The sequence below is a fragment of the Rhea pennata genome, unplaced genomic scaffold, assembly GCF_028389875.1.
Source record: "Rhea pennata isolate bPtePen1 unplaced genomic scaffold, bPtePen1.pri scaffold_47, whole genome shotgun sequence".
NCBI classification, from domain to species: domain Eukaryota; kingdom Metazoa; phylum Chordata; class Aves; order Rheiformes; family Rheidae; genus Rhea; species Rhea pennata.
Window position 1 is genome coordinate 1 of NW_026907686.1, and position 68,028 is coordinate 68,028.

General features: G+C 52.4%; 2 protein-coding genes and 1 pseudogene across 2 annotated transcripts; 2 read left to right on the forward strand and 1 right to left on the reverse strand.

Moving 5' to 3' along the window:
* Window positions 1-6,096: 6,096 nt before the first annotated feature.
* LOC134154873 (DNA polymerase epsilon catalytic subunit A-like) lies at window positions 6,097-7,998 on the forward strand. The gene is made up of 2 exons (XM_062601503.1): window positions 6,097-6,837; window positions 7,597-7,998. Exons 1-2 carry the CDS (start codon window positions 6,648-6,650, stop codon window positions 7,737-7,739), a joined length of 333 nt encoding a protein of 110 aa, XP_062457487.1. The 5' UTR covers window positions 6,097-6,647; the 3' UTR covers window positions 7,740-7,998.
* A 5,143-nt stretch (window positions 7,999-13,141) lies between these two features.
* On the reverse strand, window positions 13,142-17,869 carry LOC134154866 (P2X purinoceptor 2-like). The gene is made up of 5 exons (XM_062601499.1): window positions 17,706-17,869; window positions 15,975-16,113; window positions 14,672-14,962; window positions 14,210-14,275; window positions 13,142-14,138 (listed from the first exon to the last, which is right to left on the reverse strand). The coding sequence occupies exons 1-5, from the start codon at window positions 17,867-17,869 to the stop codon at window positions 14,049-14,051; spliced, it is 750 nt and encodes a 249-aa protein (XP_062457483.1). The 3' UTR covers window positions 13,142-14,048.
* Window positions 17,870-19,667: 1,798 nt separating this feature from the next.
* On the forward strand, window positions 19,668-51,857 carry LOC134154867 (DNA polymerase epsilon catalytic subunit A-like; annotated as a pseudogene).
* The last annotated feature ends 16,171 nt before the right edge of the window (window positions 51,858-68,028 follow it).

A 68,028-nucleotide genomic window follows, 5' to 3' on the forward strand; every position in this document is an offset into this window, starting at 1 on the left:
GTGTGGAGCTGGCTGGCAGGTACCGCTGCCAGCTGAGGAAGAAAAGACTGCCTGGAGGAGGGGTGACAAAGCAATGTACGCTTGAGTCTCACTCTGTTCCACTGAAGCTTCCTGTGATGGTTGTATTGAGCCATACAAATAATTGGCAGGCATGTGAAATCCAAGAAACACGACAGAAGAAAAGAGGGCAGTGTGTTGTCATAGTTGTTTCGATAGCGATGTCCGGTTTCCTCTGAGTCCATTTTGCCAGCGTCCACTCCTGTTTTCCAAACAAAGCTTCATTCTCCTGTATAAGGCTTTTCCTAGTATTTCACTCCACTTCTCTACTCCTCTAACCCTGACTCTCACTTCTTGCCCTTTATTTGTGTGCATTTAAGAACATTTTGCCAGTTAGAATTGGCAAGTTGGGGGCAGAGGCTGATGTGCTTTTGCAGCTGGAGGTGAAGTAGTTCATGATGTTATTGTCTCTAGCTGTGTAAATATGCCTAGATCATGGTAGTCCAGAGCCCCACAGCTTGGATTAATTTACCTGGTGGCTGCCTGGTTTGGCAATACTAGAAGTACTTTGGCAGGAGGGTAGTAAGCAGCATCCTAGGAGATGTGTTCCTTGGCACAGAGCTTGTGCAAAACCTGGTCTATATCCTAGGTATGCAGTCTTCAATGAAGATGGATCCTTGGCTGAACTGAAAGGGTTTGAGGTGAAGCAATGGGGAGAGCTGCAGTTGGTGAAGATATTCCAGTCTTCTGTATTTGAGGCCTTTCTGAAAGGCACCACACTGGAGGAGGTCTCTGCCTCTGTAGCCAAGGTGGCTGATTACTGGTTGGATGTACTGTAGAGCAAGGTGAGTGTAGGGTTTGCAGGATATGCATCCCCTGCATGTTTGTCTTGCCAGGTTGGGGCCAGAGAAGGTCAAAGCTACCCTAACACTGTAGGGAGGATGGACTTTGTGGAGAATGGTTGGTCCGTTGTGCCTCTGATGGCTGTTTGTATGTAATTTCTGCCTCTTTGATTCTCTAGGGCTGCTCTTTAGGGTCTTTTAGCACCAGACCTGTTGTTACAGCACTTTTGTCAGCTGTTACCGCTTCATTGTGGGTAAGCGTTGTCCTCCAGTCACCTCTTTCACAGAGGTAGCGTGGTGGCCCTCTTGCACCAAGGACTTTCTCTAGAGCCACTCACTGAGACAGAGGATGGCCGAACCATTTGCCTGCAGAATCTTTTCTGAGGAGGCCAGAAGAGATTAGCTTTAAAATAACCAGCAAGAGCAGAGACAATGCCAGAAAACAGAGCCTCAAACCGGGGAGCAGGAGAGATGAAAAGCCGGAGCGACTGCTCTGCTTGGGAGTTTATTGGGAGCACTTCCCCTTTGTATTTTGCATCTGGCACTACAGAGCTGGGCCCACTAGGAGTTTGCCGTACAACATCATTTCAAAGTGTTGCATTCACAGCAGGAGTTTTGATGCAGACCTCATGTCCATGATCTCTATGTTCCATAGGTCGTGTTGGCAACTGGAGCAGAGATTGCTCACAAACTCCTCATAAAGACAGCCATATCAATCGGTTTAAATGTTCCATGTATATAATAGCAACGAGGTTTGATCATTAGGTTCCTGATAGTGATTTTTTTCCCCTTGTTCCTTTTTTCAGGCTGCCAACATGCCTGACTGAGAGCTGTTTGAGCTGATCTCAGAGAACTGTTCCATGTCTCGCAAGCTAGAAGACTCCGGGGAGTGCACAGACAAAAGAAAATGAATGAGCTCTTCACTTCTGAAGGCAAGAGACAGGTAATAAGAGTGAGAGAAAGGAACTGGCTGTGCTGGTGGGCCTCTCTTGCTGATACTGTGTCCTCAGCACCCAAAACTTCCTGCTGTCGTTTCTCTCAGGTCCTTGCTAACCAGCACCAGGGGGGAACACCGAGCTCCCAGATTGGAGACGTAGAGGATTTGGGGGCTGCTAAGCCCCTTCAGCCGTTGGTTCCAGTTGCAAATAAACAGAAGCGGGTCTGTACGGCAGAGGAAAGCCAGCAGATGTTCCAGTATCTGGAACTGTCGCAGTCCTGGCGAGAGATCCTGGACCCACCTGCTGCCATGGGACTACTAAGGTAAGTGAAGTAGACTGGGCAGGAGGAATCCAGGAAACATCCTAGGAGTATGATCATCTGCCTAGCTAGCTAGGGAACAGGGCGTAGCAAGCTGCATGTTTATTGAAACCCTCTGTGCTTCTATGACTGAAAACTACAAAGGGAAATGTTACCGGGAGAGTCCCACTAGCAGAGAAAGTCAGGCCAATGGCAACTTCACAGCTATGCCAGTAACATGATCAGGATCTGAAGGTGGAAGGGCTCGGCTTTATGTTGCTTGATCCTTATGTGTAGGAGATGCGTGCTAATTTCTGTGGTTCCTGTTCATGTACTCTCTCTCTGATTAGGAAGAACAACTGGTCTGGCTGTGCTACCACAAGAAGAAATGGGAGCTGCAGGCTTGGCAGCACCAGGAGCATCGGAAGAAGCGGCACCTGGAGGATGGTGGAGTGATGACAGGCGGAGGCATAATCTGTGATACCCTCTCCAAAGGACTGAGCAGCTACGTGTACAGGACGGCACGCGGCATCCTGGACTTGCCCTGGCAGATTGTGCAGGTACCAGGCAGCAAGGCAGGCCCACTCTTAACCCCTCACAGAGGCCTGTTCAGTGCCCTGTGCCTCATGTTTGCAATACCTGTAGTCAAACCTTGAACTTCAGGGACAGCTAACCTCAATCCTACTTTAGTTTTACCTCCTTGAAGGTCATGTGGGACTGCATAGCCTCAGGCTCAGAGAAGCTTTGTAAGGAAGTGAGGTCCTCAAGTGATTGTGCTTGATTGCAAATCTGGGACTTCTATGTAGAGCCTGTGTGGGGCAAGCTCAGCTGAGGAGCTGGGCAAGTGTGCCTTGAATCCTAGATTTAGTCAATGCGAGCATGAAGAAGTTGATGGTACAATCCAAGCATTTTCTTAATTTCTTGTTATGCTTGGTTGCCTCTGCTATCTGAGACCCAGCCTCTTGTTGTGACACTTCTCATCTTCCAGAAAAGTCTTGTTTGGTTTAAGGTCACATGCAGCCTTTGACTCTGTGTGTAACCATGAGCTGGAGATGGGACACCTAATCCAGCATGTCCAAATGCTTTGGCTAAAGTCAGACAATGGCATGAATTTGTTAGCTAATGCTAGCCCAAAGCTAAGAGATGTGTTTGAGCCTTTACCAGGTGTCCTCTTCCCTTCAGAAGCACAATGCAACGTGCTGCCTGCAGATCAGTCAGAGCTGTCTTCATTCATGTTCTGACGTTTCCTCTGGCAAGATGATTTTTTTCACCGTACCTGTAGGACAATAGCAGGATGTGGAGATGCTAGAGCTGAGAGCAATGAATCTTTGGGTCCACTGATGTCTTTGTGGTCACCAGTTGCTCCTTATTTGGAGAACGAAGACATAGGTAGTAGAGCCTTTGAAGATCCCAGAAGTGCTCCATGGCGTGTATGTAAGAGCTAAGAATGGGTTGCATCTCTCCAGCAAAGCTAACTTAAATCACCCTGTCCTGCAGATTGCTGAGAGCAGCCAGGCTGGCTGGTTGAGGCTGTGGGCAGTGATCAAAAGCGACCTGCACTGTATCAGACTGAGCATCCCAAGAGTGTTCTATGTCAATCAGCGCGTTGCAAAACCAGAGGAGGGAGCTGTCTACAGGAAGGTGGGGGTCATGTTTTTGACCCTGCTGCTTCTACAAGGGAAAACAGCTGGTTGAATTCATGTAAGTTGCTCCAGCCACTGCGGGCAGATACTACAGGCAGTTTGCCTCACAAGACCTCCCTGTCCAGCCCTGCTAATGCACCTTAATGCAGTCCCTTTTGCCTGCTGCTAATCTCAGCCTGACCAGAAAGCAGGTTGACAGTTACTGCAATGTGGACAAAGCATAAATCCCGCTAACTGCCTTAGGAATGACCAGCACCAGCAGCTGGATTGCTTCCTGAGTCAGCATGTTTCTGGAAACATAAGGCTGGCTCAAACTACAACTCCTTGCTGCCCTTTAAGATTCCCCTGCTGTTGGGAGGAGCACGGCCTGAAGCAAGTGCCCTGCTGAGTGTGTCTGTTTTCCTGGCAGGTGAACTGGATCTTGCCCCACTCAAACTTGGTTTACAATCTCTACGACTACTCAGTCCCTGAAGACATGTACCAAGAGCACATCAATGAAATCAATGCAGACCTGTCTGCTCCAGACGCTGAGGGAGTGTATGAGACTCAGGTAACCCTTCCAGGTGCTCGTTTTCCTTCCTCATCCTTTAAGGAGTGCTGAGTGGTAGCTGACTGGTCTGTGTACCAATGGCACAGGTAGAGGCATGGGAGCTCAAAATGAAACAAGTTAGTAAGACGCTAAAACGAAAGACCCTCTCGAGTAGCTTTCTCAGAAATGTGCCCAGTTTTATATGAGCAAAGATACTTGTTTGGTTTCCAACCCCTTAGGGGAAAGAGGTTTAGATTTATTTGAAATTAGGAGACTCTGGGAAAAGATGGCACTTGAACGGGAAGAGTGAGTTTCCTCTAAACCAAACCAGAACCGTCTTGTTAGCAGTTGAACTGCAAAGGTATGGGAGTTCTTTCGAGTAAAGATGAGGAAAACCCCAGCATGTGGCATGTACATAGGCCAGGATGCAGTGATAAAACCTCTGTATTCCATAAAGAAGGATAGGATACCACTTTTTAAAGTTCAGAAAGAGCAAAGAAGAACCTAAACTGTATTCAGTAGTAGACATACGAAAGCAGTGAGACCAAGATTAAATGTACTGGTGCTTCTAATGCTGTAAGTCTGAAATGAAGATGGGCAGCTGGGATGCCTGCTTTTAATGAAGATATTGATTCGTTAAGCAGTTCAAAACTTGGTGGCTTGAGAATTATCTCAGTGTCCCTGTCACTACAGGTGCCGTTACTATTCTGAGCCCTGATCCAGCTGGGTTGCGTGTGCATGGTCAGCAGGCAGCTTATCAGACACCTCACAGGGCGAGAGGCTGACACTTTTGACACTGAACACCTGGAAATGCGCTCTCTGGCTCAGTTTACTTAGCTGGAGCCAGGTAAGGCACCCTAGGAGAAGGCTTGTCAGTGTACCCAGGACCAAATAGCTTGAAGATACTATTGATGCTGCATGTTTGCTCTGTGTCTCTAGGAAGTATTCGCCACATCTACCTCTACCAGAGCTCCCAGGGCAACAAAGCTCTCTTTGGCCTTTTCATCCCCTCTCAGCGCAAAGCTGCAGTGTTTGTGCTGGACACGGTAAGAGTAGGGCTTAAAGGCTTGGGAGGGAACGCAAGGGGATCAGGCAGCGGTTTGGAGCTGAGCGGTTTCTTTGCACAGACACAGATGTCTACTGCTGTGCAGCAGGGATTCTCGTATTTTGAAGTGTACCAAGCAGGTCTGTTCCTCAACTGTCACGTGAAGCATTGTGATGTGTAGAGGAAAGAGCTTCCTTGAAATTTGCAGCCTGGAGCCTGTCTCTTTTGAACCCTGTTCCCTCTGATCACGTTTGCATTTGGTACAGGTACGCAGCAACCAGATGCCAAACCTCACCAACATGTACTCATCGGAGCGCAGTGCTGTGCTGGAAAAAGTGGGCGAAGAACTACTGCTTCCAGACAAGCACACCTTTGAAGTGCGTGCTGAGACCAACCTCAAGACAGTCTACAGAGCCATTCAGCGGCTCCTGCAGGGCTGCAAGGTATGAACTGAGGGCATGAGGAAGGTCCCCACTGAGACCTTGTCAGCGCAGGTACCTGGGAGGAGGAAAACATTGCATGGAAGGCATTGGTCCAGCAGTTCAAACAGCCTTTAAGCATAGCTCTCTGCACACAGCTAGTGCTCCAAAGTTGAAGGGTAAAAATGGATGTTGCCTGCGGGCTCTGGCTTGCCTGGGGTGAGCTTACATAGCGCAATGCAAGCAGTGAGGCTAGATCATACCCCCAAACCCCAGCTCTCAATTGTGGAGCTGGTTATTCAGTGGGAGGTGCTTCAAGAGACTCTGAGTACACTGTCTCTACTGTGTGGAGGACCAGGGACCACTACAGGAATGGGGCATGTGAGCACTCATTCACACAGCTGGTTTCCTGCTGAGCAGAGGTGCCGGCTGAAGGGATGTAGCAGGGCATGTCCTCTCCTCCTTTGTGTAGGATGAGCGCCGGGGCCCCACACTTCTTGCTGTGCAGTCTAACTGGGACCTGAAACGACTGGCAAGTGGGATTCCCATCATCGAGGAGTTTCCTTTGGTCCCTGTCCGAGTAACAGATGCCGTCAGCTATTCAGTCCTGGACTGGCAGCGCCGTGCAGCCTGCTGCATGATCCGCCACTGCCTCAACTTGGACACGTGCCTATCCCAGGCTTTTGAGGAGGGCAGGTGCCTGAGGTGGCCACATTCCCCTAGAGAGGTTACTTTGTTTGTGCTTGGGTGGGAAAGGGAGATTGCGGGAGCCTGAGGCCAAGATGAGGCCAGATGCTTTCACCTTCTGTGCTTTTGCCCTTGTTGGGACAAGCAAATATGATGCTGGCACAGTTCTTCTGTTGATGTGTTTACGCCGATGACTGTACCTCTTTCCTTTCCTCAGATATTACCACATCCCCATTGGGAATCTCCCTGATGACATGTCTACCTTTTGGTTCTGACCTGTTTTTCTCCCGCCACGTCCGTCGCCACAACCATTTGCTGTGGCTCTCACCCACGGCCCGCCCAGAGCTGGGGGGTAAAGAGGCTGATGATAACCGTTTAGTTATGGAGTTTGACAAGAGAGCCTCAGTGGAGATAAGCAACCCTGGCTGCTACTCCACAGGTAGGATAGCACTGAGTGGGAGCAGAGCTAAGTGCTCTTCCATGAGCTCAGGAGAAGGATGGCTGCAGTGGCAGAAGAGTATCTGAGCAGTTCTGCAGTTGCTGACAGCTTCAGAAGTTGAGCAATGATGATCTGGACAGGATATATGCAATTGGCATCTCCTGGGGATAGAAGGTCCTGTATGCAATAGAAGAAAATGCATGTAGGCATTTAAATACAGATTATTTCCTAGTTTGTGGCCTCTCATAGCAGCATTCAGAAGATCACTTCTGGTGGTCGCTAGGATGAATCTTTCTGTGATGCAAAACAAGCTGACTGATAGTTCTGAGCACCTCTGCTGCAGTTTCCAGAAAAAGCTGGTGGCCCCTGGAGGGGAAGTAGATCCAAGTTTTGTTGGAAGGTGCTATGCTGTTTAGCTGTGCAGTGAATGGGGCCATCCATACATAGCATCACAGCCAGAGAGGGGAGAGGTCTGGCCATGTGCCAAAAGTGTCCTTTAAAGCCTGTAATACAAGGTGTGTGGCAGTCTGGAGAGCAGCACAGTTTCCCGTGCTGCTGCAGTACCATATAGGCTTTCACCATTTCCTGATATGAATATCTTGATGTTGCACTCGGTAGATGCAGCAAGACCTGTAAAGAGCTCTTACAACTTGTGGAAAGTCCTGGCAAGTGGGTGCATTCATCATACCTGGAGAGGGGATTGTGTCCTTGCTGGTTCTCTGCCCTGCTTGCCCGTTGACAGGTTGTGTTTGTTCACAGTGTGCCTGGAGCCGGATATTCAGAGCTTGGCTGTAAACACAGTGTTACAGTCCCATCACATCAATGACATGGAAGAAGGTTCCAGCGTGAGTATCAGTTTTGATGTGATCCAGCAGGCATCTCTAGAATACTATGATGTGTAGGCTCCTAAGACAGGCATCTTGACACAAGAGGCAGTTGAAGCGTGGGTATGATTCCTCTGCAGCCCTTAGTTCTGCTAATGACTGCTCTGCAGCCTTCTGTACTGAGTCCATTTGCTGAAGCATGGTTGGATGTGAGAAGTGAACTGCTCTCTTGCTAACATCGCCTGCTCCTCATTGCCTCCCATGGAGAAGGTTATTAGCTAGGGAAGATGCCAACATTGTGTGTGACTGCAGTCTCTTGCCTCCAGCATCCACTCAAAGGAGATCTTTCACTCTCTGACTATTTCCTTCTGCCACTGCTGGGGATTCCTGCTCTGGATGGATCCAGCAAATTACGAAGGTATCAAGGGAAGAGTGCGTTCTAGCGTCCACTCTGGGGAGGTAAGAGATGGGAAGTGCTCAGTCCTGCAGAGACAGGGGTGCAGTGGGTTGAGTTGAGCAGGGAGCTATTGGTTTGGATATAGGGAACTGCTACGACATCACCAACCGAAAGCCTGGGCATGGCTTGTGCTCCATTCCAGCAGGACTCTAGCAAGAGTCAAGTATTGGATGAGGACAGTGAGGAAGAGGAGGACAAGGAAGAAGAGGAGGAGGATGGAGAAGCAAATGTGGAGGACTTGCTAGAGAATAGTTGGAACATCGTGCAGTTTCTCCGCCAGGCTGCCTCCTGTCAGAACTGCTTCCTCAGGATTGTGTTGGGTGAGTGCAGTCTGCTGCTCGCCTGGTCCTACTTTGAATGTTACCTCTGGTGATTAGAGCTATCCGCACCCTACTGCTGCCCAAGCCATATCCACAGCATTCCCCACAGCTTCTTGAAGCTCTCTGTGCTACTGAGAAGGTTCTGATGTTGATCCAAAGAACCCCTTACAGTCAAAGATTGCACTGTGCTGGATGTGATACAGAAGGAACCACCTCCATGTCTGTAAATATCATTGTTTGGGTGGTTTCAGCGCCAGTGTGAACTCTCTCAGAGAGGGGAAGAAGGTCACTAGTTCCTGATTAGTCATTGGTGCCCCAGGAGAGTCGACAAGCACAGTCGCGCTTGTGCCACTCTCCCATCGTGGACTGCATCTGGAGCTTTTCTTACGTGTCTCTGCAGCCTACATTGTGGCTGTGTACCACAGCATGAAGGAGGAGCGAGGAGCTGCAGCACAATGCCCCTCGGAGCGCTCCCATCAAGAGGAGGGCCACGAGCCAGGTGTCCCAGGAGGCATTGGGAGAGACGGGAGCCATGCCTGGTGAGTACGGTTAGCCACAGTTAGCCATGGGAGAGCTGTGTGCAGCACTGCTGGGCCAGTCCTGCAGCAGGAAGAGAGCTGCCCACCTTGCTGTCCCCATATGCTTCCATATGGCTCAAGAGCTCTCTCTGCTCCTCCTCTCCAGGCGTGATCACTTTCTCACAGGATTACGTGACCAACGAGCTCACGCAGAGCTTCTTCACCATCACTCAGAAGATCCAGAAGAAGATGGCTGGTTCCCATAATGCCACTGAGCCCTCAGACATGTTCTCAGTGCTACCTGGCTCCTACTTGCCACTCAACAACCCAGCTCTAGAGTTCATCAAATACGTCTACAAGGTTAGTGGGGTGGGCTGTGCTTTCTTCTTTTTTTTTTTCTTCTTCTTTTTTTTTCTTCTTCTTTTTTTTTTAAGAATCTGTTGCAATTCTACAATCAGTTTGTTTTGCCCAGCTAGCACTCGCATCAGAGTGAGTCCCCGTGAGGACCGTCTTCTCTGCTGGTGGCCTTACCTAACACTGTCTCCTGTAGGTGTTGTCCCTGGATGCCAGTATAACTAACCAAGTAAACAAACTGCGCCGGGACCTGCTGCGCCTCATTGAGGTGGGTGAGTTCTCAGAAGAAGCCCAGTTTCGGGACCCTTGCTGCTCCTACATGCTCCCTGAAGTCATCTGCAGGAAGCGCAATTTTTGCAGGGACTTGGACCTGTGCAAGGACCCTGCCCTCTCGCAGGTACAGCCTTCCTTTCCCAGGAAATCCCCTTTGCCCTGGCTGCATGCATTAAGGCCCTCTTGGGGACACCAGAGGCCCTAGCATGGTTGTGCTCTCGGCCTGTCATTCACTCACATGTTGTCCATCTTTCTCTCAGTCCTTTTGCTTTGAAGGTCTGCTTGGTTCCATGACAGCGATAAACCTCCCTTCAAGGTTATTTTCTGCTCATCCCCTTTCCTAGCTGCCTGTGACAGTTTGAGGTGTGCTGGTGCTTTGGCTGATGCTTTATCCCCTCCCGAAATTGGTTATGGCTTCCTGGCACTCGGGGCTCTCTGAATGCTCTTGTTAGGCTGCGAGGGCTGAGGCTGCACTGTGCTTTCTCTTGGGAAGAGTCACACTGGTGTTCATCTCCCTTCTCTCTGCCCCTCGGATGGGTCAGTGCTGCCCAGTTGGGTATGCTCCAACTGCCAGGCCCAGTATGACTCGGATTCCATTGAAATGGCACTGGTGGAAGCGCTGCAGAAGAAGCTAATGGCCTACCTGCTGCAGGACTTGATGAGTGCTGGGCGGCCGTGCTGCGGGAGCCTGCCCTTGATGTGGCAGGCTGCAGCAGGAGGGCTGAAGCTGCTCTCTGCTCCTTGAAACCGAGCAGCCCAACCTTACTTCTCTGACTGATGTGATGCAGTGGAGATATGATGAGGAGAGTTTGGCTCGAGCGCTCTCCACTTCTTCTCAGCACATAGCTGCAGCCTTTTGCTGGCTGGCTGAGGCTTGACCCATTGACCTGATGTCAGTGGTGTGTCCCCAGAGAGCCCTGTCAAAGGACTGAGCTGCTCAGCCTTGTCTGCTATCCCAGCTAAAACTCCTTTGCCTCTAGGTGTGCAAGAAGTGTCATGGTGTGAAGGAGACACCTATGCCTGTGTACTGCGGTTGTGCTGGAGATTTTGCCCTCACCATTTCTTCCCAGGTATGTGTGCATCTTGCCACCAGATCCAGCCTCCTGCCAGCAGCTCCTCTGTAATAGCCAGTGAAAAACCCAGTGATAACTTGTCCCTTTCAGCCCATCTGGCACAAGTTCATCTCTCTGTGCTTTCTGGCTGTTTATTCGTTGCTTTGTGCTCAACCCAGGCAGTCCTGCCTGACCAGCTTGCAGAACTTCTCCTGGCCTGGCCTTCTCCCCCCTGTCCCCTCCAGCTTCCATCTTCCCTGGCTCATGCATGAGGTGTGCTGGGCAGCCCTCCCTCACTGGTATCTTCCCCCTCAGATCTTCATGGAGCACATCAACATCTTCCAGAGCATTGCTTGGCACTAGAGTGTGGCCTATCTGCTGGAAACTATTGAGTGGCTGCTCCGTACAAACCACCAGCTCCAGCAGTGATGTGATGAACTTGTCCTGCTGTCTTTTTTTGTTGCTGTGTCAGCTCTGGGTACTTGCTCTCACCTCTGCTGAAGAGCATTTGTGCTCTGTGATAGATCTCGGAGAAGCCACATATCCATCTTGCACTGTGTGGGGGCGCTAAGCGGTGTTGGGGCAGTCCTGGTCACAGCCTGGTGCTGTGCTGGGGGAATTAAGAAGGTGCCTAGGGCTGGAACTGCTCTCTATGGGGGAGGGGGGACTGCATTTGCCAGAGCCCTGCAGAAGCCCAGTTTGGGATGGGAGTTTGTGCTGTAGGCAGCACCCTGTGTGCATGAATCTCTGTGGTTTTAATGTGGAGTTTTAGACAATTAAATGTGTCACAGACAATGCATCTGGTTCTTTGGGTAGAGGAGCACGTGCTATGGCCCACACACAGCAGGGAGCTGTAGGCACCCTGGAAAGGAGCATTCTCTGAGCCATGGGGCAGGATTCCTAGAGGGAGGAGAAAGCCAGACTCTTCTTGTTGGGCTGGAAGGGGAGCAAGGGAGCTGTCCCCCTTGGGTGCTAAAGCTTCAAGTTGACAGCAGTGAGTCATAGGGTGGGGGGGCTGCTCACTGAAATCCCAGCACAGGTGTGATGAAACCCAGGAGGCCAGTGCTTAGCTGAAGCCTGGCCTCCTGGTCCTTTCCATCTACTCCTGCTTGCAGAAGCCTGAAAAAGCATGAGGGGAGCCAAGATTACTAGATTCCAGTTAATTTTCTGGGCATTTTGAAGCACTGTGTGTTCAGCTACTTCTGACACTTCCTTTTATATATGTGTGTGTGTGTGTGTGTGTATATACATATATATATATATATATATATATATAAATTTTTATTCAATGCCCTCCACACATACCTGTATTGAAAATATTTTTCTGAGCTTTGTTTTTTCACTTCTATAGTATACCTGTTTCTATTAGCATTGGGTTATGGGGCAAGTGGTCCTGTCCTTCGCTATGCCCTCCCTCCATCTAGTACTGCTGAAAGGGGGGTTGAGGGGGCTGTACCTATGTGTTTGTTTTCTTGATATTAGAGTTGGAGGAAATGAGCTGGCCTGGACGGGCAGAGAAACCTGGCCCTAATGCAATCACTGCGTTGTGCAATTGAGTTAAGGTTTGGTCCAGCGGAGCCTCCAGTGGCTTCAACCTGCGCCAGGCAGCTCCTCTCAGCCCTGCATCATTGCTCCTGCTCTCCTCAGGGCAATGAGCTGCTGGAGGTGGGGGCAGGCACTTGCCTTCATCCTGCTGCTCTACAGTGAGAGGCTGGCTCCTTCCCCCAAGCCCTTCCCATAGGTTTGCCTGCTCAGAGTTGCTCTTTGGTCCTAGAGAAGCCAGGTCCTCTTCTTGGAATGAGGACAAGGTAGACTCCTCTTGCAATGGTATTACCTTGTTCCTGTGAGCAATTGCACCCCAAGTCAAAGGGGGAAGATGCTCCCCAGCCCAGCAAGGGGAGCAAGAGGAGGTTTTGGTGCACCAGAAGTCCCCTGCCTGTACCCCTGGCATGTCCTCCATCTGCATCCCCACCCTCCAGTCTGTGGGAGAGCCTTCAAGACATGGCTTGGGGTCTTCCCTTGCCCGGTGTGACAAGACCCCTTTCCCCCAAACTTCTGCCCGGGCTGAGCTATGCTGGGGGAGGATGTGCTGAGCTGAGCTGCTGTAACGTGAGAGCCAGAAAATAATCAGGTTATGCCTGGGTGAGTTACTGCCAGGTACCTGCTGTGAATTGCTTTTGGGCATAGGCTCAGAGAGCTGCAGCCTCAGGGCAGGGTTGGTGTTGGCAGAGGTCCATGCACCAGGCTGGCAGGGGTTGGGGGGGACTTCTCCTCCTCCCCTACTGCTGCAGTGCAGGGCAAGCAGGTGCTTGTACTCATGTTCCCTACCACCCGGGCTCCGGGGCAAGAGCATCCGTGCCCTGGCACTGCAGCAGGGTGCAGCTTTTAGGGTGGAGGGTAGAACGATGCACATGTCCATCTCTCACCCCGCTAGCCATGACGCTGCACTGTCACCCTCCCCCTCCCCCCAGCACATGCTGCAGCAATCAGGCCCCAGGCAGCAAGGCTGGGTGGTTGCAGTTTATTGGGTACTGGCTGCTTGGCTAGTGCAGGACTTGCTCTAGTCCTCAGTACGGCTCCAGGGCCACCACCACTGCTGCAGCTCCATCTGTGGCAGCTTTGCAGGGGCACAGGGGATGAGCAGGGCAGGCCTACTCGAGATGTGCCCACCCCTGCCCCCAGCACCCTGGGTGCCCGCAGCCAGGAGCTGCTCCAGGATGGGGCTGCCAGCGCTCCAAGCCAGCCAGAAAATGGTAATGCCCATTCCCGGTGTGCTGAAGCAGAGCCAGTAGTCAGGCACTGCCTTCTGCTCCAGAGCAAAAGCTCCTGAAAGCCCCCACAGGAGCCAGCCAGGGCACCACGGGTCTGCCCTGCCACTGGGGCTTTTCTTGACCCCCAGCCTCTCACAGCAGCTGGCAGCCATGGGGCAGGACCTGCCTGGAGCTGCTTGAAGCATGGCTGAGGGAAGGGAGGGGGCCGTGGCTCTTGGTGGCCAGCAGCAGCAGCCGGCAAGGTGCCCGGTGCATCCTGGCCAGGCACAGGGATCATCGCGTGGGAAAAGCAGGTAGCTCAGAGTCGAGCAGGGCCCGGACGGAGGAAGTGTTATTGCTGCCTGGCACAGTGGCTCCTTCCAGCTGTGGTTGTACGTGGTGGGGGAGGGACAAGCGGTCGGTCCCTGCGGGACAGACTCTCTGGAGGCTGGAGAGCCCTGAGGTGCTGTATGTCGTGGAGCAGCCTCTGAGGCACCTTCCGCCTGCCGCGGGGGTGAGAGATGGCTGGAGGGGCCAGATGCCCTGGCAGCCCCAGCCACATGCTGCTGCCCAGCCTGCAGCCATGCCCAGGCACCCTGCCCTGCCTTGCTGGCAGCGTGGCCACTGCTCTGTCCCAGAGGACCAAACCTCCAGGGCCAGGATCTAGGGTGGTGCCTGCTCAAATTTCCTGCTGCTGTACACCTGGTCCTTGTTCATGCAGCTCAGCAGGATCCAGTCCCAGAGGAAGGAGCCCTGGAAGGTGAGAGAGGGAGGTCAGTGCTGGGAGTGCGCAGCTGGGCCGAGCCCCCGGCACCAATACTCACCATTCCCAGCGAGGTCAGAGCCACGGCCAGGTTGATGACAGTGGGGATGAGGCTAAACTTCCCTGCCTGGCAGAAAGGATGGGATCAGCAATCGCTGCCCAGCCCAGGTTGCCTCCTGCCTGGGCCTGCATTCACTCTGGGTTGGGCACAAGGAATGAGACTGAGCAGAGACCTCCCTCTGCCCAAGCCACAGTGTGGACAACCTACCCAAGCAGCAGCGCACACTATGAGGTCTTGCATTTCCTTCCAGCACACTTTGCACACTTTGCCAAAGGTTCTAATTTGAGGCACCTGGGATTCCCCCATTCCTCTGCAAGGCTGAGCAGAAGAGGCCTGGCTGTGTTCATCCCAGCTCTGAGGCAGCAGTGGAGAAGAGCTGCTTTTCCAGGATGGTCCTAGCACCACGGCAGCATATTATGCACATATGCACCCCAGTAGCACATGGACCATGCAAAATCCTACCTGGCCCTGCACGATGACATCAATATGGATCCCACAGGCCTTGATCAACACTCGTGTGTGGGTCCTGTTCCATTTATAATACTTCGCAGACCTCCTGGGGAGACAGGTAGAAGGGCCCAGTGATGGGGACCAGCCACAGCAGGACCAGGGAGGGCAGGAGGAGGATGCAGGACTGCAAGTGCCACTGCCTGGGACAGTGGTCTTGGGATCGGGGCGGTGGAAGGAGTAGTGGGAGTTGCAGTCAGTTTCAGGCAGGCCCAGGTTACAGTTCCAGTTGATGACCACCCCACCCTGCAGCAGAAACCAGCAGGCCTAGCACAGCACCAGCACACCATGGACACAGTGAGCCCAGGGCACAGCACTACTGTGCACACAGCTTGGCCATGGGCATGATAAGCCAGCAAGCAAGCAGGGCATTTCCCCCCACTCAGGCGTTAGCACAGCTGTCATCCTCATCACCCGCTGGGAAAGGCCGGGAATGCCACCATACTGGGGCACACGGCCCTGCCAGGGAAGCCAGCAGCACTGCTTGCAAGGCTGCTTACCCAGGGGAGCTCTGCCCCAGCAGTGGGCTTTCCAGCTGAGTTGGGAGCATGGCTAGGCATCAGGGAGCATTCCCAGATGCAGAGTGGGGGGCCTCTAGGGTCTTGAGGGTGCTGGGGCTGAGCAGGGGATGCAGAACCTGGAGGGAGGATGGAACAGTGCTGAGTTCCTTCCCTGGATGGGAATTATCTACTCCCAAAAGGGCAGCAGAGGCAGCAGGGCCGGATGGGGCTGGAGACCAAATGCTGGGTGCACTGCCCTCCCCTGGCAATGTCTCCAGACTCATTCACACACTTTGGGAATGAGTCCCCACCACTGGGCGAGCAAACTTGCCAGTCCTGGCAGTGATACAGGCACACCTGCAGTCTATGCTTTGCTGCCAGCTGGCCTCCTGCTCTCCAGCCTCTGCACAGGGGCCTCGTAAGAGAGACCCTGGGCCTGGGAGCCTTGCAGGGCTCTGCATGCGCAAGGTGGGCAGAAAGGACTGCTCAGGGGCTGCAGTGGATGTGCTGTGCTCCGAGCTGTTGAGGCTGGCTAAGCTGCCACTGCCCTCAGCCCATCCCAGCTAGCCCCTGCAGCATGCTGGCAGGGCAGCAGGGCCAGGGACCTGCCTCCAGCTGCCTCTGAGTCTCAACAGTGCCAGTGTGTGAGTGATGATCCCGTGGAGCCAAGCACTAGAGCAGGTGCTGAAGGAACGCCCTGTGCCCAGCCAGCAAGACCTTGGGCCCTCTGGGAGGACCATCCTCCCAGGACATGACACCTTCTCTGCCAGCTCCCTTAAGTTCTCTCCCGCCTGCTCCACGATGAAGCTCCGCTTGAAGATGGGGCAGCAAAGGACAGAGGTGGTGTTGAAGGTGCAGCTTTTCAAGTAACTGCTCTCAGCAGCTTGAATGTTGCCCCTGGGGAGACAAAGCCAGAGCCATGGCATAGAGCAGCACACCAATACGCCTCAATTTTCTTCCTAATATCGTGAAGCACCCAAACAAAACATTAAACCCCAGCTCTGCTCATTGGTATCCATGCCATCACTGATGGTCCCAGCTGATGAACGGTGAAGGGATTTCCTAGGAGAACTACATACCAGACGTGGATGTATGCAGGCACTCAGAAATGCACATGACTGACTAGGGGATGGCCTGCACAGCAGGAGGGTGGAGAGCAGGCAGAGGAGGAACCCTGGGGTAGTTACCTGGCGAGATGCTGGCATTTTCAAAGGGATTTTTGTTCCCAAAGACTTCAACCGCTCCCTTTGCAAGACCACATGCCCCATATCTACCCACCAGTGTGAGCATTCCTGCTCCTTCTTTCTCAATAATTACCATCCTCATCATCACCACCTTCCTCAGTGGAGGCAGGGGCAAGCAAGAGTGAAGGATAGATGGATGGAGTAAGGGTTGAGAACTCCGTGTCACAGAGACAGCAGCTGAGCACCAAAAAAATGTCCTGTCCCAGCAGGTTGAGGGAGGTGATTACTGCCCTCTCCTCAGCACTGGTGAGGCCACAGCTGGAGTGCTGTGTGTGGGTGTGGTCTCACCAGTACAAGAAAGACATGGACCTACTGGAGCAAGTCCAGCAATAATGATGAAGGGACTAGAAGCATCTCTCATGCAAGGAGAGGCTGAGAGAAATGGGACTGTTAAGTCTGGAGAAGAGAAGGCTCAGGGGCATCTTATCAATGTGTACAAATACCTGATGGGTAAGAGTAAAGAGGATGGAGCCAGGCTCTTCTCAGTGGTGCCCCGTGATCATATGAGAGTGAACTGAAATACAGTAATTGTGTCTGAACTTAAGAGCAAACATTTTTTTTACAGTGAGGGTGATCAAACACTGCACCAGGTTGCCCAGAGAGGTTAGAGAGTCTCTATCCTCGGAGATACCAAAAACCCGAGTTGGCTTGGCCTTGAGCATCCTGTTCTAGGTGACCCCGCTTTAAGCAGCTGTTGAACTAGGCAATCTCCAGAGGTGCTTCCAACCTCCGTCATTCTGGGAGCAACTTAGGAACAGGGATCCCCTGTGAAAAGCCGGCATCTCCTCCAGCTGCCAAATGGCACTGCTCCTGCACAGCTCCACTCCTGCCTCTCCATCCTTCAGGCTTGTCCACGTATTTCAACCACATCTCCCTGCTGTCAGTGAACACTCATTCCTCTGGTACCTAATTGTTACGGGAAATGGCTGTGCTATCCACCATTGCACTTTCAGGAAGGCATCTGGCTGCACTCCACACACACACTCAGACAACACACATGCAAGTGCAGGGCCAGGGTGGCCCCCTTCTCCCCACTATGCCAAAGACCTGACTACAAAGCACTGCTGCTGCAGCAAGGCTGTCCTGGTCCCAGCAGCAGGGCCTGACCTGCACTCAGCTGCTTAGCATCACCTATATTGCTCTCCACTTTGTTCTATACCCTGTACACACATGGCAGCCTGGGTACCCACTGGTCTACTTGCTCCATCCCTAGGCCCCACATTGATCTCTTCCACATGGACATCCTTGGAGAAGCCGAAGCAGGGGAAGTGGGTGTTCCTCTTGATAAGGATGGGGAACTGTGGTGCCATCTTCGCCAGGGACTCACTGTGGAGAGACCTAAGCACTATGGCTTCGGGAGCAAAATGGTCCCTGTTGGCATGGCCTGTGCAAGGCCATCCCTGTGCCATGGCACCGCCTCCCTAGGCCATGGCCTGTTGCTGAAGGGGCCAAACCTCTCAAGAGCACCCTCAGAGGTGTCCCACCCAGAGCATCCCCTGGTGTCCAACGGGACCTCGAAGATTGGCCAGCCTTTTGGTGCCTGTTCCATCCTAGCAGAGGACTCTCCTCCCCAGTGCCACGACCCATCTTTGGGGCCCGTACCCAACACTCGCTTCCTCTGCTGGACACCAAGCCAGCATTTCAGAGCTCTTCTTGGTGCCGCCAGCACTGGGCACGCAGCGCCCTGTCTTCTGCCCTGTGAGGACGAACACACAACGCTGAACTTCCTGGTAAATAGGATCCTGCCCAGTGCGCAGTGCTGCACAGATCACTTGTCCCTGCACATGCCCAGCTCTCTGTGGCCCAACATGTCCATGTCGCCAGGGGTGCAGTCATGGTCGCAGCTGCATACAGCACTGCAAACTGTTAGCCCCTGCAGGGTCATGGGGGACATGGTGAGAACAGGACATGCACCTGGTAGTCCTACGCTGTGGCTGCAGAGGGGACGGGGCACCCCATGTGCTTCCCCATCTCTGCATGGGTGCCAGCCCTTGCAAGCTGCCTGGGGTAAGCAGCCGTTAAGCGTGCCTGCGGTGGCCCTACTCTAGCATGGCTTTCCTTGGTGTGTCCTCCGGAGTAGACAGTCAACCCTCTTCTCCATTTCCTTGCGTGGGAACTGAGCCAGGGGCAGCTGTGCTCACTAGCATTCCCCACGTCTCTGCATCCGCCAGCAAGCTCCGCTCAGTCTCCACACATCTCCCCTCCCGTGATCCCTCACTCAGCAGCCCGCAAACAGTGCCCAGGCCAAGGCAGGCAGGGGGATCCCTGCCACAAACTGGTAGCGGCAGAGGAGAGCTACAGGCACCAACATCACGTGAATGTCAGAGCCTCCCCTGACCTGATCTGAGAGTGCCCTCTCCCGCCCTGACCATCCAAAACCACAGAGGCCTGACGCTGCTTGTCAGGGCAGGCAGAGCATGGCGCACCTGCCTGGCTAAGGCCACAGGGCCCTGCCCGGTGCGACGTGCCAAGCTCCCCAAGCTCTGCTGAGCCTGCCGCACAGCACTGCAAAGGTGACCTAACATGCAGTCCCAATGTGTCTGGGACGCAGCCATGGTTGCCTCATCGGGAGCCAAGGACAGTGCTGGGCCGGGAGGAGGGAACACAGGAGTCCCCATGCAGGCAGCGGGGACCACCACACACAACAGCTTCCTTTGCTGGGTCCATCTGGATGAAGGAGCAGTTGGGAAGCCCTTGCAGAAAGTCTGCTGCTCATCTACTGCTCCAAGAGGCCACCCAAAGCAAGCAAGACAAGAGCAGAAAAGGGAGAAAGGCAGGTCAGAGCCTCACCTTGGCTGTGTGGGTTGGGGGCGAATAACCATAAATACCGGAATTTTTCTAAAGGAGAGGGAAGTTGCTACACAACAGAGGGCCAAGTTGCCCCCTCGGGAACGCCCAAAAGGATTGTACCTGCCAGCTCTCTCTCTCTCATCATGTAGATGATTGGGACAAGCATTGGAGTGGTCCTTCTCGAGATTTCCATTGGGTCGGTCTCTTTGTAAGTATTTATGAATAAACTGCTTGCTGGTGAAGGGTGCTTGTGTGTGTGTGTGTGTGCGTTAGTGCTGCCTTGCCAAAGCGGACACGTGGCCCCCGGGAACCGGAGTGGAACAGGTGCTCCCTAGCACCATCTGTGGGCACCAGCACATGGGGCTAGGAGACACAGGGCTCTGCTGCTGTTTGAGGTATTTGAGGGCAGCAGGCAGGATGGGAAGGGCTCTGCTCGGCTACTTTGTTCACCAGAAACGTGTCATCCATCTCCTGCAGCTCTGGAAGTCCCTGGGATCTGGCACTGCAATGCTCCAGCTGCGCTTTCTCTTTCCTATCCCTCTGCTCCACTTCCAGTCACGCTTCCAGGAGATCATGGTATGGGGCAATATGTGGGCAAGGAGGTAATCTCAGAGCCACCAAAGGCAGGCAGAGTGGACAGACAGCTAAGAGAGAGCTGCCACACTCGCCTTGCCCTGTACAGCAACACATGCCCACGGTCTCTGCGGTATCTCCCGCAGCCTGCGGGCATGGCCCCTCCGTCACCTTGTCCCAAGCAGCTTCTGGAGAGCATAGGCTCCAGCACAGCTGCTTTGTGGCACAGGAGAGGGTGGAGGTGGTGTGTGGAGAGTCGTGCCAGGGCAAGCACCAACACCCTGCTCTCTCTGGCTGCCAGCAGTACCTGCTAATCTGGGCTTTGCACAGCTCAGGAAAGGTGAAAGCATCCCAAAGGCAGGGATGGGATGAGGCCAGCGTCAGGTCCTCAGTGCCACAGAGGAGCCGCGGCAGCCACCTGCAAATAGCCCTTGCCAAGCTGCTCTGCACAGGCAAGCAGAGCGCCCCAGCAGGGCAGTCTCAGGAGAGCCAGCCTCCCTGGCCTGGGATTTGCACCTCACGGCTACCTCGCCTGCGCAGGGCAGGCCTTCGCGGTTGGCAGAAAGCACAGGCAGAGCTCTGCCACCCACTTCCTTCAGCAGCCAAGCATTACCCATCTCCTGCAGACGTAGAAATCCCTGGGATCCAGCATTGCCAAGCTGCAGTCGTGCTATCCACAGGTGTGCAGGCCACGTGGGAAAAATGGGACAAGGCTCAGGGACAGCACCCCTGCAGGGGTCCCAGTCGGGGGCGTACAAGAAAAGTGGCCCTAAGAGCAGGATGTGAAGGGACTGGAGCAATGGGACAGGGCACGGGGAGATCACCATCAGGGTAGGACAGAGACGCTGCGCCCCCCGCCTCTTGCAGCACTATGGCTTTAGCTGAAATCGCCTTCCCCCTCTCCCGGCAGAGGCAAGAGAAGCTGCCCTGGCAACTTGTGGGGCTGCGCAGGGGCTGTGTGCGGAGCAGGGATAAACCGTGCGGCAGCGATGCCCCACCGGGAGGCAGCAGCTCCCAGCCCCGCACTCGCCTGACCAAGTAAAGCAGGACGAGGAGCTGCAGCGCACGGTGCCTGGTGCCGAGGTGCCCGTTCCTCACCACCATCACCTGTGGGGTGGAGTAGCTGCACAGCGCCCACAGGCAATCCCGGGCACCCATTGCTGGCGTGATCAGCATGGCACAGCACGGCATGGCACGGCACGGCATGGCACAGCTCGGGGAACCACTGGAGCGATAAGGACTGACCCCCCACCCCCACCCCACCACCAACGACGCCCCACAGCTGCCACACAGCCCCAGCCCAGCACGGACGCAACCCCTGCTGTGCCATGGGGACCACGGTGAGGGACGGGCATGGTCAGCACGGACGCAAGTGGAGAAGTCTGGAGCTGGCACTCACAGCACAGCACCACGGGTGGGGCAGCAGGCAGAGGAAAGAGGCTGCAGGCGAGGGATGGGGGCTGCAGGCAGGGGACGGGGGCTGCAGATGAGGGACAGGGCTTGGAGGCGAGGGAAGGGACTGGCAGGCAAGGCACAGGGCTGCCAGCAGGGGACAGATAGAGGCTGCAGGAAGGGTTGGGGAGCAGAGGTAGGACATCTGGTTGCCAGGTTCGAGGAGAGGAGAAAGGGGTGATGCAGGCTACAGGACCAAGAAAGTAGTGGGTGAGCTGTGTGTCGAGCTCCTGTTCACCAAATGTTGCAGGGGAACTGGAGGGACGCAGTGAAACTGGTGGCAGAATGGGTTAAAGCAGGGAAAAGGTAGCTCTTCCTTGTCTGGTGGCCCTGAACTGCAGAGAGTTGCTCCACAGGAGGTGGCGGAGGTACCAGCAGGGTTCAGACAGAGTGGAGACATGCATGGCAGAGAGACGCCAGCGGGAACTCGTCAGAGCCATACCCTAGCAGCCCAACTGCAAGATGCGGGGTGCCAGCCTGGGATTGGGTCCAGGTGTGCGGGTTTTGAGGGCTCTCTGCAGAGAGCAGCTTCTCCTCCTACCCTTGCCACTGATGAAGCCTTTGGGCTGGACAGCAGTATGAGCATGCCAAAGTGTGATGCTGCTGGAGCGGGGAGTGTGGGGAAGGTGGTGGTGACAGAGGTGTTCTCCTGCCTGCAGCCTCTGCTTAGCCCACTGTCACCTCACGTGGCAGCCTTGGCTTGGCTTGGCTTCCAAGAGTGGGACAGAGAGCGCTGCTGGAGCCAGAGGGTGTGCGGCAGTATGGCAGGCACTGGGGCTGCAAGGTGGGAAACGCCCTGCGGAGGGTCTGGGCTCTGGGAAGAGCCTCGTGTCGCATGCGTGCCTGTGGGGAAAGAGTCTCGGGAGCACACTCTGCCAGGCAATTTAGGGGATCCTGGCGTTGCCTGCAGGGCTCTGGGTGGAGTGTGTTGCTCACAGTCATTGCAGGCAATTGTGTGCCTGAACGTGCTGTGGGGCCAGCCCTGGCCTTGCTGTGCTGGCGAGGAGAGGCAGGAATGCCGAGACACAGCCCTGGGCCACAGCAAGAGGAACAGATGTGGTCTACTGGAGAGAAACACCTGTGCACCCAAAGGCACCCAAGGGATCCACTTCTCAACTCCAGTGCCTTGACTCAATGCTCAGGAGACATCAACTCAGCATGCTTTGCGGTAGCGCTGCGGTACAGAGCAACCTGGCAAGCCCTGCAAGCCAAATGGATCCACCCAAATGGATCAGGCCTGATGACATTTTGATCAAATTACCCAAAGCCATTTCAATAGCAACACACATTTTTCTTGCTATCAGCAAAACGTACTCTGTGGCATTTTGAAAGGGAGTGGGTTTTCAAAGAGCTAAGATCTTAAGTTTTCTGTGGGTCCAGAAATAAGTTTTTAAAATCTAGAGTTTTACGTGTTGGGAAAAAACTGAGCAATGAGGTTCACAGAGATTGTCACTGTAGAGACAGAAAAAGTCCAACTGTGAAGCCTCAAAAAAAAAAAAAGAAAAAAAGAAAAAAAAGAAAAAAAAAGAAAAAAAAGAAAAAAGATTCCCAGACCACTCTTAGACAAACTTAGAAGCTATCACATCAAGAGTATTACAAAGTTGAAAGAGCTGTTATTTGTAAACCTACAGGTCTTTGAACTAAAGGCATAGCCTATTAGTATGTATTATTAACATAACTGAAAAAAGAAAAACAAAATCTCAACAATGATTTTGGACAGTTTCAGAGGCCATTTTTAAACCAGAGTTAATGATTTCTGCTCTCCTGTTACATAGGGCTCAATAAAACTATAAAGATTTGACAGGTTAAGAGAATAAACATTGCAATGAAGTGAGCTATCCCCAGCTTAGCTATAAACATTCAATATTTCCTCTGAGAAAGGATAATGTAAATTAAAAATAATACAAAACAAACAGGAATGGAGAATTTTTAAGATTTTTGATAATTTTGATCTTTTGACTTATGTTTTCCAGAGATACTATGTAACTCAACGTACTCATTCTCCAAGTCCTCAAGAATTTGAATTTGTCATAATCACTAATGGAAAACTGAGCTGTTTTCACAAACCAAGGTATACACTGACTCTTCCACGCTATTCATCTTTCTACTCCTGTGGTCAAGTACCTTGCAGTGATTATCGCTTATTTGTTCAAGCGGTGAGGAAATATTAACTATCACAAGTTCTCAGCAGAGACTGGACAATAATTATCAACAGATGGCTGGCAGTACAGTTTGGGGAGAGAGAAAGAAAGTGCCCTTCCTTCCAAAACATCCCCCACTGAGAAGTCCTCAGCAACTCAGTGGTCACAGTTTTGGTTAAAATCAGATTTATGTTAACTACCTGTTTTCTCCCCACATTTTTCTTTATTTTAATATTTGCTTATTTAACTATGATGAGGAAGCACAAACCCTGCACATCCCATCTATCTTATAATGATGACATTCATATCTGGAAAAAAAAATCAACTTTGGTAATTTACACTCTTATTAAAATAATACTAGTATTGGGTCATTAGAAAGGATCCAGTTCAAGAAGTTCAACTGAATACAAACAAGGAAATTCAAAAAAACAGTGTGCTCCTCCTAGTTTATTTACAAAAGCCTTAGCAACGGCCAACACAGAAGAGGCTTGCTTTAGTAGCGGGGGCTGTGCCCAAGGGGCCGCTGACAGAGCACAGCCTGGGCAAAAGGCAGCGGTGCTTCCTACGTGCTCCCAACACCGCCCGAGCACCACGGAAGGACAACGCAATCCGGGCTGCTCAAGCTGGCAGTGCCGGCTCGCAGCTGGCTGGGGCCCAGAAAGAAACTTCCCAGGAGCCTCCCGATTTCCACACTGCATATGCTTAAAACCCCAAACACACGGTTCGTACAGCCGTGCAGAAAGCGCTTCCTGTGCACGACCTCCACAGTGCAGTTTTCCGACGTCTGAGAGATTTTTTTTAGGGTCCCTGCAGAGCACCTGCCCCTCTTCTCTTCTCCCAGGCAGTGACTCCACAGACTGACCGCAGTGCTGCTTGCTGTTTCACTGCAAACCAGCCAGCTTCAGCGGCCAGCTCCCTCCCGCGCCCTGAACGGCCGGACGGCACCTCAGCGAGACGGGGCGGGCCAGGCTCGCCGAGCCCATGCCAGGCCTGCTCCGCGCAGCCCGCCAGGGCTTCAGCCCGCCCCGCCAAAGCGCAGCAAGGACGGAGCTCGCACGCTGCGCCTCGGCCCCCGACGGCTCCCCGCAGCCCGTCCGGCCTCCAGGCAGGAAGACTCGCACGGCCCAAGGAGCCCGGCACGCGCCTCAAGGCCGGCCAGGGCTCCTCGGGGGCGCAGCCGGCTCCCAGCTCCCTCGCAGCCGGAGGGCTACCTGGAGAGGCGGCCAAGACGGCGGCGCCGGTCCGCAACTGCCCCCGCGACGGCGCCGCTTCGGGAGCAGCAGCCGCTTCCCGCGCAGCGCCGCCGCCCCACGACAGGCCGCGCCGGGCCGGGCCGGGCCGGGTCGGGCCGCGCCGGGCGCCGCCGCGCAGGCGCGTGCGCGGCAGCGGCAGCCGGGGCGGGGGCGGGGCCTGCCCGGGAAGGTGCCGCGAGGGGCGTGGCCAGCGCAGCCGCCCTGCTGCGGGGCAGAGGTCGAGGAAGAGAGCGACCATTGGCTGCGGTGCCGCTCTCTGATTGGTGCTCTCCCTGGGGAGGCGGGGCTGGCAGGCTTCCCGCTCGCGGGAGGTGGGGGCAGCGCGCGGGGCTGCTCCGGCCGCGGCGGGATGGTGCTGCGGGGCGGCGCGGAGCCGGGCGGCGGCGGCGGCGGCGGCGGCTGGGGGGGGCAGTGAGCACTGGGGCCAGGCGGCAGCGGGAGGTGGGGGGGGGGGGTCGCGGCGGGGACTGGGCGGCGGCTGGCGGCGCGGCGTCCTGCAGGGACGATGGCTCCTCGCTGTCCTCCCTCAAGCGCCCGGAGCGCTCGCAGCGCACGGAGCGGCTGGACACACTGTTCGGCTTCGAGCGGCCCACGGAGCGTGGCGAGCGCACGGGCTGGCTCATCAACATGCACCCGGTAGGACTGGGCCGGGGGGGGGGATGTCACCGGCGGGGGGTGTCACCCACAGGCACCTGGTAGGACTAGGGGGGACAACGATGGGGGGGTCACCGACATGCACCTTGTAGGACGGGGGGCGAATGTCACCGACGGGAGGGGGAGATGTCTCCGACAGGCACCCGGTAGGACCTGGGTGTGAGGGGAGGTGTCACCAATAGACACCCAGTAGGACTGGGGCAGGGGAGGTGTCACCGACAGGCACCCGGTAGGACTGGGGTGGGAGGGGGCGGGGGGGTCGTGTGTCGTAACAGGCCATGTGCATGTGCAGACGGAGGTGCTGGGCGAGGACCGGCGGCTGGTGAGCGCTGTGGACTACTTCATCCCGGAGGATGGGACCTGCTTCAAGGTGCATCCCGTTCCTCCAGCGCAGCGCTGGTGCCCGGGCTGGGCGTCCTGCCTGCCCCCACCGGTTTGGCTGTTCTGGGCCCCAGGCATCACCCACAAGGCAGCAGCGCTGTCTGCCCTACGCTGGGTCCACCTGGGACCCTTGGGGGCCAAGGTGGGTGCTGCAGAGATGCAGGGATGTGTGTGTGGCGCAGAAATGCCAGCAAAGCACAGCAAGGGCAGCGCGGTGCCCGTTGCTTCCGTTGGGAACCGTTGGGTTGGTTTCTCACCTTGGCTGCGGGGTCGCGCAATGTTCACCGGTTTTGATTTCTCCTGGGTGGCCCTGCCCTATAAGCCGTATTTCTACATCGCTACCCAGAAGGCGAGTATGGACTTGGAAGCTGCGCACTGGCAAGCGGGGTCTTGAGTAAACTAGTGGCCGAGGTCCCAGAGACAAGGGCAGGTTTGACTTGAAGGGTCCCCCAGTCAGCTGAGAGGCCTTGTGACCGACCATCTTCTTGGGTTGGTAGGAGAAAAATACAGCTCCAGTGCTTCTGTTGGTGGTTTTGTCAGAGCTGTTAGAGAAGACCTGAGATGGGAAGCAGCTGTATCAGTATGGTGGCTCCACTAAGGTTTCTTAGAGGGAGGTTGGTTTGTTATGTGATGAATTATCCCTTCAAGGAGCTGTCATATTTTTCCTGTTCTTTTTTTGTCCTAAAATTGATCTCTGGAGCCTATTTCACTTCTTCTAAGCCCAAACAGGGGTAAATTTCCCCTCTCATCTCGTCTTGATCCTGCTCATGCTGCAAAACTGGGTTTGTTCTGACGGTGCTGTGAATTGACGATCAAAGAGAGCCCCAGTGTGAAGGAACAGATTTCCAGACGGCCAGGATTTCAGGACAGCCTCGTGTCCTCCCCTCACAATTGAGGACACTAGTGCCAGAACCTCTTGTGAGCTTGTCTTCTCCTCTGGAGAAGTGTCTGGCTTTGTTGCTCATTCTCCAGTTTCTTTGCAGGGCTGTGAACGAGAAGTGTCATCCTTCCTCTCCAAGAAGTTTCAAGGGAACATTTCAAAGCTGGAAACTGTCCCCAAAGAAGATTTGGATCTGGTCAGTATTCCTCTGCCTGCTGTACTATTGAATAACTAATCTTTCTTTCTTTCTTTCTTTCGAGCTCAAGTGGAGTAGAAAGGGGCTAAGCAGTAAAGGGAAGCAGTATGCTTACCTTTAATCTTCAAGCACTGTTTGCATTGCATGTCATGAATAGGCTAATTATTGCTTATTGATAGTAATTACTTCTTATAATAATAGTAAATAAAATATATGTTCTGCTCCAGCACATAGTCTTTTTCACAGGATGCTCAAGAAACTTCCTGAGCTAGAAATGGCTGGAGATTAAGAGTGTTGTGGCAGAGGGGGATACTATACATTTACTCTTTCTTGGGTGTGTACTGGTGATTGCGCTTGGAAACAGACAACAAGACAAGATGGCCCTTGGTGTGAACTGGCATAGCTCACATGTTCTTCGCTGTCTTACGTGCTTGCTAGCATCTCTTCTCACTCCGAGTCTTTCCATCCAATTACTACCTCTTCTTTGGCCAGTTCTTCCACGTGTGCCAGTATAATTTGCATTTCCAACGCTTTCTTACTGTTAGCAGTCTTCCCCTTTCCCTCATTACTGTTTTCCACCCTTAGCTGGCACTGTCTTGTTGCTTTGTAGCCAAATCACTTGGTGGATCTTAAGCAGAACTACATTAAGTTATCCTTCCACGTGGTGGAGGACTTGGTGAAGGTGCGGAAAGAGATCTCTCTTGCTGTGAGGAAAAACAGAGAGCGAGACCAGGCGAGCGATGTCTATACGTCTATGCTGTCAAGGAAAGAGGTCTCCTTAGGATGGTTGGCCCATGGGCTTATTAGGATTCCCTTAGTCACACAGACTAAAAAGTACAAATGAGAATTCCAATCTTCTTTTTGGTTTCCTACACCTGATGTCTGATTTCAGTTGAACCATTTCAAAGGAAGAGGAATCTAGTGAAGTGAGCACTTCCTGCCCAACTGAGAGGTGTACATCATTTGTTCCAGGTGATTCCTGGGGTGCCCAACTATTCTTAAACTCGTTGTTATGCTTTATAAATCCAATGCCATAAGAAACCTTTATTATAAAGGCATAGAGGTAATAAGTGTTTTTTGCCTGCGCAATGTTTCCTCACGTGCTGTCAATCCTGATGACTCTCTTTCTCGAAGGGGGTTGTTGCATTAAAGAGAAGCTTTTGTTATTCCGTTCTCTCCTGTTAATGAATTTTGCTGTTTGGTTATCAGTGGGTACCACTGTTGCTACCTTGTCTCCTACAGTCAAGCCTGCTGGGTCTGAGATGTGCATAAACCTACTTAGGTAAATTAGTTGTTAATCTAATGAGAACTGCTCGTTAAATCATACTCTAAAGCTGATTTGAGTTTAATGTATTTGGTCATATTCAGGATCCGGTTGTTCTCGCCTTTGACATTGAAACTACCAAACTCCCTTTGAAGTTTCCTGATGCAGAGGCAGACCGGATCATGATGATCTCCTATGTGGTTGATGGGCAGGTAATGGAACAACAGTTCTTTTCTTCATGCTTTGGAGCAAAATGCTAGACAGCAAACGAGCATGTCACCTTTGGCGGTCTGGTCCCTGGCTTGCTTTGTTGCTAGTTGCTTGGTCTATATGTAATGGCTGTGGAAATAAAATTGAAGTCTAGTCTGAATGATGCATAAGGATTTCCTCGTTTTGTATGTTGGAGAACTCAGCTAAGGCTACTGGTGCCCCTTTGAGGGGCAGTAGTAATTTGGAGAGTATAGTCCTTAAGTTGTCTCCCTTTTGGCACCCTTAGTTGATTGTAAGCAATTGTTCAGAAGGTGACCTCCAAAGAGCCGTTCCCACTTGACAAAAGCTCTACCTATCAAGCTGTGCAAGGATTATCGCATCGATGGAAGACTATTTCATCCTTTAGGCAGTGTGTTCCGGTTGTTCAGGAACCTGTCCCTGGTGTAGCAGGGATCTGAGTCCTCAGTAACTCTTCCTTTGTCAACTCTCTAGGGCTATCTGATCACAAACAAGGAGATTGTCTGTGAGGATATTGAGGACTTTGAATTTACTCCCAAGCCGGAGTGTGAGGGTCCATCCTGTGTCTAATGAACCAGATGAGGTAAGTAGGTTCTACTTGGGAAATCAGGCTGCTTTTTATCTGCCTTGGTCTCTTGTAGGCCAAAGAGAGCTTATCACCCAATAGAGTGTATCTTTGGGGAGCACAGCAGACAGTCACAGTGCTGGTGGTGCTTTCATTTCATGGTGTGACGATGAGGCAGATCAGGTTCTAGCTAGGTCAAGAGCAGAGGGGAAGGACTGCATCAATTGTATTATATCCAGTGCCTGCCTGCAGGAGGTGAATTTGCTGAGTGTTTGTGTTTGTGGGGGAGATGTTTTTTGTTTTGGGTTTTTTTTAATCCTCTGTTGCATACTAGGCTCATTTAATGCAGAGGCGGTTTGAACATGTCCAGGAGACCAAACCTACTATCATTGTCACATACGATGGAGACTTCTTTGACTGGTAAGATCAGGAATGAAAACTAACCTGGTTTCTAAAAGGAAATGTTGTCTAGGCCATGAGGTGAGATTGGATACCAGCCTGTATGTCCTTTGTCTGGAGGTCACATAGCGGCCACATGCGTTCTTATCTACGCAGACTATCCAGCCAGTTTGGGAACCTGTTTACATCCTGATTATGTGCTCTTTATCTGGAGTGCTGGGCTGAGTCTTGGATTGCCAGCCTGCAGAGGACTGTCGAAGAGGGGGAGGTGGAATTCAGAACTTTTTTTTTTTTTTTTTTTTTTCCCTGAGCAGAGCTATGTTTATTGGCTTTGAAATACGAACTTCTATAGAGTCTCATCAGTTGGTCCTGGGATTGCTGAGCTACTTCTAGATTGTTGTTGATTTGGCAATGTTTGTACACTGATGACCTCAGTAACTGGAGAACAGGCAAAGTGTCAAAAGAGAACTGCAGAACAATAGGGAGACAGAGCAGCCAAGCCTTTGGGGAGCGAGGGAAACTCGATCATAATGTTCTGCCTCCTGGTATAGGATGTAAGCAAGCAGCTTCCTTCTTGCAGTAGCTCTGCCCTACAGGGAGTTTTCCCTGTGGCCAGCTCTCACGGGTAAGGTCTGGAGCAAAGGAGAATTCACAAGAAAAATTCCTCATTAAGTAGCTTACAAGAAAGCAGTTCTGAAACCCTTGGGGTGGGGATGGGGTGGAGGAAAGGGACTGCTTTGTTTCTTCTCTTCTGCATTGTCTCTCTCCTCAGGCCTTTTGTGGAAGCAAGAGCAGCAGCTCATGGAATTAATATGTATCAGGAGATTGGATTTCAGAAGGGCAGCCAGGGAGAGTACAAAGCCCCGCAGTGCATCCACATGGATTGTCTGAGGTACCGAATGCTGCGTCTGTACCGTATAACTGCATCTTTATCTGTTAAATTTGTATAAAATGCCTACAGTTGATGTATTTGAATACTGTCCCTTTTCCATCTCTGTGCACTGCTATCATGAGTTACATCTTACTAGGAAAGGACTAGCACCCCCATCTTTGGTTGTGCTGCTTCTACTCGGTACTCCGTTGTGTGCCATTATGTACAGAAGTTACGTCTTGCCCACACTAGCCTGAACGACTAACTGTGTTTATACAGTCTGCTGGTGGCTGTCATTGGGAGTTTGAGAACTGTCCTGGATAGCAGGTAAAAGGACAGGATAAGACCAAACCGTTGTAGTGGGCACAGGGCCATATTCTAACCCAACAGCCTGCCTAGCACAGAGAGGAAAAGAAAGGGTGCGTGCATGTGTGTGTGTACAGGAGAGGGCTGTCTGTCTTGGCAGTTGTGACTTGAATGTTTTTTCACATTGGACCAGTGTCCAGACTCTGGAAAACAACTGCCTCTCTTTGCAGTCCTGCTGATACCTCCTCCTGTGTTAAAACGTTTATCTTTGAAGTCTCTGAAGTATGAGGGTTGAGAAAAATCTGAGCAATAGAAATGATTTGAATAGCAGAATTTGTACGAGTCAGGATTTAAGAGCATGGGTAGATATGCAGACTGTCTAAAGCTGTGCAGCTTCTTATTCCACTGCACTTGGATATTCTGCTCTCACCTTTCCCTGTTAGAGTAATCCAGATCTTTTTGTACGTAGCAGCCCTTTCTGAAGTGCAGGGCTGTCTCTTCGTAGACTGGCATTTTCATTATTCTGTCTAGGTGGGTGAAGAGAGAGAGTTACCTGCCAGTGGGAAGTCACAACCTGAAAGCAGCAGCGAAAGCAAAACTGGGTTATGATGCAGTGGAGCCGGACCCTGAAGAGATGTGCCGGACGGCTACAGAGGAGCCTCAGGTATTCCCACCTGGTGCTGTATCTCTGGGCATCTGCAGTATTAGTGAACCTTTGAGTTTTGAAATCCTTTAAGTTTATGCAGTGTCTTTGAGAAGTTGTCAGTGTATCTTGCTGAATTTCAGACACCTGAAAGAACTTAAGCTTAGGGAAGAATAGAATTTCCTTGATGTGTTTCTGGCATTGGCGTTGCACTGTATATTTGTGTTATTTACACTTCTGCAAAACGGTAGTACTCGGGGCATTGCAACGGAGCAGTACTTTGCTAGTGTCCAGGAGACACCTTAATGAGGTTTCTGCCGAAGCCCTGGAGATCTCTGTAGGCCAAGAGTGGCCTCCTGACCGCTCCGGAGTGGCATCTGTGCGGATATGTGGCAGTGAGCTCATCTTCCCCATTTCTGCTAATTCGGAGCTGGCTTATGTAATTCAGGTTAAAGCAGAATGTCGTCTTAAGCCAACTGATAACTCTTTACATGCTGGGATGTTTGTATGCAGAAATATACCTTTTGCATCTTCCTGCTGATTTCAACCTTTCATTGTTTCCCGTTGTACGTGTTAACTGCTGTATTAAATGTGACTGGGATTGATTTGTCTTTCTCCTCAACAGACTCTGGCTACCTGTTCGGTGTCTGATGCAGTTGCTACCTATTACATGTATATGAAGTATGTGCACCCTTTCATTTTCGCGTTGTGCACCATCCTTCCCATGGAGCCTGATGAGGTGAGTGCATGCCTGAAACAATTTATTTTCTGGGCAGAGAGCTGCATGCTTCACGCAACAGTGACACATTGGCAATAGAACTAATTTCTACAGTTTGGATAGTTTTTCCCAAGGAAAGGAGGGAAAGTAGTCTCCAAATGCGCTTCCTTTCTGCAGTACAGCAGTCATAGCTGTTTTTCCATAGACCAGTTATGGGTAGCCTAAGTGAAGGAGTTGGTTTTGTTTCCTTACTGTGCTCCTTCTTGCCTTGGGCTTCAATACTGCCTGAATAAACACATCATGTTGGGCACCAAATCAGACATTTAAGTTCAATGATGTGGTGATAAGGCCAGCCTAATTCCAGCAGCACCCTTTACAGCGCTTCTTTCTAAGTCCAGCTTTTGATGTCTGTCTTTTACAGGTGTTAAGAAAAGGTTCTGGGACACTGTGTGAAGCATTGCTGATGGTTCAGGCCTATCACGCCAACATCATCTTCCGCAACAAGCAGGAGCAGGAGTTCAACAAACTTACAGATGATGGCCACGTGCTGGACTCGGAGACGTATGTAGGAGGCCAGGTGGAAGCTCTGGAACCTGGGGTTTTTCGCAGTGACATCCCTTGCTGCTTTAAAAAGGTAAGGACACAATCAAGGTGTTGTGACAGAGGCTTTAAAATGGTAATGCAATGATGCTCTTTCTCTTCTTTCTGGAGAGCATGGCAGTAGGGAATAACCCTCCAACTGGAATTACCATCCTCTGTTCTTTTGGCGGATACCCAATAGCAATACCTGTTATAAAACTGATACCTAATTTATGGCTTGAGTGTATGAACCTGCTTAGAGTTTAGGTGGGAAGGGTTGGAGAAGTTGCTCTTCATGACCTCAGACTGGCTATTGGGTAAAGACAGTGTTACAGCAAGGAGAGTGGTTCATTGCTTTTGTGTGGGTTTGTTTACTTTGTTTATTGGTTGGTTGAGGGTTTTTTTTTGGTTTTTGGTTTTCTTTGAGCGAGTGGTTGTTGGCAGAGATGACTCTGTTTTTGTCTCATCAGGATTATATCTTTGTCCTTCTCCCACTCAAGCCAAGCTTCTTTTGGCCTCTTTTACCTGTTTCTGGTTGGTGCTACTGTCTAGATTGTAAGTTTTAGAGGCAGCTTCTCTCTTTGCTGTGTGATACACCACACCTCAGTGCTGCTTATTTTAGTGGCCTTAATCTCGTGAATGATCTTAAGGGAACGTGCACTGTGAATTTAGAAGGACCTTAAATCTAAATCCTTGGCCCCTTAGAGCCTTAGATGTGTGAGCAGCTGACTGCTAGGTCAGCCCCGTAAGTGTTGCACTCTGGAACATGCATGCAATCTTCTCTTCTTGTTAGCTGCCCTATATAGCCTCCTTTGCAGGAGAACTCCAAGGGCCGGGGAGCAGCCACCATCTCTTCTCTGCTTTGTGTTTTGCCTTAGTGCCAGTGGTGTAGACTTTTGTGAGTTGTAGGGTTCTTAGCAGAAAGCCACCGTCCTTCAGTTCTAGAGAGCTCTCAAGTTGGCTGTGGAGGTCAGGCCAGCTAATTGGCCAACATTATCTGCCTGCTCACATTGGAGCTGATCAGTGAACGAAGGGGCATTTCAAGATGCCATTCAGCTGACCTGTTTCAGCCATCTGCCCTTCAGATGAGATGAATTGCTCTCTACCCATACTGAGACATGCTCTGCTAAGTAGTGAGCCTGTTTTCAAAGATCGCCGAAGCTACGCTGGAGCATGGATAATCTTGCAGAAGCTGTCACCCCCTGCCCCCCTTCCCTGGGGAGTGTGTGAGGATGGGTGTCAGGGCTAGAAGAGGTCTCGGTATCATTCCTGTATCCTTGCAGAATCCTGCTGCCTTTAACTTCCTGATGCAGCATGTGGAGAAGACGCTCCGGCATGCTGTCGAAGAGGAAGAAGGTTTGCCGTTGGATCAAGTCACCAACTTCCAGGAGGTCTGTTGTCCTGCCTCAGCCTGCAGGGCCAGAGGCATGACTGGGCTTTCCAAGGAGAGCAGAACTGTGAGGGTGGAGTTGCAGCACATTTCTTTAGGCAAGCCTGGGTCCTGTGCACACATATTGGTGTTGTATAACAACTTTCTTCAGCTTTGAGTTCTGCCCCATGTCCATCTGTGCCTTATTTCCCATATTAATAAAGAACTGGCATAGGCTGGAGGCAAGGCTGATTTTTCTCATCCTGAATATGTCTGGTGAGACACCACATGTTAAAGATGCCTGTTTAGACTCATTTTATACTCCATGGAGAGAGACAGGAGAAACTTATCTGTAGACATTTGCAGTGTAGATGAAACCTACCTTGGAGGTCCAAAAGAAAACCTTAAAGATTGGTGGCTAAAGAAGGCTCGCCGCTGCCACTCTTCTTAATCCTATTCCTTTAGTTTTTCATACTCTTCCTCTGTTCCCCAGAATCAGTGGCAGGTGTCTCTGTGCATGTCGGAAGTAAAGGACCAAATATAGTGCGTATGTGACTGCATCATTAATTCCTTCTTGTTTGAATTTTACTTTTTTACATCTCCCCGCAGGCTTGTGATGAAATCAAAGTCAAGCTGAATTCCTTGAAGGATGTTCCTAACGGAATTGAATGCCCCCTTATCTACCATTTAGATGTAGGGGCCATGTACCCCAACATCATTCTGACCAACAGGTTGCAGGTGGGTAACCTCAGTCCAGTCAGGAAGGTGTTTTCTGTTTTGTCTTGCAGATGGTCTAGGAGGTCCCTCCGATTTGATCCCCTTAGCGGCAAACAATAAACTTCCTGCCCTGGACAGGGGGATAAAATAAGGCTCGGTTTGAAATCCAGTCAGGCTGTTACAGTTGCCAGGTGTACAGAGCCAAAAGGTCTGTCCAAGGTAGAGCAATAGCTTTAGCTGGCTTCTTCCAAAGAATAGTCATTGTTTTTGCTGTAACTTGTGTTCTGAAAAGCTTCTAGAAAGGAGAACTTACTGAACATCACCTCTGTGATGTTCACATTTGTGTTCTTCTAGTACCCAACATCGATTCCTTCTGGCATATGTCACTGGAGACAGTTCTGTTTTCTCTAACATGGGTGTGTCTGACCTGTGTCCAGCCCTCAGCAATGGTGGATGAGGCCACATGTGCTGCCTGTGACTTGAACAAGCCAGGTGCTAATCGTCAGCGCCGGATGACTTGGCAGTGGAGAGGAGAATTCAGTAAGAGTAATTCTGCTGTCTGCTTTGTCAAGTTCCCTGTTGCATTGCAGCATGGATAGAGCTTGCAGTGTGAGCTGAAGACACAGAGACTGCTTCCTGTTCCTCCCCTGGAAAGCTCCTAGTTGCTGTTCCTTTGCAGTGCCTGCAAGCCGCAGCGAGTATCACTGCATCCAGCAACGACTGGAGCCTAAGAAGTTTCCTCCTCTGTATCCAGATGGAGCACCCCGGGCGTTCCACGAGCTTTGCCGTGAAGAGCAGGCCAAGTATGAGAAGAAGCAACTGGCAGGTGAAAATAAATGGCATTATCTGGAGCAGGTTTTTGCTGCCTAGACTACAAACACATCATTAATTACTTGTCTCTCAGGTCTGGGGCTACTTAGTTCTTGCTGGCTCAGACTGAATTTGATCTCGGTTTCATGCTGCAACAGTTTTCCCCTAGGATCCCAACCAATTCCTGTACGTTTTTTGAGGAGGAGGCAAGTGCTGTTTTTTGTCTCAGTGTTTCTCTTTTCTCACTGAGAGTCATGTATTTGAGCTGAGACACATGGAAGGTGATATTTTGTTTGGGGTTTTTTGTTGTTGTTCTTTAATGAGCACTCATTAAGCATGTCAGTGAAACACATATGTCGATATCCTTTCACTTTTTGCTCCTAAAGTGGTACTGCTCAGCAGAAGCATCTAGCTAGTGGGGGCTCTGAGCAGAGCCTGAATTTGTGGATGAGCCCTCATGGGCAATTTATTTCCCACACACACCTCTGCATCTCTATAGAGAGGTGCTGTTTCTCCCCATATTAGTATCTTCCTCCCCTTGCCTTTGTAGCAGGTCTGCTTCCTTGCTTTCCTAGGTATGATGTTTATTTGCATTGATGGAATTTTTCTCAGACTGGTGCCTTGAAAGCTTCAGATCTGTGGATCTGTGTGGTTTGCCCGATGCCGTTGTGTTCATCCTTCCCATCCATAGTGGGGCACTGATCTCTGAGAAAGCTTTCTCTGTTTATTCCCTTTACTAGATTATTGCCGCAAGGCTTATGAGAAGATCCACGTCACCAAGGTGGAGGAGCGTGTCACCACCATCTGCCAGCGAGAGAACTCTTTCTATGTAGACACTGTACGAGCTTTCAGAGACCGTCGCTGTGAGTTCAAGGGGCTGCATGAGGTGCTGGGCTTGAATTTCTGTTTTATTTGTGCTGCCAAAGCTAGAAGGTCCTCACCTCTCACTGAAAACTTGAACCCTAAAGGATCATTTTGCTCAATCTGTATGGTCAGTAAGAAATATTAGCTTTCCTGACAGCTCTGGTGCAAGTGCAGGTTTTTCCCCTGCTGAATCCTAAACAGCTGCTGCCACAGTGGTTCCTAGCTCTCTGATGCAATCACTTTCAGTGCTAGGAAAGAAAACAGCTGGGTTTTTTTTGGCTTTTACTGGATCTAGAAAATCCTCAGCTCAACTATTTTGTGATCTGGTTTGTGTTCAGTGTAGGGTACTTTTCAAAGAGAAAGATGAGACAAGCAGAGAAACAGTTGATCTTAGGCTAAGAAGTGATTGATTCTAGGAGAAAGAAGCAGCATGTTCTAGTTCTCAAATGTTTGGAGTCTTGTGGCAGAGGGAGGAGCCTGAAATGTAGTTGCTAATATGTTGAAAGAAATGACAAGACGCTGGGACTCTGTCTCTGGAAGAGTTTAATAAAGAGCCATTTGCTTTGCAGTTCTTGCTAGTTCTGTCATGAATCACGGAGGTGGCTGGGAGGCCTTTTCTGCTGAAATGGTTCTGCTGTTAGTCTCGATCTAATCTCTTGCTGCAAGCATTTAGTTCTTGCCAGCACAATACGTGGTGTGACAGAATTGATGTAGGATGGCAGTTCTGCTGGGATTAGGTAATTCTAACTATGGGTGTGAGTTACAGTTGATGCTGCAAGACTCTGCCATAATATAGCATAATGCCTGTGCCCAACGCTCCCCCCTCAAATGCAAAAGAAAGAGCAGAAAGAAAGAGGAATTATCTTAATAACTGATACTGTTCTAGGATCACAGTGTCATATTAGGATTGAGGTGGGGGGAATATCTGGCTGTTGGTACTGCCTGTAGTGGAATGTAGGGTTGTCCTGACTCTGCCTCTTGCCATCAGGTGTGGAAGAAAAAGCTGTCTGCGGCTGTGGAGACAGGCGATGCCTCTGAAGTGAAGCGCTGCAAGAATATGGAAATCCTCTATGACTCCCTGCAGCTGGCACACAAGTGTGTCCTCAATTCTTTCTATGGCTATGTCATGCGTAAAGGGTGAGTCTCACCTGTGGTCATTGCTGGAGTCCTCCAGCAAGGAGCGTTGTAAACCAGAGCTGTTCTAGTGAGGCTCTCACCTTCTTAACGTGCTTCCGAAGCATAAGGGGGATGATAGGTGATCCCTGTAACACTTTTTTTTTTGTTCCTACTAATGACTTCTTATTTATTAGTCCCCTTAGCAGGGACTTTTGCTAAACAAGGCCCTGTAGCATTGACGATGAATGGCAGGGTTTGTCTATAGGTGATTCTTCAGGGTGTGTGAAGTATCACAGGGAAGGAAAAGGAAAATGATCTCCTGAGGGCTGCTGTGATTGTCTTTTTTGCCCTGAGACTTTATTTTCTGTACGACCTGATGCGCTTCCCCGCAGCTGTGCTTAAGAGGTAGCACTGCAGCCTTTTGACTGTCCCTCCTCCATTCACAGAGCTTGCTGGTACTCCGTGGAAATGGCTGGGATTGTGTGCTTCACTGGAGCAAATATGATCACACAGGCTAGGGAGCTGATTGAGCAGATTGGGTGAGTATGTGCTGAGCTGAGGAAGAAAGGTTCTCCTGTATGTAGTGTGAGCAGATGGGTAAGGGCAGAATTTGACTGGCAGAGAAGAGGAGCAGTGGGATAGATGTGGGATTAATCAGTGGAAGCTCTGGTGTTCTGGAGATTCAGGTTTCTGACATTGCCATGGCTTATTAATGCAACTGGTGTTGTATGACTAGGACTTCCTTTGCAGAAAGGACACTGCCTCTGCCTGACTTGTGGACAGAGAACAGTTCTTTGGCATATTTTCCAATCTCTTCCTGATGGTGATTTTTTTTTCTTCCGTTCTTAGGAGACCTCTAGAACTGGATAGAGATGGGATTTGGTGTGTGCTTCCCAACAGCTTCCCGGAAAACTTTGTCATCGAGTCAACCAACGCAAAGAAGCCGAAGGTGACAATCTGCTACCCAGGTGCCATGCTGAACATCCCCATGAAGGTGAGTCTGGCATCTGTACCAGCCAGCTGTACAGTCTGGTAAAAACAGTGAAAGGGAAGAAAATGTTTTAGCCTTCTGTAGGCCTGCAAGCCAATCAGGCAGTTCATGTGAAGGGAGTAGCTCTACTGGCAGTGGAGTATGCATCTTTGTTCTCGGAGTTGGCTTCAGCCCAGAGGACAGCCTGTCTTTTGTCTCTGGTCGCCTGTGTAATGAGCAGGACGTTGGGGCTGACAGCTTTGCTTGCTACACAGCTACTCTCTGCCCTGCACAGCCCATAGCTCAAACTGGCGTTTGAGTGGAAGGAGAGACTCTGATATAGCAGAGAGGGTATAGTGTAAGAGACCAGGGTTGGTGTCTGCTTCTGTACATAGACTGCCAGAAGCAGTAGGAGTCAAGACAACAAGGTCCCATGCTCTGCTTGCTCAGATATTTATGGCTATGAGCCAAAAGAAGTGACTTTAGAGTCTCCTGCACTTTTCTTCAGGTCCCATGTTTGAGTCCTACCTGCTAAATTGTTCTGTAGGTTTCCAAGGAGTTGCTTGGTCACAAGAAATCAGGATACTTTATTCTCTGCTAAGATAGGGTAAGTTATGCTCCCTCAGGGGAGCAGGGATTGATCCTTCCCATCATCCGGAAGGAACAAAGGCCATCAGTGATCCCTTCAGACAGGATGATGTATCTGGGGGCTATCTGCTCGTATAATCAGCCGAGCTGTTGAGTGAGGCTATTCTGTTGGGGCTGTGCCGGCAGGAAGGCTTCACAAATGATGAGTACTAGGAGCTGGCGGACCCAGCCTCTCTCACCTATGTCACACGCTTAGAGAACAGCATCTTCTTTGAAGTGGATGGGCCCTACTTGGCCATGATCCTCTCAGTGTCCAAGGAGGAAGGCAAGAAGCTGAAGAAAAGGTAAGAGTTCAAAGCTTGAAAAATCACCACTTCCCAAGGGAAGGGCTTGAGGGTCCTTTTCCTTGACTACATTTGAGGCGTGTTAGTCCTTGCCCCATGTTGCCAGTCCTCTGGAGCTGGCAGCATGTTTGGTTTGCTTGTTGCTGCGTACCACCGAGATCATGCTGTCTTTAAACGGCAAGTTCCCTGCATGAGATCAGTCTTTGAATCCAGCTATGCCCTGGCCTTAATTGACACATCTGACAGTAAATTTCTGAAGATAACAGTAAAACAGCACTTCTCAAACTTTCTGATTAGTCACGGTCTCCCTGTTTGGTTCTGAGATGCGCAGGCAAACTTTGATTTTTCTTTCTATCTTTTCTCTTTAAATTCACTAATCTCTGTCTGTCCCTCTCTCAAGTTTACAGACCTCTAGTAATACTTTTCCCAGAGGTTTCCACTTTAATCCCCATCTAGGGGAAGGAGTGGATCTTGCCAGTGCCATCATGGTATAGAAAAGCAATTGCACTTGACTTCACTGACTTTCTCATGCAGCCTGCTTAAATACGAGCACGAGCAATCACGAGAGGACTGCCCACAGACCTGGGTCTGGGTTCAGAAAATACTGTCACTGTCCTCCAGCACTCTCTGTTCGTACAAGACTATGTTTCTGCTTGAATGTCTCTGTTGGATGAACTCCAGCATCCACTGTGAGTGCCTTTGCATGCCAAGGGAGTCTATCGCAGAAGTCAAGAGGATGTCAAGCACTGAATGAACTCTGCTCATAGGAGTCTTTATCTCAGGGGCCCTTGATTTTTTCCTGTGATTCTTGGGATGTCAGCAAGTGCACTTATTTCTTGCTCACTCTCCAAGTGGAAAGAGCAGTAGTGTGGAGCTGGCTGGCAGGTACCGCTGCCAGCTGAGGAAGAAAAGACTGCCTGGAGGAGGGGTGACAAAGTATGTACGCTTGAGTCTCACTCTGTTCCACTGAAGCTTCCTGTGATGGTTGTATTGAGCCATACAAATAATTGGCAGGCATGTGAAATCCAAGAAACACGACAGAAGAAAAGAGGGCAGTGTGTTGTCATAGTTGTTTCGATAGCGATGTCCGGTTTCCTCTGAGTCCATTTTGCCAGCGTCCACTCCTGTTTTCCAAACAAAGCTTCATTCTCCTGTATAAGGCTTTTCCTAGTATTTCACTCCACTTCTCTACTCCTCTAACCCTGACTCTCACTTCTTGCCCTTTATTTGTGTGCATTTAAGAACATTTTGCCAGTTAGAATTGGCAAGTTGGGGGCAGAGGCTGATGTGCTTTTGCAGCTGGAGGTGAAGTAGTTCATGATGTTATTGTCTCTAGCTGTGTAAATATGCCTAGATCATGGTAGTACAGAGCCCCACAGCTTGGATTAATTTACCTGGTGGCTGCCTGGTTTGGCAATACTAGAAGTACTTTGGCAGGAGGGTAGTAAGCAGCATCCTGGGAGATGTGTTCCTTGGCACAGAGCTTGTGCAAAAGCTGGTCTATATCCTAGGTATGCAGTCTTCAATGAAGATGGATCCTTGGCTGAACTGAAAGGGTTTGAGGTGAAGCAATGGGGAGAGCTGCAGTTGGTGAAGATATTCCAGTCTTCTGTATTTGAGGCCTTTCTGAAAGGCACCACACTGGAGGAGGTCTCTGCCTCTGTAGCCAAGGTGGCTGATTACTGGTTGGATGTACTGTAGAGCAAGGTGAGTGTAGGGTTTGCAGGATATGCATCCCCTGCATGTTTGTCTTGCCAGGTTGGGGCCAGAGAAGGTCAAAGCTACCCTAACACTGTAGGGAGGATGGACTTTGTCGAGAATGGTTGGTCCGTTGTGCCTCTGATGGCTGTTTGTATGTAATTTCTGCCTCTTTGATTCTCTAGGGCTGCTCTTTAGGGTCTTTTAGCACCAGACGTGTTGTTACAGCACTTTTGTCAGCTGTTACCGCTTAATTGTGGGTAAGCGTTGTCCTCCAGTCACCTCTTTCACAGAGGTAGCGTGGTGGCCCTCTTGCACCAAGGACTTTCTCTAGAGCCACTCACTGAGACAGAGGATGGCAGAACCATTTGCCTGCAGAATCTTTTCTGAGGAGGCCAGAAGAGATTAGCTTTAAAATAACCAGCAAGAGCAGAGACAATGCCAGAAAACAGAGCCTCAAACCGGGGAGCAGGAGAGATGAAAAGCCGGAGCGACTGCTCTGCTTGGGAGTTTATTGGGAGCACTTCCCCTTTGTATTTTGCATCTGGCACTACAGAGCTGGGCCCACTAAGAGTTTGCCGTACAACATCATTTCAAAGTATTGCATTCACAGCAGGAGTTTTGATGCAGACCTCATGTCCGTGATCTCTATGTTCCATAGGTCGTGTTGGCAACTGGAGCAGAGATTGCTCACAAACTCCTCATAAAGACAGCCATATCAATCGGTTTAAATGTTCCATGTATATAATAGCAACGAGGTTTGATCATTAGGTTCCTGATAGTGATTTTTTTCCCCTTGTTCCTTTTTTCAGGCTGCCAACATGCCTGACTGAGAGCTGTTTGAGCTGATCTCAGAGAACTGTTCCATGTCTCGCAAGCTAGAAGACTCCGGGGAGTGCACAGACAAAAGAAAATGAATGAGCTCTTCACTTCTGAAGGCAAGAGACAGGTAATAAGAGTGAGAGAAAGGAGCTGGCTGTGCTGATGGGCCTCTCTTGCTGATACTGTGTCCTCAGCACCCAAAACTTCCTGCTGTCGTTTCTCTCAGGTCCTTGCTAACCAGCACCAGGGGGGAACACCAAGCTCCCAGATTGGAGACGTAGAGGATTTGGGGGCTGCTAAGCCCCTTCAGCCGTTGGTTCCAGTTGCAAATAAACAGAAGCGGGTCTGTATGGCAGAGGAAAGCCAGCAGATGTTCCAGTATCTGGAACTGTCGCAGTCCTGGCGAGAGATCCTGGACCCACCTGCTGCCATGGGACTACTAAGGTAAGTGAAGTAGACTGGGCAGGAGGAATCCAGGAAACATCCTAGGAGTATGATCATCTGCCTAGCTAGCTAGGGAACAGGGCGTAGCAAGCTGCATGTTTATTGAAACCGTCTGTGCTTCTATGACTGAAAACTACAAAGGGAAATGTTACCGGGAGAGTCCCACTAGCAGAGAAAGTCAGGCCAATGGCAACTTCACAGCTATGCCAGTAACATGATCAGGATCTGAAGGTGGAAGGGCTCGGCTTTATGTTGCTTGATCCTCATGTATAGGAGATGCGTGCTAATTTCTGTGGTTCCTGTTCATGTACTCTCTCTCTGATTAGGAAGAACATCTGGTCTGGCTGTGCTACCACAAGAAGAAATGGGAGCTGCAGGCTTGGCAGCACCAGGAGCATCGGAAGAAGCGGCGCCTGGAGGATGGTGGAGTGATGACAGGCGGAGGCATAATCTGTGATACCCTCTCCAAAGGACTGAGCAGCTACGTGTACAGGACGGCACGCAGCATCCTGGACTTGCCCTGGCAGATTGTGCAGGTACCAGGCAGCAAGGCAGGCCCACTCTTAACCCCTCACAGAGGCCTGTTCAGTGCCCTGTGCCTCATGTTTGCAATACCTGTAGTCAAACCTTGAACTTCAGGGACAGCTAACCTCAATCCTACTTTAGTTTTACCTCCTTGAAGGTCATGTGGGACTGCATAGCCTCAGGCTCAGAGAAGCTTTGTAAGGAAGTGAGGTCCTCAAGTGATTGTGCTTGATTGCAAATCTGGGACTTCTATGTAGAGCCTGTGTGGGGCAAGCTCAGCTGAGGAGCTGGGCAAGTGTGCCTTGAATCCTAGATTTAGTCAATGCGAGCATGAAGAAGTTGATGGTACAATCCAAGCATTTTCTTAATTTCTTGTTATGCTTGGTTGCCTCTGCTATCTGAGACCCAGCCTCTTGTTGTGACACTTCTCATCTTCCAGAAAAGTCTTGTTTGGTTTAAGGTCACATGCAGCCTTTGACTCTGTGTGTAACCATGAGCTGGAGATGGGACACCTAATGCAGCATGTCCAAATGCTTTGGCTAAAGTCAGACAATGGCATGAATTTGTTAGCTAATGCTAGCCCAAAGCTAAGAGATGTGTTTGAGCCTTTACCAGGTGTCCTCTTCCCTTCAGAAGCACAATGCAACGTGCTGCCTACAGATCAGTCAGAGCTGTCTTCATTCATGCTCTGACGTTTCCTCTGGCAGAACAGTTTTTTTCACCATACCTGTAGGACAATAGCAGGATGTGGAGATGCCAGAGCTGAGAGCAATGAATCTTTGGGTCCACTGCTGTCTTTGTGGTCACCAGTTGCTCCTTATTTGGAGAACGAAGACATAGGTAGTAGAGCCTTTGAAGATCCCAGAAGTGCTCCATGGCGTGTATGTAAGAGCTAAGAATGGGTTGCATCTCTCCAGCAAAGCTAACTTAAATCACCCTGTCCTGCAGATTGCTGAGAGCAGCCAGGCTGGCTGGTTGAGGCTGTGGGCAGTGATCAGAAGCGACCTGCACTGTATCAGACTGAGCATCCCAAGAGTGTTCTATGTCAATCAGCGTGTTGCAAAACCAGAGGAGGGAGCTGTCTACAGGAAGGTGGGGGTCATGTTTTTGACCCTGCTGCTTCTACAAGGGAAGACAGCTGGTTGAATTCATGTAAGTTGCTCCAGCCACTGCGGGCAGATACTACAGGCAGTTTGCCTCACAAGACCTCCCTGTCCAGCCCTGCTAATGCACCTTAATGCAGTCCCTTTTGCCTGCTGCTAATCTCAGCCTGACCAGAAAGCAGGTTGACAGTTACTGCAATGTGGACAAAGCATAAATCCCGCTAACTGCCTTAGGAATGACCAGCACCAGCAGCTGGATTGCTTCCTGAGTCAGCATGTTTCTGGAAACATAAGGCTGGCTCAAACTACAACTCCTTGCTGCCCTTTAAGATTCCCCTGCTGTTGGGAGGAGCATGGCCTGAAGCAAGGTGCCCTGCTGAGTGTGTCTGTTTTCCTGGCAGGTGAACTGGATCTTGCCCCGCTCAAACTTGGTTTACAATCTCTACGACTACTCAGTCCCTGAAGACGCGTGCCAAGAGCACATCAATGAAATCAATGCAGACCTGTCTGCTCCAGACGCTGAGGGAGTGTATGAGACTCAGGTAACCCTTCCAGGTGCTCGTTTTCCTTCCTCATCCTTTAAGGAGTGCTGAGTGGTAGCTGACTGGTCTGTGTACCAATGGCACAGATAGAGGCATGGGAGCTCAAAATGAAACAAGTTAGTAAGACGCTAAAACGAAAGACCCTCTCGAGTAGCTTTCTCAGAAATGTGCCCAGTTTTATATGAGCAAAGATACTTGTTTGGTTTCCAACCCCTTAGGGGAAAGAGGTTTAGATTTATTTGAAATTAGGAGACTCTGGGAAAAGATGGCACTTGAACGGGAAGAGTGAGTTTCCTCTAAACCAAACCAGAACCGTCTTGTTAGCAGTTGAACTGCAAAGGTATGGGAGTTCTTTCGAGTAAAGATGAGGAAAACCCCAGCATGTGGCATGTACATAGGCCAGGATGCAGTGATAAAACCTCTGTATTCCATAAAGAAGGATAGGATACCACTTTTTAAAGTTCAGAAAGAGCAAAGAAGAACCTAAACTGTATTCAGTAGTAGACATACGAAAGCAGTGAGACCAAGATTAAATGTACTAGTGCTTCTAATGCTGTAAGTCTGAAATGAAGATGGGCAGCTGGGATGCCTGCTTTTAATGAAGATATTGATTCGTTAAGCAGTTCAAAACTTGGTGGCTTGAGAATTATCTCAGTGTCCCTGTCACTACAGGTGCCGTTACTATTCTGAGCCCTGATCCAGCTGGGTTGCGTGTGCATGGTCAGCAGGCAGCTTGTCAGACACCTCACAGGGCGAGAGGCTGACACTTTTGACACTGAACACCTGGAAATGCGCTCTCTGGCTCAGTTTACTTAGCTGGAGCCAGGTAAGGCACCCTAGGAGAAGGCTTGTCTGTGTACCCAGGACCAAATAGCTTGAAGATACTATTGATGCTGCATGTTTGCTCTGTGTCTCTAGGAAGTATTTGCCACATCTACCTCTACCAGAGCTCCCAGGGCAACAAAGCTCTCTTTGGCCTTTTCATCCCCTCTCAGCGCAAAGCTGCAGTGTTCGTGCTGGACACGGTAAGAGTAGGGCTTAAAGGCTTGGGAGGGAACGCAAGGGGATCAGGCAGCGGTTTGGAGCTGAGCGGTTTCTTTGCACAGACACAGATGTCTACTGCTGTGCAGCAGGGATTCTCGTATTTTGAAGTGTACCAAGCAGGTCTGTTCCTCAACTGTCACGTGAAGCATTGTGATGTGTAGAGGAAAGAGCTTCCTTGAAATTTGCAGCCTGGAGCCTGTCTCTTTTGAACCCTGTTCCCTCTGATCACGTTTGCATTTGGTACAGGTACGCAGCAACCAGATGCCAAACCTCACCAACATGTACTCATCGGAGCGCAGTGCTGTGCTGGAAAAAGTGGGTGAAGAACTACTGCTTCCAGACAAGCACACCTTTGAAGTGCGTGCTGAGACCGACCTCAAGACAGTCTACAGAGCCATTCAGCGGCTCCTGCAGGGCTGCAAGGTATGAGCTGAGGGCATGAGGAAGGTCCCCACTGAGACCTTGTCAGCGCAGGTACCTGGGAGGAGGAAAACATTGCATGGAAGGCATTGGTCCAGCAGTTCAAACAGCCTCTAAGCATAGCTCTCTGCACACAGCTAGTGCTCCAAAGTTGAAGGGTAAAAATGGATGTTGCCTGCGGGCTCTGGCTTGCCTGGGGTGAGTTTACATAGCGCAATGCAAGCAGTGAGGCTAGATCATACCCCCAAACCCCAGCTCTCAATTGTGGAGCTGGTTATTCAGTGGGAGGTGCTTCAAGAGACTCTGAGTACACTGTCTCTACTGTGTGGAGGACCAGGGACCACTACAGGAATGGGGCATGTGAGCACTCATTCACACAGCTGGTTTCCTGCTGAGCAGAGGTGCCGGCTGAAGGGATGTAGCAGGGCATGTCCTCTCCTCCTTTGTGTAGGATGAGCGCCAGGGCCCCACACTTCTTGCTGTGCAGTCTAACTGGGACTTGAAACGACTGGCAAGTGGGATTCCCATCATCGAGGAGTTTCCTTTGGTCCCTGTCCGAGTAACAGATGCCGTCAGCTATTCAGTCCTGGACTGGCAGCGCCGTGCAGCCTGCAGCGTGATCCGCCACTGCCTCAACTTGGACACGTGCCTATCCCAGGCTTTTGAGGAGGGCAGGTGCCTGAGGTGGCCACATTCCCCTAGAGAGGTTACTTTGTTCGTGCTTGGGTGGGAAAGGGAGATTGCGGGAGCCTGAGGCCAAGATGAGGCCAGATGCTTTCACCTTCTGTGCTTTTGCCCTTGTTGGGACAAGCAAATATGATGCTGGCACAGTTCTTCTGTTGATGTGTTTACGCCGATGACTGTACCTCTTTCCTTTCCTCAGATATTACCACATCCCCATTGGGAATCTCCCTGATGACATGTCTACCTTTTGGTTCTGACCTGTTTTTCTCCCGCCACGTCCGTTGCCACAACCATTTGCTGTGGCTCTCACCCACGGCCCGCCCAGAGCTGGGGCGTAAAGAGGCTGATGATAACCATTTAGTTATGGAGTTTGACAAGAGAGCCTCAGTGGAGATAAGCAACCCTGGCTGCTACTCCACAGGTAGGATAGCACTGAGTGGGAGCAGAGCTAAGTGCTCTTCCATGAGCTCAGGAGAAGGATGGCTGCAGTGGCAGAAGAGTATCTGAGCAGTTCTGCAGTTGCTGACAGCTTCAGAAGTTGAGCAATGATGATCTGGACAGGATATATGCAATTGGCATCTCCTGGGGATAGAAGGTCCTGTATGCAATAGAAGAAAATGCATGTAGGCATTTAAATACAGATTATTTCCTAGTTTGTGGCCTCTCATAGCAGCATTCAGAAGATCACTTCTGGTGGTCGCTAGGATGAATCTTTCTGTGATGCAAAACAAGCTGACTGATAGTTCTTCTGAGCACCTCTGCTGCAGTTTCCAGAAAAAGCTGGTGGCCCCTGGAGGGGAAGTAGATCCAAGTTTTGTTGGAAGGTGCTATGCTGTTTAGCTGTGCAGTGAATGGGGCCATCCATACATAGCATCACAGCCAGAGAGGGGAGAGGTCTGGCCATGTGCCAAAAGTGTCCTTTAAAGCCTGTAATACAAGGTGTGTGGCAGTCTGGAGAGCAGCACAGTTTCCCGTGCTGCTGCAGTACCATATAGGCTTTCACCATTTCCTGATATGAATATCTTGATGTTGCACTCGGTAGATGCAGCAAGACCTGTAAAGAGCTCTTACAACTTGTGGAAAGTCCTGGCAAGTGGGTGCATTCATCATACCTGGAGAGGGGATTGTGTCCTTGCTGGTTCTCTGCCCTGCTTGCCCGTTGACAGGTTGTGTTTGTTCACAGTGTGCCTGGAGCCGGATATTCAGAGCTTGGCTGTAAACACAGTGTTACAGTCCCATCACATCAATGACATGGAAGAAGGTTCCAGCGTGAGTATCAGTTTTGATGTGATCCAGCAGGCATCTCTAGAATACTATGATGTGTAGGCTCCTAAGACAGGCATCTTGACACAAGAGGCAGTTGAAGCGTGGGTATGATTCCTCTGCAGCCCTTAGTTCTGCTAATGACTGCTCTGCAGCCTTCTGTACTGAGTCCATTTGCTGAAGCATGGTTGGATGTGAGAAGTGAACTGCTCTCTTGCTAACATCGCCTGCTCCTCATTGCCTCCCATGGAGAAGGTTATTAGCTAGGGAAGATGCCAACATTGTGTGTGACTGCAGTCTCTTGCCTCCAGCATCCACTCAAAGGAGATCTTTCACTCTCTGACTATTTCCTTCTGCCGCTGCTGGGAATTCCTGCTCTGGATGGATCCAGCAAATTACGAAGGTATCAAGGGAAGAGTGCGTTCTAGCGTCCACTCTGGGGAGGTAAGAGATGGGAAGTGCTCAGTCCTGCAGAGACAGGGGTGCAGTGGGTTGAGTTGAGCAGGGAGCTATTGGTTTGGATATAGGGAACTGCTACGACATCACCAACCGAAAGCCTGGGCATGGCTTGTGCGCCATTCCAGCAGGACTCTAGCAAGAGTCAAGTATTGGATGAGGACAGTGAGGAAGAGGAGGACAAGGAAGAAGAGGAGGAGGATGGAGAAGCAAATGTGGAGGACTTGCTAGAGAATAGTTGGAACATCGTGCAGTTTCTCCGCCAGGCTGCCTCCTGTCAGAACTGCTTCCTCAGGATTGTGTTGGGTGAGTGCAGTCTGCTGCTCGCCTGGTCCTACTTTGAATGTTACCTCTGGTGATTAGAGCTATCCGCACCCTACTGCTGCCCAAGCCATATCCACAGCATTCCCCACAGCTTCTTGAAGCTCTCTGTGCTACTGAGAAGGTTCTGATGTTGATCCAAAGAACCCCTTACAGTCAAAGATTGCACTGTGCTGGATGTGATACAGAAGGAACCACCTCCATGTCTGTAAATATCATTGTTTGGGTGGTTTCAGCGCCAGTGTGAACTCTCTCAGAGAGGGGAAGAAGGTCACTAGTTCCTGATTAGTCATTGGTGCCCCAGGAGAGTCGACAAGCACAGTCGTGCTTGTGCCACTCTCCCATCGTGGACTGCATCTGGAGCTTTTCTTACGTGTCTCTGCAGCCTACATTGTGGCTGTGTACCACAGCATGAAGGAGGAGCGAGGAGCTGCAGCACAATGCCCCTCGGAGCGCTCCCATCAAGAGGAGGGCCACGAGCCAGGTGTCCCAGGAGGCATTGGGAGAGACGGGAGCCATGCCTGGTGAGTACGGTTAGCCACAGTTAGCCATGGGAGAGCTGTGTGCAGCACTGCTGGGCCAGTCCTGCAGCAGGAAGAGAGCTGCCCACCTTGCTGTCCGCATATGCTTCCGTATGGCTCAAGAGCTCTCTCTGCTCCTCCTCTCCAGGCGTGATCACTTTCTCACCGGATTATGTGACCAACGAGCTCACGCAGAGCTTCTTCACCGTCACTCAGAAGATCCAGAAGAAGATGGCTGGTTCCCATAATGCCACTGAGCCCTCAGACATGTTCTCGGTGCTACCTGGCTCCTACTTGCCACTCAACAACCCAGCTCTAGAGTTCATCAAATACGTCTGCAAGGTTAGTGGGGTGGGCTGTGCATTCTTCTTTTTTTTTCTTCTTCTTCTTTTTTTTTTTTAAGAATCTGTTGCAATTCTACAATCAGTTTGTTTTGCCCAGCTAGCACTCGCATCAGAGTGAGTCCCCGTGAGGACCGTCTTCTCTGCTGGTGGCCTTACCTAACACTGTCTCCTGTAGGTGTTGTCCCTGGATGCCAGTATAACTAACCAAGTAAACAAACTGCGCCGGGACCTGCTGCGCCTCATTGAGGTGGGTGAGTTCTCAGAAGAAGCCCAGTTTCGGGACCCTTGCTGCTCCTACATGCTCCCTGAAGTCATCTGCAGGAAGTACAATTTTTGCAGGGACTTGGACCTGTGCAAGGACCCTGCCCTCTCGCAGGTACAGCCTTCCTTTCCCAGGAAATCCCCTTTGCCCTGGCTGCATGCATTAAGGCCCTCTTGGGGACACCAGAGGCCCTAGCATGGTTGTGCTCTCGGCCTGTCATTCACTCACATGTTGTCCATCTTTCTCTCAGTCCTTTTGCTTTGAAGGTCTGCTTGGTTCCATGACAGCGATAAACCTCCCTTCAAGGTTATTTTCTGCTCATCCCCTTTCCTAGCTGCCTGTGACAGTTTGAGGTGTGCTGGTGCTTTGGCTGATGCTTTATCCCCTCCCGAAATTGGTTATGGCTTCCTGGCACTTGGGGCTCTCTGAATGCTCTTGTTAGGCTGCGAGGGCTGAGGCTGCACCGTGCTTTCTCTTGGGAAGAGTCACACTGGTGTTCATCTCCCTTCTCTCTGCCCCTCGGATGGGTCAGTGCTGCCCAGTTGGGTATGCTCCAACTGCCAGGCCCAGTATGACTTGGATTCCATTGAAATGGCACTGGTGGAAGCGCTGCAGAAGAAGCTAATGGCCTACCTGCTGCAGGACTTGATGAGTGCTGGGTGGCCGTGCTGCGGGAGCCTGCCCTTGATGTGGCAGGCTGCAGCAGGAGGGCTGAAGCTGCTCTCTGCTCCTTGAAACCGAGCAGCCCAACCTTACTTCTCTGACTGATGTGATGCAGTGGAGATATGATGAGGAGAGTTTGGCTCGAGCGCTCTCCACTTCTTCTCAGCACATAGCTGCAGCCTTTTGCTGGCTGGCTGAGGCTTGACCCATTGACCTGATGTCAGCGGTGTGTCCCCAGAGAGCCCTGTCAAAGGACTGAGCTGCTCAGCCTTGTCTGCTATCCCAGCTAAAACTCCTTTGCCTCTAGGTGTGCAAGAAGTGTCATGGTGTGAAGGAGACACCTATGCCTGTGTACTGCAGTTGTGCTGGAGATTTTGCCCTCACCATTTCTTCCCAGGTATGTGTGCATCCTGCCACCAGATCCAGCCTCCTGCCAGCAGCTCCTCTGTAACAGCCAGTGAAAAACCCAGTGATAACTTGTCCCTTTCAGCCCATCTGGCACAAGTTCATCTCTCTGTGCTTTCTGGCTGTTTATTCGTTGCTTTGTGCTCAACCCAGGCAGTCCTGCCTGACCAGCTTGCAGAACTTCTCCTGGCCTGGCCTTCTCCCCCCTGTCCCCTCCAGCTTCCATCTTCCCTGGCTCATGCATGAGGTGTGCTGGGCAGCCCTCCCTCACTGGTATCTCCCCCCTCAGATCTTCATGGAGCACATCAACATCTTCCAGAGCATTGCTTGGCACTAGAGTGTGGCCTATCTGCTGGAAACTATTGAGTGGCTGCTCCGTACAAACCACCAGCTCCAGCAGTGATGTGATGAACTTGTCCTGCTGTCTTTTTTTGTTGCTGTGTCAGCTCTGGGTACTTGCTCTCACCTCTGCTGAAGAGCATTTGTGCTCTGTGATAGATCTCGGAGAAGCCACATATCCATCTTGCACTGTGTGGGGGCGCTAAGCGGTGTTGGGGCAGTCCTGGTCACAGCCTGGTGCTGTGCTGGGGGAATTAAGAAGGTGCCTAGGGCTGGAACTGCTCTCTATGGGGGAGGGGGGACTGCATTTGCCAGAGCCCTGCAAAAGCCCAGTTTGGGATGGGAGTTTGTGCTGTAGGCAGCACCCTGTGTGCATGAATCTCTGTGGTTTTAATGTGGAGTTTTAGACAATTAAATGTGTCACAGACAATGCATCTGGTTCTTTGGGTAGAGGAGCACGTGCTATGGCCCACACACAGCAGGGAGCTGTAGGCACCCTGGAAAGGAGCATTCTCTGAGCCATGGGGCCGGATTCCTAGAGGGAGGAGAAAGCCAGACTCTTCTTGTTGGGCTGGAAGGGGAGCAAGGGAGCTGTCCCCCTTGGGTGCTAAAGCTTCAAGTTGACAGCAGTGAGTCATAGGGTGGGGGGGCTGCTCACTGAAATCCCAGCACAGGTGTGATGAAACCCAGGAGGCCAGTGCTTAGCTGAAGCCTGGCCTCCTGGTCCTTTCCATCTACTCCTGCTTGCAGAAGCCTGAAAAAGCATGAGGGGAGCCAAGATTACTAGATTCCAGTTAATTTTCTGGGCGTTTTGAAGCACTGTGTGTTCAGCTACTTCTGACACTTCCTTTTATATATGTGTGTGTGTGTGTGTGTATATATATATATATATATATGTATATAAATTTTTATTCAATGCCCTCCACACATACCTGTATTGAAAATATTTTTCTGAGCTTTGTTTTTTCACTTCTATAGTATACCTGTTTCTATTAGCACTGGGTTATGGGGCAAGTGGTCCTGTCCTTCGCTATGCCCTCCCTCCATCTAGTACTGCTGAAAGGGGGGTTGAGGGGGCTGTACCTATGTGTTTGTTTTCTTGATATTAGAGTTGGAGGAAATGAGCTGGCCTGGACGGGCAGAGAAACCTGGCCCTAATGCAATCACTGCGTTGTGCAATTGAGTTAAGGTTTGGTCCAGCGGAGCCTCCAGTGGCTTCAACCTGCGCCAGGCAGCTCCTCTCAGCCCTGCATCATTGCTCCTGCTCTCCTCAGGGCAATGAGCTGCTGGAGGTGGGGGCAGGCACTTGCCTTCATCCTGCTGCTCTACAGTGAGAGGCTGGCTCCTTCCCCCAAGCCCTTCCCATAGGTTTGCCTGCTCAGAGTTGCTCTTTGGTCCTAGAGAAGCCAGGTCCTCTTCTTGGAATGAGGACAAGGTAGACTCCTCTTGCAATGGTATTACCTTGTTCCTGTGAGCAATTGCACCCCAAGTCAAAGGGGGAAGATGCTCCCCAGCCCAGCAAGGGGAGCAAGAGGAGGTTTTGGTGCACCAGAAGTCCCCTGCCTGTACCCCTGGCATGTCCTCCATCTGCATCCCCACCCTCCAGCCTGTGGGAGAGCCTTCAAGACATGGCTTGGGGTCTTCCCTTGCCCGGTGTGACAAGACCCCTTTCCCCCAAACTTCTGCCTGGGCTGAGCTATGCTGGGGGAGGATGTGCTGAGCTGAGCTGCTGTAACGTGAGAGCCAGAAAATAATCAGGTTATGCCTGGGTGAGTTACTGCCAGGTACCTGCTGTGAATTGCTTTTGGGCATAGGCTCAGAGAGCTGCAGCCTCAGGGCAGGGTTGGTGTTGGCAGAGGTCCATGCACCACGCTGGCAGGGGTTGGGGGGGACTTGTCCTCCTCCCCTACTGCTGCAGTGCAGGGCAAGCAGGTGCTTGTACTCATGTTCCCTACCACCCGGGCTCCGGGGCAAGAGCATCCGTGCCCTGGCACTGCAGCAGGGTGCAGCTTTTAGGGTGGAGGGTAGAACGATGCACATGTCCATCTCTCACCCCGCTAGCCATGACGCTGCACTGTCACCCTCCCCCTCCCCCCAGCACATGCTGCAGCAATCAGGCCCCAGGCAGCAAGGCTGGGTGGTTGCAGTTTATTGGGTACTGGCTGCTTGGCTAGTGCAGGACTTGCTCTAGTCCTCAGTACGGCTCCAGGGCCACCACCACTGCTGCAGCTCCATCTGTGGCAGCTTTGCAGGGGCACAGGGGATGAGCAGGGCAGGCCTACTCGAGATGTGCCCACCCCTGCCCCCAGCACCCTGGGTGCCCGCAGCCAGGAGCTGCTCCAGGATGGGGCTGCCAGCGCTCCAAGCCAGCCAGAAAATGGTAATGCCCATTCCCGGTGTGCTGAAGCAGAGCCAGTAGTCAGGCACTGCCTTCTGCTCCAGAGCAAAAGCTCCTGAAAGCCCCCACAGGAGCCAGCCAGGGCACCACGGGTCTGCCCTGCCACTGGGGCTTTTCTTGACCCCCAGCCTCTCACAGCAGCTGGCAGCCATGGGGCAGGACCTGCCTGGAGCTGCTTGAAGCATGGCTGAGGGAAGGGAGGGGGCCGTGGCTCTTGGTGGCCAGCAGCAGCAGCCGGCAAGGTGCCCGGTGCATCCTGGCCAGGCACAGGGATCATCGCGTGGGAAAAGCAGGTAGCTCAGAGTCGAGCAGGGCCCGGACGGAGGAAGTGTTATTGCTGCCTGGCACAGTGGCTCCTTCCAGCTGTGGTTGTACGTGGTGGGGGAGGGACAAGCGGTCGGTCCCTGCGGGACAGACTCTCTGGAGGCTGGAGAGCCCTGAGGTGCTGTATGTCGTGGAGCAGCCTCTGAGGCACCTTCCGCCTGCCGCGGGGGTGAGAGATGGCTGGAGGGGCCAGATGCCCTGGCAGCCCCAGCCACATGCTGCTGCCCACCCTGCAGCCGTGCCCAGGCACCCTGCCCTGCCTTGCTGGCAGCGTGGCCACTGCTCTGTCCCAGAGGACCAAACCTCCAGGGCCAGGATCTAGGGTGGTGCCTGCTCAAATTTCCTGCTGCTGTACACCTGGTCCTTGTTCATGCAGCTCAGCAGGATCCAGTCCCAGAGGAAGGAGCCCTGGAAGGTGAGAGAGGGAGGTCAGTGCTGGGAGTGCGCAGCTGGGCCGAGCCCCCGGCACCAATACTCACCATTCCCAGCGAGGTCAGAGCCACGGCCAGGTTGATGACAGTGGGGATCAGGCTAAACTTCCCTGCGTGGCAGAAAGGATGGGATCAGCAATCGCTGCCCAGCCCAGGTTGCCTCCTGCCTGGGCCTGCATTCACTCTGGGTTGGGCACAAGGAATGAGACTGAGCAGAGACCTCCCTCTGCCCAAGCCACAGTGTGGACAACCTACCCAAGCAGCAGCGCACACTATGAGGTCTTGCATTTCCTTCCAGCACACTTTGCACACTTTGCCAAAGGTTCTAATTTGAGGCACCTGGGATTCCCCCATTCCTCTGCAAGGCTGAGCAGAAGAGGCCTGGCTGTGTTCATCCCAGCTCTGAGGCAGCAGTGGAGAAGAGCTGCTTTTCCAGGACGGTCCTAGCACCACGGCAGCATATTATGCACATATGCACCCCAGTAGCACATGGACCATGCAAAATCCTACCTGCCCCTGCACGATGACATCAATATGGATCCCACAGGCCTTGATCAACACTTGTGTGTGGGTCCCGTTCCATTTGTAATACTTCGCAGACCTCCTGGGGAGACAGGTAGAAGGGCCCAGTGATGGGGACCAGCCACAGCAGGACCAGGGAGGGCAGGAGGAGGATGCAGGACTGCAAGTGCCAGTGCCTGGGACAGTGGTCTTGGGATCGGGGCAGTGGAAGGAGTAGTGGGGGTTGCAGTCGGTTTCAGGCAGGCCCAGGTTACAGTTCCAGTTGATGACCACCCCACCCTGCAGCAGAAACCAGCAGGCCTAGCACAGCACCAGCACACCATGGACACAGTGAGCCCAGGGCACAGCACTACTGTGCACACAGCTTGGCCATGGGCATGATAAGCCAGCAAGCAAGCAGGGCATTTCCCCCCACTCAGGCGTTAGCACAGCTGTCATCCTCATCACCCGCTGGGAAAGGTCGGGAATGCCACCATACTGGGGCACACGGCCCTGCCAGGGAAGCCAGCAGCACTGCTTGCAAGGCTGCTTACCCAGGGGAGCTCTGCCCCAGCAGTGGGCTTTCCAGCTGAGTTGGGAGCATGGCTAGGCATCAGGGAGCATTCCCAGATGCAGAGTGGGGGGCCTCTAGGGTCTTGAGGGTGCTGGGGCTGAGCAGGGGAGGCAGAGCCTGGAGGGAGGATGGAACAGTGCTGAGTTCCTTCCCTGGATGGGAATTATCTACTCCCAAAAGGGCAGCAGAGGCAGCAGGGCCGGATGGGGCTGGAGACCAAATGCTGGGTGCACTGCCCTCCCCTGGCAATGTCTCCAGACTCATTCACACACTTTGGGAATGAGTCCCCACCACTGGGTGAGCAAACCTGCCAGTCCTGGCAGTGATACAGGCACACCTGCAGTCTATGCTTTGCTGCCAGCTGGCCTCCTGCTCTCCAGCCTCTGCACAGGGGCCTCGTAAGAGAGACCCTGGGCCTGGGAGCCTTGCAGGGCTCTGCATGCGCAAGGTGGGCAGAAAGGACTGCTCAGGGGCTGCAGTGGATGTGCTGTGCTCCGAGCTGTTGAGGCTGGCTAAGCTGCCACTGCCCTCAGCCCATCCCAGCTAGCCCCCGCAGCATACTGGCAGGGCAGCAGGGCCAGGGACCTGCCTCCAGCTGCCTCTGAGTCTCAACAGTGCCAGTGTGTGAGTGATGATCCCGTGGAGCCAAGCACTAGAGCAGGTGCTGAGGGAACGCCCTGTGCCCAGCCAGCAAGACCTTGGGCCCTCTGGGAGGACCATCCTCCCAGGACATGACACCTTCTCTGCCAGCTCCCTTAAGTTCTCTCCCGCCTGCTCCATGAAGATGGGGCAGCAAAGGGCAGAGGTGGTGTTGAAGGTGCAGCTTTTCAAGTAACTGCTCTCAGCAGCTTGAATGTTGCCCCTGGGGAGACAAAGCCAGAGCCATGGCATAGAGCAGCACACCAATACTCCTCAATTTTCTTCCTAATATCGTGAAGCACCCAAACGAAACATTAAACCCCAGCTCTGCTCATTGGTATCCATGCCATCACTGACGGTCCCAGCTGATGAACGGTGAAGGGATTTCCTAGGAGAACTACATACCAGACGAGGATGTATGCAGGCACTCAGAAATGCACATGACTGACTAGGGGATGGCCTGCACAGCAGGAGGGTGGAGAGCAGGAAGAGGAGGAACCCTGGGGTAGTTACCTGGCGAGATGCTGGCATTTTCAAAGGGATTCTTGTTCCCAAAGACTTCAACCGCTCCCTTTGCAAGGCCACATGCCCCATATCTACCCACCAGTGTGAGCATTCCTGCTCCTTCTTTCTCAATAATTACCATCCTCATCATCACCACCTTCCTCAGTGGAGGCAGGGGCAAGCAAGAGTGAAGGATAGATGGATGGAGTAAGGGTTGAGAACGCCGTATCACAGAGACAGCAGCTGAGCACCAAAAAAACGTCCTGTCCCAGCAGGTTGAGGGAGGTGATTACTGCCCTCTCCTCAGCACTGGTGAGGCCACAGCTGGAGTGCTGTGTGTGGGTGTGGTCTCACCAGTACAAGAAAGACATGGACCTACTGGAGCAAGTTCAGCAATAATGATGAAGGGACTAGCAGCATCTCTCATGTAAGGAGAGGCTGAGAGAAATGGGACTGTTAAGTCTGGAGAAGAGAAGGCTCAGGGGCATCTTATCAATGTGTACAAATACCTGATGGGTAAGAGTAAAGAAGATGGAGCCAGGCTCTTCTCAGTGGTGCCCCGTGATCATATGAGAGTGAACTGAAATACAGTAATTGTGTCTGAACTTAAGAGCAAACATTTTTTTTACAGTGAGGGTGATCAAACACTGCACCAGGTTGCCCAGAGAGGTTAGAGAGTCTCTATCCTCGGAGATACCAAAAACCCGAGTTGGCTTGGCCTAGAGCAACCTGTTGTAGGTGACCCCGCTTTAAGCAGCTGTTGAACTAGGCAATCTCCAGAGGTGCTTCCAACCTCCGTCATTCTGGGAGCAACTTAGGAACAGGGATCCCCTGTGAAAAGCCGGCATCTCCTCCAGCTGCCAAATGGCACTGCTCCTGCACAGCTCCACTCCTGCCTCTCCATCCTTCAGGCTTGTCCACGTATTTCAACCACATCTCCCTGCTGTCAGTGAACACTCATTCCTCTGGTACCTAATTGTTACGGGAAATGGCTGTGCTATCCACCATTGCACTTTCAGGAAGGCATCTGGCTGCACTCCACACACACACACACTCAGACAACACACATGCAAGTGCAGGGCCAGGGTGGCCCCCTTCTCCCCACTATGCCAAAGACCTGACTACAAAGCACTGCTGCTGCAGCAAGGCTGTCCTGGTCCCAGCAGCAGGGCCTGACCTGCACTCAGCTGCTTAGCATCACCTATATTGCTCTCCACTTTGTTCTATACCCTGTACACACATGGCAGCCTGGGTACCCACTGGTCTACTTGCTCCATCCCTAGGCCCCACATTGATCTCTTCCACATGGACATCCTTGGAGAAGCCGAAGCAGGGGAAGTGGGTGTTCCTCTTGATAAGGATGGGGAACTGTGGTGCCATCTTCGCCAGGGACTCACTGTGGAGAGACCTAAGCACTATGGCTTCGGGAGCAAAATGGTCCCTGTTGGCATGGCCTGTGCAAGGCCATCCCTGTGCCATGGCACCGCCTCCCTAGGCCATGGCCTGTTGCTGAAGGGGCCAAACCTCTCAAGAGCACCCTCAGAGGTGTCCCACCCAGAGCATCCCCTGGTGTCCAACGGGACCTCGAAGATTGGCCAGCCTTTTGGTGCCTGTTCCATCCTAGCAGAGGACTCTCCTCCCCAGTGCCACGACCCATCTTTGGGGCCCGTACCCGACACTCGCTTCCTCTGCTGGACACCAAGCCAGCATTTCACAGCTCTTCTCGGTGCCGCCAGCATTGGGCACGCAGCGCCCTGTCTTCTGCCCTGTGAGGACGAACACACAACGCTGAACTTCCTGGCAAATGGGATCCTGCCCAGTGCGCAGTGCTGCACAGATCACTTGTCCCTGCACATGCCCAGCTCTCTGTGGCCCAACATGTCCATGTCGCCAGGGGTGCAGTCATGGTCGCAGCTGCATACAGCACTGCAAACTGTTAGCCCCTGCAGGGTCATGGGGGACATGGTGAGAACAGGACATGCACCTGGTAGTCCTACGCTGTGGGTGCAGAGGGGACAGGGCACCCCATGTGCTTCCCCATCTCTGCATGGGTGCCAGCCCTTGCAAGCTGCCTGGGGTAAGCAGCCGTTAAGCGTGCCTGCGGTGGCCCTACTCTAGCATGGCTTTCCTTGGTGTGTCCTCCGGAGTAGACAGTCAACCCTCTTCTCCATTTCCTTGCGTGGGAACTGAGCCAGGGGCAGCTGTGCTCACTAGCATTCCCCACGTCTCTGCATCCGCCAGCAAGCTCCGCTCAGTCTCCACACATCTCCCCTCCCGTGATCCCTCACTCAGCAGCCCCCAAACAGTGCCCAAGCCAAGGCAGACAGGGGGATCCCTGCCACAAACTGGTAGCAGCAGAGGAGAGCTACAGGCACCAACATCACGTGAATGTCAGAGCCTCCCCTGACCTGATCTGAGAGTGCCCTCTCCCGCCCTGAACATCCAAAACCACAGAGGCCTGACGCTGCTTGTCAGGGCAGGCAGAGCATGGCGCACCTGCCTGGCTAAGGCCACAGGGCCCTGCCCGGTGCGACGTGCCAAGCTCCCCAAGCTCTGCTGAGCCTGCCGCACAGCACTGCAAAGGTGACCTAACATGCAGTCCCAATGTGTCTGGGACGCAGCTATGGTTGCCTCATCGGGAGCCAAGGACAGTGCTGGGCCTGGAGGAGGGAACACAGGAGTCCCCATGCAGGCAGCGGGGACCACCACACAGGACAGCTTCCTTTGCTGGGTCCATCTGGATGAAGGAGCAGTTGGGAAGCCCTTGCAGAAAGTCTGCTGCTCATCTACTGCTCCAAGAGGCCACCCAAAGCAAGCAAGACAAGAGAAGAGAAGGGAGAAAGGCAGGTCAGAGCCTCACCTCGGCTGTGCAGGTTGGGGGCGAATAACCATAAATACTGGAATTTTTCCAAAGGAGAGGGAAGTTGCTACACAACAGAGGGCCAAGTTGCCTCCTCGGGAACGCCCAAAAGGATTGTACCTGCCAGCTCTCTCTCTCTCATCATGTAGACGATTGGGATAAGCATTGGAGTGGTCCTTCTCGAGATTTCCATTGGGTCGGTCTCTTTGTAAGTATTTATGAATAAACTGCTTGCTGGTGAAGGGTGCGTGTGTGTGTGTGTGTGTGTGTGTGTGTGTGTGTGTGTGTGTGTGTGTGTGTGTGTGTGTGTGTGTGTGTGTGTGTGTGTGTTAGTGCTGCCTTGCCAAAGCGGACACGTGGCCCCCGGGAACCGGAGTGGAACAGGTGCTCCCTAGCACCATCTGTGGGCACCAGCACATGGGGCTAGGAGACACAGGGCTCTGTTGCCATTTGAGGTATTTGAGGGCAGCAGGCAGGATGGGAAGGGCTCTGCTCGGCTACTTTGTTCACCAGGCACGTGTCATCCATCTCCTGCAGCTCTGGAAGTCCCTGGGATCTGGCACTGCAATGCTCCAGCTGCGCCTTCTCTTTCCTATCCCTCTGCTCCACTTCCAGTCACGCTTCCAGGAGATCATGGTATGGGGCAATATGTGGGCAAGGAGGTAATCTCAGAGCCACCAAAGGCAGGCAGAGTGGACAGACAGCTAAGAGAGAGCTGCCACACTCGCCTTGCCCTGTACAGCAACACATGCCCACGGTCTCTGCGGTATCTCCCGCAGCCTGCGGGCATGGCCCCTCCGTCACCTTGTCCCAAGCAGCTTCTGGAGAGCATAGGCTCCAGCACAGCTGCTTTGTGGCACAGGAGAGGGTGGAGGTGGTGTGTGGAGAGTCGTGCCAGGGCAAGCACCAACACCCTGCTCTCTCTGGCTGCCAGCAGTACCTGCTAATCTGGGCTTTGCACAGCTCAGGAAAGGTGAAAGCATCCCAAAGGCAGGGATGGGATGAGGCCAGCGTCAGGTCCTCAGTGCCACAGAGGAGCCGCGGCAGCCACCTGCGAATAGCCCTTGCCATGCTGCTCTGCACAGGCAAGCAGAGCGCCCCAGCAGGGCAGTCTCAGGAGAGCCAGCCTCCCTGGCCTGGGATTTGCACCTCACGGCTACCTCGCCTGCGCAGGGCAGGCCTTCGTGGTTGGCAGAAAGCACAGGCAGAGCTCTGCCACCCACTTCCTTCAGCAGCCAAGCATTACCCATCTCCTGCAGACGTAGAAATCCCTGGGATCCAGCATTGCCAAGCTGCAGTCGTGCTATCCACAGGTGTGCAGGCCACGTGGGAAAAATGGGACAAGGCTCAGGGACAGCACCCCTGCAGGGGTCCCAGTCGGGGGCGTACAAGAAAAGTGGCCCTTAGAGCAGGATGTGAAGGGACTGGAGCAATGGGACAGGGCACGGGGAGATCACCATCAGGGTAGGACAGAGACACTGCGCCCCCCGCCTCTTGCAGCACTATGGCTTTAGCTGAAATCGCCTTCCCCCTCTCCCGGCAGAGGCAAGAGAAGCTGCCCTGGCAACTTGTGGGGCTGCGCAGGGGCTGTGTGCGGAGCAGGGATAAACCGTGCGGCAGCGATGCCCCACCGGGAGGCAGCAGCTCCCAGCCCCGCACTCGCCTGACCAAGTAAAGCAGGACGAGGAGCTGCAGCGCACGGTGCCTGGTGCCGAGGTGCCCGTTCCTCACCACCATCACTGTGGGGTGGAGTAGCTGCACAGCGCCCACAGGCAATCCCGGGCACCCATTGCTGGCGTGATCAGCATGGCACAGCACGGCATGGCACGGCACGGCATGGCACAGCTCGGGGAACCACTAGAGCGATAAGGACTGACCCCCCACCCCCACCCCACCACCAACGACGCCCCACAGCTGCCACACAGCCCCAGCCCAGCACGGACGCAACCCCTGCTGTGCCATGGGGACCACGGTGAGGGACGGGCATGGTCAGCACGGACGCAAGTGGAGAAGTCTGGAGCTGGCACTCACAGCACAGCACCACGGGTGGGGCAGCAGGCAGAGGAAAGAGGCTGCAGGCGAGGGATGGGGGCTGCAGGCAGGGGACGGGGGCTGCAAATGAGGGACAGGGGTTGGAGGCGAGGGAAGGGACTGGCAGGCAAGGCACAGGGCTGCCAGCAGGGGACAGACAGAGGCTGCAGGAAGGGTTGGGGAGCAGAGGTAGGACATCTGGTTGCCAGGTTCAAGGAGAGGAGAAAGGGGCGATGCAGGCTACAGGACCAAGAAAGTAGTGGGTGAGCTGTGTGTCGAGCTCCTGTTCACCAAATGTTGCAGGGGAACTGGAGGGACGCAGTGAAACTGGTGGCAGAATGGGTTAAAGCAGGGAAAAGGTAGCTCTTCCTTGTCTGGTGGCCCTGAACTGCAGAGAGTTGCTCCACAGGAGGTGGCGGAGGTACCAGCAGGGTTCAGACAGAGTGGAGACATGCATGGCAGAGAGACGCCAGCGGGAACTCGTCAGAGCCATACCCTAGCAGCCCAACTGCAAGATGCGGGGTGCCAGCCTGGGATTGGGTTCAGGTGTGCAGGTTTTGAGGGCTCTCTGCAGAGAGCAGCTTCTCCTCCTACCCTTGCCACTGATGAAGCCTTTGGGCTGGGCAGCAGTATGAGCATGCCAAAGTGTGATGCTGCTGGAGCGGGGATTGTGGGGAAGGTGGTGGTTGTCATAAGTTACTCTCTTGAAGGTTAATTCATACAGAGAGTTTGTTAAATCAAGGTGCATGTCGGTGACCCCCCCATCGTTGTCCCCCCTTGTCCTACCAGGTGCCTGTGGGTGACACCCCCCGCCGGTGACATCCCCCCCCCCGGCCCAGTCCTACCGGGTGCATGTTGATGAGCCAGCCCGTGCGCTCGCCAGGCTCCGTGGGCCGCTCGAAGCCGAACAGTGTGTCCAGCCGCTCCGTGCGCTGCGAGCGCTCCAGGCGCTTGAGGGAGGACAGCGAGGAGCCATCGTCCCTGCAGGACGCCGCGCCGCCAGCCGCCGCCCAGTCCCCGCCGCGACCCACCCCCCTACACCTCCCGCTGCCGCCTGGCCCCAGTGCTCACTGCCCCCCCCAGCCGCCGCCGCCGCCGCCGCCGCCCGGCTCCGCGCCGCCCCGCAGCACCATCCCGCCGCGGCCGGAGCAGCCCCGCGCGCTGCCCCCACCTCCCGCGAGCGGGAAGCCTGCCAGCCCCGCCTCCCCAGGGAGAGCACCAATCAGAGAGCGGCACCGCAGCCAATGGTCGCTCTCTTCCTCGACCTCTGCCCCGCAGCAGGGCGGCTGCGCTGGCCACGCCCCTCGCGGCACCTTCCCGGGCAGGCCCCGCCCCCGCCCCGGCTGCCGCTGCCGCGCACGCGCCTGCGCGGCGGCGCCCGGCGCGGCCCGACCCGGCCCGGCCCGGCCCGGCGCGGTGCGGTGCGGCCTGTCGTGGGGCGGCGGCGCTGCGCGGGAAGCGGCTGCTGCTCCCGAAGCGGCGCCGTCGCGGGGGCAGTTGCGTGTCATAAGTTACTCTCTTGAAGGTTAATTCATACAGAGAGTTTGTTAAATCATGTGAACAATTTATTTAATTAAGTAAGCAGCCACAAGCAAAACAGCGCTGGGCGGCCGGGGAGTCTCAGCTCCGCCAACGGCGCGCGCCTCCCTCACACACAGTCCCCCCTTATAGTCTGCGTTGTAATCTCCCGGTGCGTCCCGCGCATGTGTGAGTTGCTGGGGGGGTCGTCTGAAGCTCTCTGGTGGTCGTGGAGAGGAAGGCCGTGCTCTTCTTCTGCCTCTTTATTTTGGTTTGTCTCCTTGTGAGTGATCACAGGGGTTTGCTTATCTGTTGTGTTGACTCCCTTTTGGGATGCTGTTCTGTGAGAAAATTACAGGCGCCTGCTTATCTTTTCTTTATCCTTTTACCTTCAAAACCTCTGAGCCGCTTGTTGCTTACTTCAGCTCTTCATAGTCCTGCAAGATAGCTAGGGCCCCGACACTGGTTCCACAAGGGGTCATATAAGCTTTTGTGCTTACCATAATTTATTTGTCTGACACCATGTCTCAACCCTGACTGTTGTAAAACCTCCTCCTCCCCCTCCATCGGCTTATTCCTCCTTCTAAACAATGAACAAAGAGTTACAATTTATTACACAAATGACCACGCCTCGGCTTTTGACATTATTTGTGACAGCAACTGCATTTGCTCACACCGCCCTGCACACACTTGGTGTCCTCATCCAGGGCGCACCTGCCTCGTAGGCCTACAGGCGTGCGCTTTCACTCCGACGAAAGCAGCACGGGCTCAGCAAGGCCGGTCATGTCAGTGTCCCCAAACTAGGTGGCTTTTGCAAGCTGCTGACATCACGGAGGTGTCAGCTGGCAATGAGCGTGACATGGAGACACTCTAGCCACCGCTCTGCACTTGCAGATCCAGAAAGTGGGTGAAACGCGGCTCCGCTTCCAGCCAGGCAGGCTGCCAAGGAGCCAGGTGAGCCACAGAAGCAGAGCGCTTCCCAACAGCCTTGCCGCTGGACATCTCGTCGGCATGGCTGTAATGACGAAACCACTTCCCTAGGTCCCCTCCTTTGCAGCTCCTCCGTGCCTGTCTGTCTGTACTCCCTAAGGGGCCGTGCACTCTGGGAGGTGTTAGATCATGTCTCTTCCAGGTGGACACCAGCCCCTGAGCCTCATGTTTCTTTTGGGGCTGGGGCTGGCATCAGAGACTATCAACTGCCCAAGCAGGTGCAGCTGTCAGTACCTGGAAGTGAACTGCACAGGGCAACAGCTGCAAGAGCTCCCTGTGACCATCCCACTGGATACCAGGCAGCTGATTCTGGCAGCAAACAAGATCTCATACCTGCCTGCAGTGGAACTGAGCTTCCTCGCTGACCTGGTCTATCTGGACTGCCGGGAGAACCTCTTGGGGGATGGTCTGGATTTCACTTTACGCATCGGGAAGCGTAACCAGTAGCTAGGATATTGCTACTTCTATAAAGTGCCTGCCCCAGCTGCAGGCGGTATCACTGCGAGCTTGTTATCACTTTTGTCACTGCGAGTCACAAGCACCTTACAGCTGCAGTGCCAAGAGTGAGGAGCCCGAGGAGGCTCTGGGGAGAGCTGCAGAGAAGGCTACTGCTCTGATTTTCCTGCCTTTTCTTCAGCTGCTCGATAGACTGTATCTTTTTGTTGCTGCTGCAGTATCGCTGCGTCCGTAACAGTCCGTTAAAAACCCCTCTCTCCGTGGAGATGTGTGAAGTACTCTGCTCCTGCCTCTGTTCTGTCCTGCTCTGCTCAGCCTCTCCAGCCCTGAGCTGCCCACCGTTCTGCCAGTGTCCCCTTCACCTCAAACGCCTCCTGCAATGCCTTTTTCCATAAAAAATATGGCAGCTGTTGTGCTAAAGCAGATCGAAACGACAGTTCCTATAACCTCCAGCTATCACAGTGCTTCTAGCTGTCAAAGCAGGTACATTTGACAGGTTCTCAGGATCAAGCCGTGATCCAAATGCTCCGAACTCGGCAAAAGACTTTTGCTGTTCCCATGGGGGGTTCTGGTTTGGGTACCGGTGAAATGCGATTGACAGGGTGAAACAGAATGCAAGTTAAGACTGTGGTCAGAAAAGCGTCCCTGTATCCTTATGACTGACGGGCTTCATACGTTCCCACTCTTCCTCCAGCATCCCAGAGCAAATTGGCTCGCTTTTGTTTTAAGTTATCCAAAATAATCAATGTACATGCATTGCAGATGAGCGTTCGCTTGAGTTCCTCTGACTTCTGCAGCAGAAAGGCACTTACTCCCGAATAAGAGCAGTTTACTGAAGGCAGGAGCCTTCTTTCCTTCCATCATCTGGCTCACCAAAATCCAGCTCTTTTCCATCTTATTGAGAGAGTCTACAGCTGGACCACAGATATTGAATATTCATGAGGCAAAGTAATCACTGGTTCCCTTTTTCACAGAAACACTAGTCCCAAGCGTAAAAATTTGTTATGCAGCTATGAAATTTGTATTTGATTTTCCAAATTGAAAAGGAACACATCACTGCACCAATGAAAAAAGCTTGATCCTCAGTAATTCACAATAAAATACTGAAGGAGAGCTGGGGAAGAAAAAAAAGAAATTTGAGAAAACCTGTCCATCAAGTAAGAAAAAGGCAGAAAAGAACCATAAGGAAGGGCAAGGGAAGCTGGTGTTAGGACAGAACAGAATTAGGGATGTCTGAGTGTCTTAATAGGCGTAGTAAATGCCTGTAAAGGTAGTTATTGTCCTCATACAGATTACAGACAGTTATGGAACAGTGTAGAGAAGTCCTACCCCTAGCAGCCGCCAGGTAGTTTGGAGATAACACGTGGAAGCCCTGAACAGGAGAGTAAAGCTCACTGCAGGCGGTTTGGAAGGCTACGAGCAGAAAAGCAAGTGGCAGCGAGGACTGGACGTCTTCGTGTGGGTCCCTGCACAATCCCGGGAAGGATGGGAAAGAGACCAAGGCACCTACTGAAACCTTTCTGATGAGCCTGGGAGGAGATGGAATAGACTGCGCCAGGGCTGGGAAGAAACGACCCGTCTCCCTGCTTCCACATGTCAGGGCAGGGGAGAAAGAGCGGAAAGACTCAGCAGCAGCCAGCGGAGGCAGCTCCAGTTTCCTCCTCTGTCAGACTTTGCTGCTATGTCCCAGCCAGGTGCTGCGGGTGAGTCAGCACGAGGTGTTGTATTTCCTGGAACTGGTGTGAGAACTGGGTAAACTTTAATGCTGCAGGTAAGTGTATCCATGCTGGGAACCCCGGATCACGTGCGCCTATCTGCATCCAGGCAGGGAAAAGCAACTCCCTGTTTGTCAGGCTTAGGCGGCCCTAAAACGAGGGTTGTCCCAGGAGCTGACAGCTCTAGCAGAGGGACGGTGGGACAGACGGAACTGAGGGGCAATGCAGAGCACTGAAATCTGCTGCAAGCAGATCCCTGTCCCGGCCTTTAGAGAGCCACTGCAGCTTCACAGACCACTTTGTGCCAGTGTTTTACGCTCAGCAGGAGCTGCGCACGGTCGAGGCGCAGGCGGGAAGTTCCCACAGCTTGACGGCTTGGGGTAAGGGTGAACGAGCCCCGCAGTTACGCTCCTGACAGCGAGCGATAACAGCACCAACGGTCTCTGCAGCTGTATCCACTCGTCAACCTATAACAAAATACAACATAACACAATACAGTATAAATTGTTGCTCGTCCCTCTCCCCTGCTCCCTTTCCCTAAGAAGGACCACCCATCCAGCACTTCCAGCAGCGACCGACACGGTTCTGTCGCAGTAACCGAGTCTGTCGCACTGATTTCAAAACCCCCGGGGGAAGGAGGCGGCTGTGCTGGAGGCCACACTGGCCTTCTACAAACACCAGGAAGAGACATTGCTTCCTACTACGCCCAGCCTTCACTAGCTCCAGAGGGAAAAGCCAGCACCTGTTTTCTCACGGCCTAGACTACAATACGGCAGAGCACAGTCATTATTTCGGCGGAACTGAATTACTGAGGAGTTTCCTCTTTTTCTTCCACACAACAAGCTCGGTGACCCCTAACTGCAAACAACCCAAGTTTCACAGCTTGACTCTGTGGATGCAGACCTCACTATGCCAGCATAAAACAACCTCTTTCAGCTTAGCCTATGGCATGGCAGAAGATGTTTAAGGTTTTTTCAAAAAAATCACTAGTGCTTTTATATTAAAATGAAGGTGCTCAGTTAGCAGAACTCAACAGCGCAGGTACAGCAGCTTGCCATTGCGGTATAATCCAACCGGCAGTATTTTCCTATCGCGACAATAACACAGAAATCGTTCTGATCATTCTGGCTACCTGGTTTGGCAAGGGACGGACTACGTATTTTCACCCAGGCTGTTCAGGGAAAGGAGTGTGAAGTGCGGAGACATTTTTCAAAGGCTTTACGAAACTCCTCCACTGCTTTTCTAGCAGGACTCCTACCCACTATTGCTCAGGGCACGGACAAGTTAGTCTTGCTTCTGCTTTTCCCTCTGCAGGTGCCGAGAACATCACCTGCTACGTGCCAGAAGGTCTACGCGGCTTGAAAATGCCCGCAGTGGAGGCACAGCTCCAGCTGGACTGCCTGATCCAACTGCACAAGCAGGACTACATCTTTCTGTGTCTCGTTGGCTTCTGTATATTCTCAGCTGGCACTGTGGCAGCCTGGCTGGCTGGCATCTGTGCAGTGATAGATGAACTCCACACTGCAAAAGGGGAGGAGGATGAAGAGGAAGACACAACCACTTAGAACGGGCCCTGGAGAAGCTTCTGAATGCCTGTCCCGAGACCTGAAACCAGGTCCTTCCTGTCCAATTTTGCAAATTGTGCGTCCCACTCCAGAAGTGATTTTTGTGAACCAAAATAAAACTACAGGAGAACAAAGTCCCTGTGTTACAGTTTTGCTCACTCTGCGGCCTCCACATTTATTCTTCCACCGGGGCGCAGGACATCATTGGCAAAATAGCGAGTGGCCACTAGAACTGTGGACAGTGCCTATCTGCCAACCAGGAGCATTAGCACTCCTCCTGTACCATATGACACCCGCTGAAAAGCAGGATCAGCATGGGGCCTACCACGTCCCACAAACAGGCTTGAGGAATTATGTCCCATGCACAGGAAAGGCCCCAGAACTGTGCTGTAGCCAGGGAGTTTACCTTTACCAAGGTCTTTGGGCCACAAAACCCAGCAGAGCTTGCTGGGACCAGCCCCGAGAGCTCACTGGTGCCCCAAAGAATCTGAGAATCTTCTGCTGTGCAAAGGCAGGTATATGAGCAAAGAGATTA

Coding starts and splice junctions, on each gene's coding strand:
- LOC134154873 (XM_062601503.1), top strand. CDS start 6,648: ATGACATGTCTACCTTTTGGTTCTGACCTGTTTTTCTCCCGCCACGTC. Junction 6,838..7,596: donor CCCTGGCTGCTACTCCACAG/GTAGGATAGCAC, acceptor GTTTGTTCACAG/TGTGCCTGGAGCCGGATATT.
- LOC134154866 (XM_062601499.1), bottom strand. CDS start 17,869: ATGGCACAGGGATGGCCTTGCACAGGCCATGCCAACAGGGACCATTTT. Junction 16,114..17,705: donor CCCTGCTTCGGCTTCTCCAA/GGATGTCCATGT, acceptor TTGTCTCCCCAG/GGGCAACATTCAAGCTGCTG. Junction 14,139..14,209: donor CTCTGACCTCGCTGGGAATG/GTGAGTATTGGT, acceptor CTCACCTTCCAG/GGCTCCTTCCTCTGGGACTG.